General features: G+C 40.4%; 3 protein-coding genes across 5 annotated transcripts in view; 2 read left to right on the top strand and 1 right to left on the bottom strand.

Annotated features, from left to right (window-relative positions):
• Positions 1-9,238, bottom strand: part of LOC112254852 (zinc finger protein Pegasus) — an 11,729-nt gene extending 2,491 nt beyond the window's left edge. The window contains exons 1-3 of one of the 3 annotated variants that reach the window (XM_024427762.2): positions 8,821-9,238; positions 3,729-3,897; positions 1-55 (exon numbers count right to left, since the gene is read on the bottom strand). The exon at positions 1-55 is cut by the window's left edge and continues 119 nt beyond it. In XM_024427762.2, coding sequence (XP_024283530.1) covers positions 1-55; positions 3,729-3,861 — 188 coding nt within the window. In that variant the 5' untranslated portion in view covers positions 3,862-3,897; positions 8,821-9,238. Of the gene's footprint in view, positions 56-2,230; positions 2,598-3,728; positions 3,898-8,424; positions 8,788-8,820 lie in introns of those variants that run through there. The other 2 variants (XM_042324248.1, XM_042324250.1) reach the window with 2 other exon arrangements.
• A 35,810-nt stretch (positions 9,239-45,048) lies between these two features.
• Positions 45,049-47,772, top strand: LOC112254831 (homeobox protein HMX3). Its single transcript, XM_024427728.2, has 3 exons — positions 45,049-45,420; positions 45,536-45,852; positions 46,211-47,772. The coding sequence occupies exons 2-3, from the start codon at positions 45,564-45,566 to the stop codon at positions 46,819-46,821; spliced, it is 900 nt and encodes a 299-aa protein (XP_024283496.1). The 5' UTR covers positions 45,049-45,420; positions 45,536-45,563; the 3' UTR covers positions 46,822-47,772.
• Positions 47,773-53,639: 5,867 nt separating this feature from the next.
• Positions 53,640-56,501, top strand: LOC112251497 (homeobox protein HMX2). The gene is made up of 2 exons (XM_024422514.2): positions 53,640-54,108; positions 55,291-56,501. The coding sequence occupies exons 1-2, from the start codon at positions 53,838-53,840 to the stop codon at positions 55,836-55,838; spliced, it is 819 nt and encodes a 272-aa protein (XP_024278282.1). The 5' UTR covers positions 53,640-53,837; the 3' UTR covers positions 55,839-56,501.
• Positions 56,502-72,089: the final 15,588 nt, after the last annotated feature.

The following is a 72,089-nucleotide window of genomic DNA, read 5'->3' as shown; positions in this document are numbered from 1 at the left end:
CCGTCATCAAGGGACATATCCGCTGAGGGGTGGTCTAATCCATTCTGACTGCAATCTGCACAGGTACAGGAATAATCACAACACAGGTTCAAGAGAAATATCTATATTTGTATTTATTATGGATCCCTGGATCCAGCAAAATTAAGGCAGGTATATATTTATTAAAACATTACAATACATTCCCAACATATTAAGTGTGTGCCCTCAGGCCCCTACTCTACTAACACATATCTACAACACAAAATCCATGTGTATGTGTGTGTATAGTGCGTATGTTATTGTGTATTTGTATGCATGTGTCTATGTTTGTGTTGCTTCACAGTCCTCGTTGTTCCAAAAGGTGTATTTTTATCTGTTTTTTTACATCACATTTTACTGCTTGCATGAGTTACTTGATGTGGAATAGAGTTCCATGTAGTCATGGCTCTATGTAGTACTCTGCACCTCATATTGTCTGTTTTAGACTTGGGGACTCTGAAGAGACCTCGTGGCATGTCTTATGGGGTATGCATGGGTGCCCGAGCTGTGTGCCAGTAGTTCAAACAGACAGCTCAGTGCATTCAACATGTCACCTCTCACAAGTACAATTAGTGACAAAGTCAATCTCTCCTCCACTTTGAGCCAGGAGAGATTGACATGCATATTGTTAATGTTACCTCTCTGTATACATCAAGGGCCAGCCGTGCTGTCCTGTTCTGAAAAAATTGCAATTTTCCTAAGTCTCTCTTTGTGGCACCTGACCACACGACAGAACAGTAGTCCAGGTGCGACAAAACTGTGGCCTGTAGGACCTGCCTTGTTGATAGTGCTGTTAAGAATGCAGAGCAGCACTTTATTGTGGACAGACTTCTCCCCATCCTAGCTACTGTTGTATCAATACGTTTTGACCATGACAGTTTACATTCCAGGGTTACTTTAGTCACCTCAACTTGCTCAATTTCCACATTATTCACTACACGATTTAGTTGAGGTTTAGGGTTTATTGAAGGATTTGTCCCAAATACAATGCTTTTATTTAGGACTAACTTATTCCTTGCCACGCATTCTGAAACTAACTGTAGCTCTATGTTAACTGTTGCAGTCATTCAGTTGCTGTAGTAGCTGACATGTATAGTGTTGAGTCATCTGCATACATAGACACACTGGCTTTACTCGTTAGTAAAGATTGAAAAAGTAAGGGGTCTAGACAGCTGCCCTGGGGAATTCCTGATTCTACCTAGATTTTTGGGGGGTTTCCATTAAATGAACACCATCTGTGTTCTGTTAGACAGGTAACTCTTTATCCACAATATAGCAGGGGGTGTAAAGCCATAACACATAAGTTTTGCCAGCAGCAGACTTTGATCAATGCAGCTTTTGACATTATCGAAATCTAACAAAACAGCTCCCCCAATCTTTTCATCATCAATTTCTCTCAGCCAATCAGTCATTTGTGTAAGTGCTGTGCGTGTTGAATGTCCTTACCTATAAGCGTGCTGAAAGTCTGTTGTCAATTTGTTTACTGTAAAATAGTATTGTATCTGGTCAAACACAATTTTTTCCAAAAGTTTACTGCGGGTTGGTAACAGGGTTATTGGTCGGCTATTTGAGCCAGTAAAGGGGGCTTTACTGTTCTTAGGTAGGGGAATAACTTTTGCTTCCCTCCAGACCTGAGGGCACACACTTTCTAATCATTACACTCCACTCGCATGAATGGTTTTTAGAATGATAACAGAATCATGCATGAAACAGTCTGGATAAAACTGTTTGAATCAGATAGTTTACTCAGAGGACAAGGGCAAGAGTCAGTTGACAGTCAAAATGGTGGTTTGTGTTGATGCCATAGTAAGGCCTACCTGTAGCCCAATACTAGACCTCTGATTAATTATTTAATTGAAATGAGGTCTAAGGGCATTCCATAGCGACTGCGTTCGAGAGAACTCATAGTCAAATGGCAGTACCTGCTTAACAGCATGTGTCCAACATCCGGAGCTACTGATCGGAGTGCACCGTTTGCGTCGCCAAGCAGTGAACAATAAACTATTAAATATGGAAATGTTATTTTGTTCTCACTTTGCACACACACACACATTTCCTCTGCTTCCGGTCTGGGGTTGCCAAACAATCCCAGACAATCCCAACAAAAGACTGTTACCTCTGGTTCACAGTCTGAGATTAATGCCATACATTTCCTCTCCCAAGCTCTACAAACCAGATTTGTTTTTTGTTTTTTAAGTATATTTGAACTTACTTTACCGGTTGTTTGTGCAGTTGGTCCTTTTGCAGGTAGGGATGTGAGACAACATATCAACAGGAAAGTATAATTAAATACATTTTTCAAAGCGCTGGCAGTTCTTTCAGGTTTTCATCACCTGAAGCATGCGCAGAACCACGTAAACACGTGCTCGCCAAGTATGCATGCACCTCGTACATGTATTTTCGTCTTATAAGCGCATGCGTCATGTGATAGAAATCTCAACGCACTACAAAAAGTTTTTGAAGCACTTTGAAAAGTTGAATTATACATTCCTGTGTGTTACGGATACAAGTATCCTGTGTGTGTATCCTGTGAGTGTTTCTTTTCTCTCCTTCTCCCCTCACAGGTGAACATCATCACTCCCCAATCAGTCAACAATCAATCATCAATCAGAAGACACACCTCCTCCTGTTTCCTACCCTATCACAGTTCCTTTCCCTTGGTTTAAAAACCCCATCAGTTGTTTGCTCTAGAGCTCAATCTCTTTGTAATTGCCTGTATGTAGATCTCTGTGTGTCTTAACCTCTCTTTTGTTTGAGCACCTCCAAATCACTTTGTCATCTCCTGTGAGTATTGTTTTTGGTTATGGTGTTTGTTTGCTGGTGGGAAAAGGGGAAACCAAGACAAGTCGCCCATGGGCATACACTACCTGTAGGTAGACTTTGTTAAAAACACTAGTTAGAACTGGGCGGACCACCCACTATTTTTGGTTAGTTAGCTGTTGTTAAAATAGGCTAGTCTAGCTTAGGGGTGTTTTGGATGCTTATTGTTGCTTTCCTTGGGTCCAGCTCAGCCCCTTTTCCTGCTCCCCCCCCATTACCGTGTGTTTTACAATAAACCCTGAGTTTGACGGTATAATTTCAGTTGTCGTGGTTATTTCGTTCGCACTTTTACTTTGTCACAATTTCCATGAGTTATGTTACGGGTCTCATTACCATCCCCCCCTAGACTGTCGGGCCAAAAGGGATTCGTAACACTGGATATATTGTCTCACATTCCTACCTATAAAAAGGACCAACCACATGGACAACTGGTAAAGTAAGTTGACAGTAAACTGGTAAAGTATTTCATTCAACATTCTGGCTTGTAGAAGTCGTGAAAGGAAACTTTCATGATGCAAATTTCTGCCCAACGTACAATTCAACATGGGGTCTTCAAGCTACGTCTAGGGCAGCATGGTGCCCATATTGCAAGCCGGAATAGGTCAACAAAACAGGAGTGAAAGATTGGCGAGAACACAACATGGAATCCATGTTTGGTTTTGATTTGGAGGGGGTAGTAGCATCTAACAATTGGATTTAAATTATTTCCTGGACAACGCTCCGCAATGCAAACGACGACCTCCTAATCAGAACAGTCTACAAATGACGGATATAGTTTAGGAAGCGGGAAAAGTGTAGCAAACAGGAACGGTCGGCAAATAACTTGCAAGGTGGGTAAAAATTAAAACCAGACCCGAGTTTCCCTCAGGTCTAAACTGGGCTAGGCTTACCTGCTGGTAGGTCGTCCATCTCTTTGACTCCACTGACGGAGCCCGAGATCATGTTCACATGTTGAGTCTGCTGGCTGAGATACTCTTGGAAGTCTTTGACAAAGTCCAACGTCTCTGGCTTTTCCTCGCCCATTGGAAGGTAGAGATGCTTTCAGGTGCAATAAATCAACTGTATCCATAACAGCACATGATGATGACAGTGTCAATAGGCAGACAGATAAGCGAAAAACATGACAATACATTGACATAACTTGTGATTTAGAACGCAGAGTTAATTTCAGTCTATGCTGTGGTCAGAAGTTGTGTGGTTGTGGTCAGTAGTTGCTGTCAGTAGCTGTGGTAAGCAGCTTTGTGATTGTGGTCAGAAGTGTTGTGGTCACTAGATGAGGTCAGTAGTTTTGGTCAGGAGTTGTGTGGTTGTGGTCTGAAGTTGTGTGGTTGTCGTCCATAGTTATGTGGTTGTGTTCACTATGTGGTCAGAAGTTGTGTGGCCGTGGTCTGTTGTCAGTAGTTGTGTGGTTTCTGTCAGTAGTTGTGGTAAGCAGCTTTGTGATTGTGGTCAGAAGTTGTGGTTGTGGTCACAAGATGTGGTCAGAAGTTGTGTGGTTGTAGTCAGTAGATGAGGTCAGCAGTTGTGTGGTTGTGGTCAGCAGTTGTGTGGTTGTGGTCAATAGATGAGTGGTTGTGGTCAGGAGTTGTGTAGTTGTGATCAGGAGTTGTGTAGTTGTGATCAGGAGTTGTGTAGTTGTGATCAGGAGTTGTGTAGTTGTGATCAGGAGTTGTGTAGTTGTGATCAGGAGTTGTGTAGTTGTGATCAGGAGTTGTGTAGTTGTGATCAGGAGTTGTGTAGTTGTGATCAGGAGTTGTGTAGTTGTGATCAGGAGTTGTGTAGTTGTGATCAGGAGTTGTGTAGTTGTGATCAGGAGTTGTGTAGTTGTGATCAGGAGTTGTGTAGTTGTGATCAGGAGTTGTGTAGTTGTGATCAGGAGTTGTGTAGTTGTGATCAGGAGTTGTGTAGTTGTGATCAGGAGTTGTGGTAAGCAGCTTTGATTGTGGTCAGAAGTTGTGTGGTTGTGGTCACTAGATGTGGTCAGAAGTTGTGGTTCTGTGTCAGTAGTTGTAGTCAGAAGTTGTGTGGTTCTGTGTCAGTAGTTGTAGTCAGAGGTTGTGTGGTTGTGGTCAGAGGTTGTGGTCAGTAGATGAGGTCAGAAGCTGTGGTTGTAGTCACTAGATGTCTGTTTGTGGTCACTAGATGTGGTCAGCAGTTGTGTGGTTGCGGTAAGTTGTGGTCACTAGATGAGTGGTCAGTAGTTGTGTGGTTGTGGTCACTAGATGTCGTCAGCAGTAGTGTGTTTGCGGTCAAAAGTTGTGTGGATGTGGTCAGTAGTTGTGTTTTGTGCTCATTAGATGTGGTCAGCAGATGTGTGGTTGTGGTCACTAGATGAGTGGTCAGAACAGATGTTTTGCCATGTTTTTAGGGAAGAACACTGTTTGCATCCATGAGCTAGCTAGCTTTTTTTTTAATGACCAGCACTGTAGGTGCGCAAAACAACTTTACCAGCATCATAGGATAGTTGTGACATGAAATAAGAGTGACAGTGTAATCAATGTGTAATAACTACATAAAAAATGTATCAATGCGTTGAATTATTGTGCCGTGCAGTCACTCAGGTCCTGATTGGTCAACAAGCCTATTAAAACATGTCAAATAGTGTTATTTGATGCGTATCTTTTTTGACACTCAAAAGACCCAAACACCGTTTGATCACAACTACACAACTCCTGATCACAACCACAACTACTGACCACTCATCTATTGACCACAACCACTGTATGACGTCAGCATGCCACTTTTTGTCACTCTAAAAACTCTGGCAAACAGGGGTAACTTACTATTGGTAGACACTATTCCAAATCTGCTCTTTCCAATCAGAGGGGTACAGCCCAACCTTATTTTAAGAGACAGGAAAACTAGCATTGCATGGCAACACTGCTGCCTTTTGGCTAAAGAAAGTGTGAGAAACATGCTAACGCACAGTAAGTTTGTGCTTTAATATTAACTAAAACCTGCACTCTGGCCCACAAAATGGCTTTGCTAGATTCTTGATAGTGTTATTAGACAAAGCAAAGAAAGTGAACTTTAAAACATGTAGTTTTATTGGAATTTGCAGCTCTTGTTGGTAAATAATTAATCTGCTAGCTTCTGACATGATTTACCGCAGCTATAAAGAGTGCAGTTGATGGGTTACTAAAACAGCTGTATCTACAGATTGGTAGATGTTATTCCTAATCCGTTTTCAGATTTGACAAACAGAAGTAGGGGAAGTTAGAAGAAAATGGTAATGCAGCTCTACAGTAAGATCCATAGTGAATATTTTGGTTCCGCAAACAGATATGAATAGTAGAGAAGTAGACAGACTCCATACGCTCTAACGTTTGAGTAGTAGTCAAAACGGCAGCTGTTTGCAAAAAGATTTTAGCAAGAGTGAAACCTCTTGCTTCCCCTCTTTCTCTATGGTTTACACTAAGCCCTCCCCTGCCTCTAAACTCTACATGTACAGTCGTGGCCAAAAGTTGAGAATGACAAATATTAATTCTCACAAAGTGAAAGTTTGTACGATGGCAATTTTGCATATAGTCCAGAATGTTAAAGAGTGATCAGATTAATTGCAAAGTCCCTCTTTGCCATGCAAATGAACTGAATTCCCCAAAAACATTTCCAATGCATTTCAGCCCTGTCACAAAAGGACCAGCTGACATGTCAGTGATTCTCTCGTTAACACAGGTGTGAGTGTTGACAAGGATGGAGATCACTCTGTCATGCTGATTGAGTTCGAATAACAGACTGGAAGCTTCAAAAGGAGGGTGATGCTTGGAATCATTGTTCTTCCTCTGTCAATCATGGTTACCTGCAAGGAAACACTTGCCGTCATCATTGCTTTGCTCAAAAAGGGCTTCACAGGAAAGGATATTGCTGCCAGTAAGATTGTACCTAAATCAACCATTTATCAGATCATCAAGAACTTCAAGGAGAGCGGTTCAATTGTTGTGAGGAAGGCTTCAGGGTGCCCAAAAAAGTCCAGCAAGTGCCAGGACTGTCTCCTAAAGTTGATTTAGCTGTGGGATCGGGGCACCAACAGTACAGAGCTTGCTCAGGAATGGCAGCAGGCAGGTGTGAGTGCATCTGCACGCACAGTGAGGCAAAGATTTTTGGAGGATGGCCTGGTGTAAAGAAGGGCAGCAAAGAATCCACTCTCCAGGAAAAACATTAGGGACAGACTGATATTCTGCAAAAGGTACAGGGGTTGGACTACTGGGGATTGGGGTAAAGTCATTTTCTCTGAATCCCCTTTCCAATTGTTTGGGGCATCCGGAAAAAAGCTTGTCTGGAGAAGACAAGGTGAGCACTACCATCAGTCCTGTGTCATGCCAACAGTAAAGCATCCTGAGACCATTCATGTGTGGGGTTGCTTCTCAGCCAAGGGAGTGGCTCACTCACAATTTTGCCTACGAACACAGATATGAATAAAGAATGGTACCATTACATCCTCCGAGAGCAACTTCTCCCAACCATCCAGGAACAGTTTGGTGACGAACAATGCCTTTTCCAGCATGATGGAGCACCTTGCCATAAGACAAAAGTGATAACTAAGTGGCTCGAGGAACAAAACATAGATATTTTGGGTCCATGGCCAGGAAACTCCCCAGATCTTAATCCCATGGAGAACTTGTGGTCAATCCTCAAGAGGCGGGTGGACATACAAAAACCGACAAATTCAGACAAATTCCAAGCATTGATTATGCAATAATGGACTGCCATCAGTCAGGATGTGACCCAGAAGCGAATTGACAGCATGCAGGGGGGATTGCAGAGGTCTTGAAAAAGAAGGGTCAACACTGCAAATATTGACTCTGCATCGACTTCATGTAATTGTCAAAAGCCTTTGACACTTATGAAATGCTTGTAATTATACTTCAGTATTCCATAGTAACATCTGACAAATATCTAGACACTGAAGTAGCAAACTTTGTGGAAATTAATGTGTGTCATTCTCAACTTTTGCCCATGTACATATTACCTCAACTAACCTGTGCCCCTGCACATTGACTCAGATCCGTTACCCCTTGTATATAGCCTTGCTTGTTATTTGACTGTTGCTGTTTAATTATTTGTTACTTTTATATTTTCTACTGATCTCTTAACACTTTTTTTCTTAAAGCATTGTTGGTTAAGGGCTTGTAAGTAAGCATTTCACTGTAATGTCTACATCTGTTGTATTCGGCGCATGTGACAAATAAAATGTGATTTGCTCAAACCACTGCCGTCCCTAATGCCTGTTACAAGAAGTTGAATGTGCATTATGCATGGTTATAGTCGAATTTGTAATAAAACATGTCCTTTTCATAGACCGACTTCAATGCCAGATCAGTGATTATTGCAACAACAACAAAAATAGCAGGTTAATTAAACTATTTTGATAAAATAATTAAATTATTAATGGTTATGGATTATATTTAGCCTGGGTATAACTTCACAAATCCTGAATTCATTTGATTATTGCTGACTGTTTGAAATGCAGTATATCTGACCTTTAATTGTACAATACTTATTTTGAGAATTAAAAAACAGAATCTAGATATACATCGTTAAGTAGAAAAAAAAATCTGATTTATAGGCAATATCGCCCAGCCCTACCCTGAAACTAGGACAGCAGTGTCCTGCCCATCTCCCGAAAGCACCAGAAAACCTCTTCAAATAGTATCTTAAATAATCCACCTCGTCACTTCAAACCTCCGTCCAAAAAAACATTTCCTGAACCAACACTTGCACTTAACTTCCTCTCCCTTCTTGCTCTGTACTTTCTATGCATGTGATTGTCCCACCTACCAGTAGCTAAGTATCTTAGGATGAATGCAATAACTGTAAGTAAGTCTGCAAAATGACAAAAAAATGTTGCTAAATGTAAACTTTAGCAGGTCCTTTTAGCTAGCCAATGTCATCGACAGAACATCGATTCCACCATTGATTGCTGGAACACTCAGCTGGCCAGGTAACCAAGGAGCTAGCTTACTAGCTAGCGAATCAACTTACCTTTTCAAAATGTCAACAAATTGTTAGCAAGTATTAATATGTCTCTAGCCAGCTAGTGAAAGACAGACGATTATTCGTGGCAAACTCAGTAATTGACCGGTGACGACAAGTGTCCAAGTGACTGATCAGTTCCGTTGAAATAGCGTTCATGTTGTTGCTAACTTCAGGTTAGCCAGCTGGCTACTGTCTTTCGACCTAAACAACTGTTCCGTTTACATAGGCATCACTCAACTACGGCTGCATCGAGGTCCTATGGCGAATAGCTAAGCGTGCTACAGCATCAGTCGGTTGGTCTCTAATCACATAAATGTGCAATATAGAGCTAACTACGTTATCTGAATCAAAACAATGAAGCAATTTGTGGAGGTGAGAGTTCACCCAGTGCACCCGCGAAATTCGTCCCGCCTCAAGGTGCAATAATTGCGCGAAGAACAGTTCCTAGGAAATAACTGCTGTAGTAGCTCACATACTGTGTACCTCAGTGGTTGTAGCCCACCAAAGATACTTTTAAAACTCTGTGGTAGTACAGCAGGGTGAGTTTAATTATTTCTCAAGATCTTATTAAATACAAGCAGACTGCACTAATCAACTAGATGGTACATACATCTTTCCAAACTTTGTTTTGCTGTCAGTGCCAAATAATAGTCACCTGTAATTAACACAATTTTGACAGGCTTAACATTGCATTCTGCTGCATTCATTGCATTATTATTTAATTGAATTGTGGAAACTGTTGCCTTAATTTGTCAGTGTCCACTAAATATAAAATGTTGACTATTTTGTACCCATAACATTAGGCGATTAAACCGCTCACACTTCCAAACATAGACGTTTAATTACAAAGCGCTACATTTGAGCAACAGCAATTTCATTACTTTAAATAGCTAGATTGACTCATTTATGTTTCATCACTATCAATAATTGAACAGTTAAAACATTTGGAGAAGATCATATTTCCCCATTTGTGTCAAGTTGTAGGGAAACCATTGAGAAGAGGGTGATAAACTAGCAGTTTGAGTGAGGCCATTGTATCCTTTTCAGTGCCACATTGCCTTGTGATGTTACAAGAGCAGTACAGCAAGTAATGTACACGGTCTAACAGCGAGGCATGGTGGCATGAACTGTTCAAGTTGAACCAAGGACCACTCAGAATAAAATCTTTACAATGAAATCTGAAGTCTGTCTCTAGCAGCACGATCATGAGCAGATTTAGAAATAGAGTGGATGAGAACATCCAGTCAGTTCAATTTTTGTTTTTATTCCAGTTCAGTTTCTGTACACTAGATGGTGTATTTTGTCCATAGATTAGCAGTGTCCAGCATGCATCCATCCACTCATAACATAAACATGAACACAAGGTTATAACTTGAAATAAACTTCCACTCTAAATATTGGTGAAGGCAATTGTTGACATCAGGTATATTAAGATTCAAAATGTCTACATGATAAGTCTGCTAATAGACCTGCACAGAGTTCCACTGCCAAGATAACAAGGCTTCTCCATGTCAGCTGACAATAGCAGTCCCAGGGGACTAGGGGCTGGGGCCTAAGGCAGACATGACAGTCCAGCTCACTGGATTAAACTACGACCCAGAGAGCAGTCAATAACATCACCTAATAGCTTGTCAACACTAATGTTATTTTATTGCAATTTAATTATGCTCAGGTTTCCAATGGGGCAGATGCCTTTAAATCATTTACACACACTGACAATAATTTTGTCAGTTGGAAAAGACAAAGCACATTTTTGTGTGTTTAGGGGGTTTCATTTGTTCAGGCCGAAATATTTTTGGTTTTGTAAGCCTTCCACATGGATTGTTTTTGCAGATAGGCCTTATTAGAAAGAAGACCCGACAGCATAGTTAGTTGGGCTGGCAGCACTGAAATTGGACAACAGACTTAGTAGTGTGATCAAAAATTGTTTTTATTTTAGTCAGTGTTGTAGTCCCACAGTGTAAAAGTGATGACGATATTTATAAATACACAGTCCAGTAATTCAAGTCAAAAGGAATGGTAATTTCAAAAAGGTTTTCTAGTTGACAAGACAGTACTAAAAGGATCCAAAATTGTATTTGTCGCGTGCCGAATACAACAGGTGTAGACTTTACTGTGAAATGCTTACTTACGGGCCCTTTCCCCAACAATGCACAGTTAAAAAGTAAGAAAAATGTACCAAATAAAACAAGGAAATAGTAACACAATAAACTAACAATAACGAAGCTAGAAACATGGAGTACCAGTTCGGAATCAATGTGCAGGGGTTGCGGTAATATACAGTTGAAGTCGGAAGTTTACATACACTTAGGTTGGAGTCATTAAAACATGTTTTTCAACGACTCCACAAATTTCTTAATAACGAACTATAGTTTTGGCAAGTCGGTTAGGACATCTACTTTGTGCATGACACAAGTAATATTTTCAACAACTGTTTACAGACAGATAATTTCACTTATAATTCACTGTATCACAATTCTAGTGGGTCAGAAGTTTACCTACACTAAGTTGACTGCCTTTTAAACAGCTTGGAAAATTCCAGAAATTGATGCCATGGCTTTAGAAGCTTTGGATAGGCTAATTGACATCATTTGAGTCAATTGGAGGTGTACCTGTGGATGTTTTTCAAGGCCTACCTTCAAACTCAGTGCCTGTCTGCTTGACATCATGGGAAAATCCCAAAAAATCAGCCAGGACCTCAGAAAAGAAATGTAGACCTCCACAAGTCTAGCTCATCCTTGGGAGCAATTTCCAAACGTCTGAAGGTACCACGTTCATCTGTACAAACAATAGTACGCAAGTATAAACACCATGGGACCACACAGCCGTTATACCTCTCAGGAAGGAGACGCATTCTGTCTCCTAGAGATGAATGCACTTTGGTGTGAAAAGTGCAAATCAATCCCAGAACAACAGCAAAGGACCTTGTGAAGATGCTGGAGGAAACAGGTACAAAAGTATATATATCCACAGTAAAACAAGTCCTATATCGACATAACCTGAAAGGCCGCTCGGTAAGGAAGAAGCCACTGCTCCAAAACCGCCATAAAAAAGCCAGACTACAGTTTGCAACTGCACATGTGGACAAATATCATACTTTTGGGGAGAAATGGCCTCTGGTCTGATGAAACAAAAATTGAACTGTTTGGCCATAATGACCATCGTTATTTTTGAAGGAAAAAGGGGGAGGCTTGCAAGCCGAAGAACACCATCCCAACCATGAAGCACGGGATGGCAGCATCATGTTGTGAGTGTGCTTTTCTGCAGGAGGTACTGGTGCACTTCACAAAATAGATGGCATCATAAGGAGAAATTATGTGGATATATTGAAGCAACATCTCAAGACATCAGTCAGGAAGTTAAAACTTGGTCACAAATGGGTCTTCCAAATGGACAATGACCCCAAGCATACTTCCAAAGTTGTGGCAAAATGGATTAAGGACAACAACGTCAAGGTATTGGAGTGGCCATCACAAAGCCCTGACCTCAATCCTATAGAGAATTTGTGGGCAGAACTGTAAAAGCGTGTGCGAGCAAGGAGGCCTACAAACCTGACTCAGATACACCAGCCCTGTCAGGAGGAATGGGCCGAAATTCCCCCAACTTATTGTGGGAAGCTTGTGGAAGGCTACCTGAAACGTTTGACCCAAGTTAAACAATTTAAGGGCAATGCTACCAAATATTAATTGAGTGTATGTAACTTCTGACCCACTGGGAATGCGATGAAAGAAATGAAAGCTGAAATAAATTCTCATTCTCTCTACTATTATCATGACATTTCACATTCTTAAAATAGAGTGGTGATCCTAACTGACCTAAAACAATGAATTTCTACTGGGATTAAATGTCAGGAATTGTGAAAAACGGAGTTTAAATGTATTTGGCTAAGGTGTATGTAAACGTCCAACTTCAACTGTATGTAGGTAAGGGTAAAAGTGACTAGACAATCAGGACAGATAATAAACAGAGTAGCATTAGTGTATGTGAAGAGTGTGAAAGAGTATGAAATTGTGTACTGTATATGTGTGAGTGTGTGTACAGTATGTGTGTGGCATCAATATGCATGTGTGTGTACGTGAGTGACTGGGCAGAGTCTAGTGAGTTTGCATAGAGCCAGTGCAGGAGAGTCATTGCAAAAGAAGGGTGTCAATGCAAATAGTCAGGGTAGCCATTTGTTTAACTGTTCAGCAATCTCATGGCTTGGTGGTAGAAGCTGTTTAGGAGCCTTTTAGTTCCCAGACTTGGCACTCTGGTACCTGTTGCTGTGCGGTAGCAGAGAGAACAGTCTATTGCTTGGGTAGCTGGAGTCTTTGACAACTTTTAGGGCCTTCCTCTGACAACGCCTGGTATAGAGGTCCTGGATGGCAGGGAGCTCGGGCCCCAGTGATGTACTGGGCCGTACACAGTACCACCTCTAGCGCCTTATGGTCGGATGCCAAACAGTGCAGCCAGTCAAGATGCTCTCAATGGTCCAGCTGTATAACTTTGAGGATTTGAGGGCCCATTCCAAATCTTTTCAGCCTCCTGAGGGGGAAGAGGCGTTGTCCTGCCCTCTTCACGACTGTGTTGTGTTTGGACCATGACTGGTCCTTAGTGATGTGGACACTGAGGGACTTTGAGCTCTCGACCCGCTCCACTACAGCCCCGTTGATGTGAATGGGGGCATGCTTGGCCCTCCATTTCCTATAGTCCACAACCAGCTCCTTTACCTTGCTGATGTTGATGGAGAGGTTGTTGTCCTGGCACCACACTGTCATCTCATCGTCATCGGTGATCAGGCTACCACTGTTGTGTCGTCTGCAAACTTAATGATGGTGTTGGAGTCATGCGTGGCTACGCAGTCGTTGGTGAACAGGGAGTACAGGAGGGGACAAAGAACGCACCCTTGAGGGGCCCCCATGTTGAGGCTCAGCGTGGCTGATGTGTTGTTGCATACCCTCACCACCTGGGGGCAGCCCATCAGGAAGTCCAGGATCCAGTTGCAGAGGGAGGTGTTCAGTCCCAGGGTCTTTTGCTTAGTGATGAGTTTGGAGGGCGCTATAGTGTTGAATGCTGAGCTGTATTTAATGAACAGCATTCTCACATAGGTGTTCCTTTTGTCCAGGTGGGAAAGGGCAGTGTGGAGTGCAATAGAGATTGAATCACTGCAGATCTGTTGGGGTGGTATGCGAATTGGAGTGGGTCCAGGGTGTCTGGGATGATGGTGTTGATGTGAGCCATGACCAGCCTTTTAAAGTATTTCATGGCTACAGATGTGAGTGCTACGGAGTGATAGTCAATTAGATAGGTTACCTTGGCGTTCTTGGGCACAGGGACTATGGTGGTGTGCTTGAAACATATAGGTAGAGACTGGGTCAGGGAGAGGTTGAAAATATCAGTGAAGACACTTGCCAGCTGATCTGTGCATGCTCTGAGTACACGTACTGCTAATGTGTCTGTCCCTGCGGCCTTGTGAATGTTAACCTGTTTAAAGGTCTTACTCACATCGGCTATGGAGAGTGTGATCACACAGTCATCCGGAACAACTGGTGCTCTCATGCCTGGTTCAGTGTTGCTTGCCTTGAAGCGTGCAAGGAAGGCATTTAGCTCGAGGCTGGGTTTCCCTTTGTAACCCGCGATAGTTTGCAAGCCCTGCCACATCCGACGAGCATCAGAGCCGGTGTAGTAGGATTTTGCATACTTGTTTATTGCCAGGCTACTTACTCTAGCAACCTAATGGATAGAGCAAAATGCTCTTAAACACTGCAAAAACTGCAAAAAAAACAGACAGCTTAGTCTATACTCATACTATTATTAGGTAGGCCTAGGTATTAATATACTAATACCTGAGAGCTAAATCAACAGCATGTTTTTTTATAGGCCTACACAACCAGCGTTCTCGACTAACATGAGTAAATGGCCTGAAACAGTAGTCCAATAGGATATAGTCTAGCAATTACAAGGTGGATCCACACATGAAACAAAAATACACCTCAGAATGAGATAGGTCTACAATAACTATTTATTTTAAATAAACAAATAATGGTCATTGGTTTTTAATTTGTACAAAAGACTAAACGTAATACTATGTTACTGACATTTCAGAATGGATTAAAGGGAAACTACACAATTTTTCAACTTCATATTTATCATCTCCATCACCACCCCAACGTCAATAAAAATATAGAGGAAGATAAGTGTTTCCAATGACGTCATCGATAGGCATCGTGTGATTTTGACCAATTGTGAGTAGGCATTGCCTACAATTTGTCTACTAAATTGGTTGGTAATATCATTGGAAACACATATTTCTCTTTTTTTACTACAAAACATAGAAATGTGCCATTTTCACTGAATGTTGATGTTGGAGTGGTGCTGGAGATTATGAAGTTGAAACATGTTAACCTAAAAAATGTGAGTGCATTACACAGGTAAAGTAGTGCATGAGACAGGCACATGCTCTCGAGACGAACACACAGACTCTAAAATTGGTAAATTGAGGAAGAAATGTTGTAAACTGAACCGTGTTTTTTTTGTCAAAATAAACTTTTTAATGACTTGTTCCAAGCATGAATTTAAAGAAGCACTAGGCACATTGACACAAGCTACAAATGCGAGTGTCACGTCCTGACCTTAGTTCCTTTTTTATGTCTCTATTTTGCTTTGCTCAGGGCATTCTATGTTTTTCATTCTGTTTTGTTCTGTGTGTTGTATTTCTATGTGTTTGGCCTGGTATGGTTCCCAATCAGAGGCAGCTGTCAATTGTTGTCTCTGATTGGGAACCATACTTAGGTATCCTGTTCCCACCTGTGTTTGTGGGTAGTTATTTCACCTTACAGGACTGTTTCTTGTCGTTCACTCTCTTTGTTGGTTTTTGTCATTCGGTGTATTTAATAAATAACATGAACACGTACCACGCTGCGCTTTGGTCCTCACCTTCTTCCACCAACAATCTAACTTAAATTATACATGACAGCGCAAGATAACAATCAATAAACTACCAGGAATGCATTACAGCAGTATTTCTACAATGAGTGCAAGCCCGTATTGTCGCACTTTCATAAACTTATTCCTGAAAATTAAAGTAAGAAGTGTATTTTGGACTAGTTTCCAGAAATAGTCACCTTCATGCCCAGTTTGCGGAGTGGTAGGCAGGCTATATATACAGAGGCCCACTAGGCCTAGCACTGCACATGGCCTACTAAAGTTATTCACAGTGAGAATGATTAGCCAAATCCATGATCATTTCAAATTAATGATATGCCCACTATGATGTAGTGTAGGCTGTATAGTAAAGGTCATTGTGTATTAATGAGGCTTAGAGCAGGTCTACACTGATGCCTAAGTTGACATTTACAGCCATTAATACTTAGGCCAGGCACTTTGGAAAAGTAACATTGGAAAACTAAATGGGAATAACTTCATATGCTCCAGGAACACGTATAGTTTATTGAATGAACTGTATGCCGAAAACCGATAACGTAGCTTATAGCATTGTGTGTCAGGCCACTGCTACTCATTAGTTGATTAGGTAAATGATCAACTTTTTTGTTTTAACATGCTAATTGACATAGTTTAGTGTTTTATAAAGCACAATAGTCATAGAAGTTTGCAAAAAAAAAACATTCAAAATCAGTAAATTTGGTCAAATTATGTCAAATTGTGTTTCTGTTTTGAATTTGTCTACTGCCTGTCACATATAGGCAGGGTGAAACAGGCCTAGGGACAACACCTGCCTTTGAGGACGTTGAAGAGTTATCCACTTTGCCTAATTCACATTTAAAAGGTCTGGATGAAAAGACTTCCTTCTCTTCACAACGGCCCGGTTTATGTTCTGTTTGTGGTTTTATAGAACATGAAACAAGTAATTCCCTCCTCCTGAAACAAATTGGGATTTAATTTGAGAAGGCCCCTAAGCAGTTTTCTAAGACTTCAGTCATATGTTGGGCTCTTGTAAAAGCTGCATTGGACATTAGCCTCAAAGAAAGGCTTTTTAATCCATGACAAGTGCAGCCATAGTAACGATAGCCAGAGCCGTCACTATGGCAGAAAGGTGAAGGGGGACTTTGACGGGATTTATTCTTTTAGTAGCGAGACTATGCCTTTCTTGAGATCCCTCGCTCTGCGTGGAACATTTGAAAAAGGCTGGAGAGATGGGGAATAGGATAAAGGAGGTATATATTAAGCTTTTCTTTTCCTTCACCACTTAATTTCCTTGCAGCCGTGCCTCGCGCCACTGTAATTCATGTAATTGCCGCCTTTAATGAGAATGTTATTATCTGGATCACACTTTACATTGGCAAACAAGGCTGGCCCTCCTTCCACCCGCTTCTTTTTTTAACGCAGCAATGAGACACCCCCCAATTATACAGAGAACAAAACAAGTGGCCTTTCACAAAGCTACTGTGAAGCCCCCGATTGGTAAGGTTTGGAGCAGTCTATGTCTGCACAAAGGATGGATTAGATTTAATATAAGCACATCAAAAAACCCATTTCCTTCAATAATTTCCTTGATTATAGAGAATTCTCTCACCACAGTCTTTACTAAATTGTCTTTTCTCCAAAGACAAACTTTCATCTTCTAGTATAGATGTAGCAACTCAGTGGACAGACAAATATTTTATTGACCAAGGCTGCCAAGGCTTTGGGAGGGGTAATGAACAAAAAGAGAAATGTGACACTTCTATGACAGTGAAAGGGCTTATTTTTTGTCTCATCTTAACACACAGCAATGTATCCTTTATAAAATATTATGTATCATGTAATCCTGAGACTTCATATTTCTGCTCCTTTTGTGTTTCAACAGGAATTGTTGAGGCCTTTAAACCTATAACACCCATCACAGACACAGCGACACAGACGCATGTTAAACAGACATTTTATAATAGTGGTGAACAGCATTGATGTGACTTTATGAGGCGACGCGCAATAAAGCCGTTGTCACCTTAAGAAGTCGGAAGTCGGAATGTTCCTGTGACTGCCTTATTACGGCATTTAAGGCCCCACTAGAATAATTTACACTTCACCCGTGATAGCCCAGTTCGGCTCTGTCTGATTTTTCACAGGACTGAAATATGAAATATTGAAAACAATCAAATAGACTGTCACCAGTGACACATTGTACAGTTACTCTTGAAAGACTATCATTCTTTAAATATATTCAAAGCCATTTCTTCTTTATAGGCAAGTGATTATTCAATGATAAGTTCGTAATCAATTCATTTGACTATTGGGCTTTGGTGAGGACGGAGCCTCAGAGAACCACTACTGGCCACATCTATTCTTTTGCATATCCTATTACTTGTGATGTTGTTTGGGACTGACTGATGTTCTGGTGCCTGACCACATGACTCTTAAAGGTTTCTAACATCAGAAACAGGTTGCCATCCGGATCCAGACAAGTCAGAGAAAGAATTTGACAATATTTTGGACTGAAGTGGCATTTTAGCAGTATTTATTTGAGAGCCTGACTACCAAAACCACGGGCCACAAATAAAGAAGATGGTATAATAGCTTTTGACTGGCCAGCTCGCTCCTGACGTTAAATGCAGTGTCCAGTTGTGAGTTATCGTGGCCAAACCTCATTTGTACAGCCTGAAAAGTGGGGGCATTTTTCTAGCTTGTCACTCCTTGGCTATAGCTCATTGTCCTGAATGATGCCTCTGAATGCACAGTTGCCCTAATACGAGCATTTAACTTGCACCGCAAGAAGGGTTGTAACGGATTAGCCTGTCCATAGGAGGATAATATAGTGTATCCACTGGCACATCCTTAAACACTAATGCTCTGCTGGTTTCTGGTAACATGTGAAGCAGCAGCTTGCAACATGTCGGCTACACTGCTCAAAACAGAAGGAGGCTGATGTTCTCCCTTTGGATTAAATGGATTCATCGCACAAATCCTAGTTTCTTGGTCATATATAATGGGCAAAGTCTGTGTTTCACTGATAAATTAAGATGTAAAAAATGGGTGTACCTTGATTTTTAGAGTTTGACATATTGTTGTGTTACTTCGGGGAAATAACCATTTGGAAGTAACATGAAACAGGTTACCGTTATGGTTAGTGTAGCCTGCAATGTATGTCCTATTCACTTACCTTCCTGGTAGAAGATAACTACACTTTAAATGAACAGTTTTGTGGGGATCACTAAATAGTTTGAGTGGAGTGGTCATTGAGTCAGGCTAGGTAAAGAAAGAGTAGTCTGAATTAGACAGTGCTCCTTATGTGAGGGAAGTTGTAGATTAATGAGGGCTCTGCCCTTTGAGTGTATTGATTAAAGCCAATCTTGACTGGAAATGATTTCCCATGCTCCCCTGCTGGTTTCTGTTCTATTCTATCCAATGACTCATGAAGTTTGCCCAAGGGCCTTATCCTATAGACGCTGTCATGCTCTGATTTTTGAAACATCAAACCTTTCCATATAAAAACCATCAACATTCATATAGGCCTTGCAGTTTTTTACATACCAACCACGTAACCTGGAATAACTAGCTCTAACGCTATGACCAAGCCCCAACCCTAACCTAGGCTAAGCCCCAGCCCCAGCCCCTGCCCTAGTCCCAGACTCAGCCCTGTCCAAGCCCCAGCCCTAGTCCCAGCCTCATCCCCAGTCCAGGCTGCTGCAGGCATCGTTAGTCAGGCAATGATGGGAGCGGCCCGGCCTAATAGGAGGCTTAACTGACCCCTGACCTCTGATCGATCCCCTGGTTATGTCCAGCTGGGCCTCCCTAAAGCCAGTGAGCTGGAGAGATGTTTAAAAGCTAACTCTCCGGCCCCTATCCGCTCCCCTACGCACTCATTAATTACGTAATTTACCTGTGACAGTGACAAACCTGCTACGCCACACCATAATTTATTATGGTCACTGTATAAACACATAAAATACAGACCAAACCTTGAGCAAGTGTGTGTGTGAGGGGGGCATTCAGATTCACCATGTACAGTATATAATAATGAGTATGGATGCATCCTCTATAGGAGGGTATATAGACTGCTTTGTCTGGCCCTATCGTTAAGCCATGACTGAGGATCTTTATTTTTTATATGTTTGTGCTGTCAGTTTTTTTTCTCATATGGACACGAATGAAACCCAAAGTTTTTCAATGATACATTCATAAAACACCAAATATCCTGTCAAAGTGACAAGTTTAACATTTTGGTCACTGGAATATGAAAGTCATCTTAAATATACCCCAGTGTTTCCTCAGCATGTAATCTTTGTATCTTAAATGTGACATTATTTCCAGTGCCCCATTGTATAAACCCCTCTCTGTTGACCTACTCTTATTTTGTCATAGTAGCTGTATTTCTCTATCATTTTCCTGTTTCTCTTCCTTTTCTGGTCAGTTGTTTCTTCATTTCACATTCTTTTTCTTCATAACCTTTCCTTCTTTTCTGACCTCTCTCTGTTGACCATCCTCCTGTCTTCTTTGTGCCTTCTCAAAATACCCCCTCTTTACTTTATTTTTCTTATTGCCTTCATCCTACCCTTCCTTCATCCCCCTCTCTCACTACTTTCTCACTCTATCTATCCTGTGGCTCCTGTCCTGCTCCCATGGTCTTAAGTGTCCTTTTCATCCCTCCCTTACCTTCTTCTTACTGCAACCTCCATCTATCTGTCTTCCTCTCCACAGCTCTCCCCCACAGCAGCATTTCAATGCCAACTCAATCGAGAGGAGTGACCCATAGACATAAAGAAATGGCTTTAAGGCTTTCGAAGTAAACCGAATCTGCTGCAGGTCGCACTGGGGGAAAATAAGCGGGAAATGTAAGTAAGCACAAAATAGTTTTTCATTAATAATCCAAATGACAACAGGCTTCTCTAATGGTGTCGGGGGGTTGTAAAATAATGTTACAAATGTTTTTGCTATTAAAGTGAAATGGAAAGCACTGCTGGCAGAAAAGTTGCATTCTAGGGCCTGGGAATGAATTCCTCTCTGGCATGGGGAGATTGAGGACACAGTTAGGTGCTAGTGATGGTGATGGTGGTGGGAGGGAGAGAGGAGTTAACGTTACAGTCAAGGTCTTTCCAGGGGGGAAAGACGTACAAAATCAATTGGTCAATAACTGCCCCCATTTTCCTAAGTGTGTGCAGGTAGGCAGGGCGTCATCTGTTCTTCTTGTGCAATGCTTATTTGAACTTGTGTTTTTACAAATAATCAATGCTCCATTTTGACTGGTTAATAGACAGGCCAATAATAGCACACCTACTCAGTGAGAAGAAAAAGAAAATAAATGAGAGAGTAAGTGAAAGGCACACAAACAACAGAAAATTGATAAACACCAGGATGTATGGTTTTTGCCCCCACACTACTTGGAGCCTAAAACAGACAGCATCTTTTTCTTTCTCATGAAGTTATTCAGTTTTTATAGTGCCTTTTCCCAAAGATGATTTTTTTTATATTAATGAACTGAGAGGGCGAGGGAGGGATGGACAGTTACGCTGGGGCCAACATGGAGCGTTCAATTGTCCTTACTGTGTGTATACCTGTGCGCATGGGTGTGTGTGTGTGTGTTTGGTCGATTTATGGTCCTTCTGAGACAGAATAGTTATTTCTAACAATTAAATGGTTAATTTCCCCCGCTGCCACGAGGACTTCGTGATGGATCTCTATACCAGGTAGTGTCAGAGGAAGGTCCAAAATCTTGTCAAAGACTCTAGCCAGCCAAGCCATAGATTGTTCTCTCTGCTAATGCACGGCAAGCAGTACTAATGCACCAAGTCTGGAACCAGCAGAACCCTGAACAGCTTCTACCCCCGAGCCATAAGACTTCTAAACAAGGCCGCTAAATAGCTAATCAAATGGCTACCCGGACTACCTGCATTGACATTTTTCTTGCACTGACTCTATGCGCACACACTGGACTCTACACAGTCACTCCCACATACTTACCCTGACAACACAAAACACACACACATACATAACATGCACACACAGGCATAATGACGCCAAACACACACACACTCACACATATCCTGTTGCCTAGTCACATTACCCCTACCTATGTGTACAGTACATAGTTACCTAAATGACCTCGTACCTACTAGAGGTCAACTGATTATGATACCGATTAATCGGCCAATTTTTTTTTTTTATTACAAAATGTATTTGTAATTATGACACTTACAACAATACTGAATGAACACTTTTAATTATTTTAATTATTAGTTAATTATTAACTTTATATAAAACAGCAATAAAATCAATTTAGCCTCAAATAAATAATGAAACATGTTCAATTTGGTTTAAATAATGCAAAAACAAAGTGTTGGAGAATAAAGTAAAAGTGCAATATGTGCCATGTAAAAAAGCTAACGTTTAAGTTCGTTGCTCAGAACATGAGAATATATGAAAGCTGGTGGTTCCTTTTAACATGAGTCTTCAATATTCCCAGGTAAGAAGTTTTAGTTGTAGTTATTATAGGAATTATAGGACTATTTCTCTCTATACCATTTGTATTTCATATACCTTTGACTATTGGATGTTCTTATAGGCACTTTAGTATTGCCAGTGTAACAGTATAGCTTCCGTCCCTCTACTCGGCTCTACCTGGGCTCAAACCAGGAACACATCGACAACAGCCACCCTCGAAGCATCGTTACCCATCTCTCCACAAAAGCCGCGGCCCTTGCAGAGCAAGGGGAACAACTACTTCAAGGTCTCAGAGCAAGTGACATCACCAATTGAAACGCTATTAGCCCGCACCCCACTAACTAGCTAGAATTTCACATCTGTTACACCAGCCTAATCTCAGGAGTTGATAGGCTGGAAGTCATAAACAGCTCAATGCTTGAAGCACAGCGAAGAGCTGCTGACAAACGCACAAAGTGCTGTTTGAATGAATGCTTACGAGCCTGCTGCTGCCTACCACCGCTCAGTCAGACTGCTCTATCACATCATAGACTTAATTATAACATAATAACACAGAGAAATACGAGCTTTAGGTCATTAATATGGTAAAATACGGAAACTATTATTTCAAAAACAAAATGATTATTCTTTCAGTGAAATACGGAACCGTTCTGTATTTTATCTAACGGGTGGTATCCATAAGTCTAAATATTCCTGTTACATTGCACAACCTTCAATGTCATGTCATAATTACGTAAAATTCTGGCAAACTAGTTCGCAACGAGCCAGGCGGCCCAAACTGTTGCTATTACCCTGACTCTGCGTGCAATGAACGCAAGAGAAGTGACACAATTTCCCTAGTTGAATATTGCCTGCTAACCTGGATTTCTTTTAACTAAATATGCAGGTTTAAAAAATCTACTTCTGTGTATTGATTTTTTAAGAAAGGCATTGATGTTTATGGTTAGGTACATTCGTGCAACGATAGTGCTTTTTTCGCAAATGCGATTTGTTATATCATCCACCGTTTGGCGAAGTTGCCTGTCTTTGTTAGGAAGAAATAGTCTACACACAGCTCGCAACGAGCCAGGCAGCCCAAACTGCTGTATATACCCTGACTCTGTTGCACAGAACGCAAGAGAAGTGACACAATTTCCCTAGTTAAAAGAAATTCATGTTAGCAGGCAATATTAACTAAATATGCAGGTTTAAAAATATATACTTGTGAATTGATTTTAAGAAAGGCGTTTAAGGTTAGGTACACATTGGTGCAACGACGGTGCTTTTTTTAACAGGCACCGTATCGATTATATGCAATGCAGGACAAGCTAGATAAACGAGTAATATCATCAACCATGTGTAGTTAACTAGTGATTATGTGAAGATTGACTGTTTTTATAAGATACGTTTAATGCTAGCTAGCACCTTACCTTGGCTCCTTGCTGCACTCTCATAACAGGTAGTCAGCCTGCCACGCAGTCTCCTCGTGGAGTGCAATGTAATGTAATCCGCCATGATCGGTGTCCAAAAATGCCGATTACTGATTGTTAGGGCCGATTTCAAGTTTTCATAAGTAATCGGCCATTCCGATTAATCGGTCGACTTCTAGTACATACACATCGAATTGGTACTGGTACTCCCTATAAACACTATTTATACAAAAGTAAGTGGATACCCCTTCAAATTAGCGGATTCGGCTATACAATTTAGCACATGTCCATGCAATCTCCATAGACAAACACTGTCAGTAAAATGGCCTTACTGAAGAGCTCCGTCATAGCATGCCACCTTTCCATCAAGTCAGTTCGTCAAATTTCTGCCCTGCTAGAGCTGCCCCGGTCAACAGTGAGTGCAGTTATTGTGAAGTAGAAACATCTATGAGCAACAATGGCTCAGAAGTGGTAGGCCGCCAAGCTCACAGAATGGGACCGCAGAGTGCTGAAGCACATAACGTGTAAGAATCATCTGTCCTCGGTTGCAACACTCACTACCGAGTACCAAACTGCCTCTGGAAGCAGCGTCAGCACAAGAACTGTTCTTCGGGGCTTCCATGGCCAAGCAGCCGCACACAATCCTAAAATCACAATGCCAAGCGTCGGCTGGAGTGGTGTAAAGTTCGCCGCCATTGGACTCTGGAGCAGTGGAACTATGTACTCTGGAGTGATGAATCACGCTCCACCATCTAACGAGTCTGGGTTTGGCGGATGCCAGGAGAACACTACCTGTCCGAATGCATAGGGCTCCCGAGTGGCGCAGTGATCTAAGGCACTGCATCTCAATGCTCGAGGCCTCACTATAGACACCCAGGTTGGAATTCGGGCTTTGTCACAACCGGCCGTGATTGGGAGTCCCATAGGGCTGTGCACAATTGGCCCAGTGTCGTCCAGATTTGGCCAGTGTAGGCAGTCATTGTAAATAAGAATTTGTTCTTAACTGACTTGCCTAGTTAAATAAAGGTTAAATAATTATTTATTTTTTATTATTTAAAAATAATTAAAATAGTGCCCACTGTAAAGTTTGGTGGATATGGAATGATGGTCTGTTTTTCATCATTCGTGCTAGGCCCCCCTTAGTTCCAGTGAAGGGAAATCTTAACGCTACAGCATGCGATGACATTCTAGAGTTCTGTGTTTCCAACTTTGTAGCAACAGTTTAGGGAAGGCCCTTTCCTCTTTCAGCATGACAATGCCCCCGTGCACAAAGCGAGGTCTATACAGAAATGTTTGTCGAGATCATTTTGGAAAAACTTGACTGACCTGCACAGAGCCCTGACCTCAAACACATCGAACACCTTTGGGATGAATTGGAACGCCGACTGCGAGCCTAATCTCCCAAGATCAGTGCCCGACCTCGCTAATGCTTGTGGCTGAATGGAAGCAAGTCCCCGCAGCAATGTTCCAACATCTAGTGGAAAGTTTCCCAGAAGAGTGGATCCTGTTATAACAGCAAAGGGGGGACCAACTCCATATTAATGCCCATGATTTTGGAATGAGATGTTTGATGAACAGGTGTCCACATACTTTTGGTCATGTAGTGTAAGTATGAGTGTCATAGAGTTGTGTTCAAATGTAATTGACCCCAACACTTCTCGAATTAGAGCAGATAAGAAAATCTGGTTCCATTTTAACGTGGAGTGCAGTGCGTGTCTGTTATGTGCCACTGCCTCAGCAAGGCCTAAGCCTTTCTTTGTAGTGAATTTAATTTTTTTTTATTTCACCTTTATTTAAACAGGTAGGCTAGTTGAGAACAAGTTCTCATTTACAACTGCGACCTGGCCAAGATTAAGCAAAGCAGTGCGACACAAACAACAACACAGAGTTACACATGAAATAAACAAGCTTACAGTCAATAACACAATAGAAAAAAAGAAAGTCTATAGACAGTGTGTGCAAATGGCGTGAGGAGTTAAGGCAATACATAGGCCATAGTAGCAAGTAATTACAATTTAGCAAATGAACACTGGAGTGATAGATGTGCAGATGATGACGTGCAAGTAGAAATACTGGTGTGCAAAAGAGCAGAAAAGTAAATAAAAACAATATGGGGATGAGGTAGGTAGATTGGATGGACTATTTACAGATGGGCTATGTACAGCTTCAGCGATCGGTTAGCTGCTCGTATAGCTGATGTTTAAAGTTAGTGAGGGAAATATAAGTCTCCAGCTTCAGCGATTTTTGCAATTCGTTTCACTCATTGGCAGCAGAGAACTGGAAGGAAAGGCGGCCAAAGGGGGTGTTGGATTTGGGGATGACCAGTGAGATATACCTGCTGGAGCGTGTGCTACGGGTGAGTGTGGTTATCGTGACCAGTGAGCTGAGATAAGGTGGAGCTTTACCTAGCAAAGGCTTATAGATGACCTGGAGCCAGTGGGTCTGGCGATGAATATGTAGCGAGGGGCAGCCGATTAGAGCATACAGGTTGCAGTGGCGGGTAGTATATGGGGCTTTGGTGACAAAACGGATGGCACTGTGATAGACTGCATCCAGTTTGCTGAGTCAGTGTCTCGAGTGGGTACCTACTCCGGTCCTGGCCCTACTACTCAGCTCTGTCTAAAATAACACTTTCCATCCTCCAAGTGATCACATCCTAAATACTCTTTCATTATGCAGTGTCACAGAGAGATAATCTAGCCCAGTGAATCTAGCCCTCGGTACATAGTTTCATTGAGTACATGTCTCATTGGTTTTCTATGTCAAGGCCTGCATAGACAAGCACTGTAGTAGATGACTATGAACGTCTTTATGTCAGTTAACTTTGGTCAGATTTTCAAATAGGAGGTGCATTTACATTGTAGCTAGATGAGAAAGTGTGCACTAGTGTTACCAAATTGACTGTGCATAATGAGCTAGTTGCTAAGACTCAAGAAGTTCTTAACAATGACTAAAAGGCAAATTACATGCTTGCTAAGTGCTCCATACAATGTTTCCTATTTTGAAGTGTTCAGTCTTCTGGCAGATTTTTCACTCGATCAATACACGAATCCTTGGTGTGACTAAAGAGAACTGAACCAAATGGGGCCTATTTTTTTTTTTTACTACACACTCGGTTGAATAGGTCACTTGGGTCACATTTAGATATTGTTAAGTGGCTTTGAATAGCTCCCTCGATTTCACAGTTCCAAATGACCCGCGATAATCAGCCCATTAAAATGAAACCATTCCCCACATCTGACACACTTCCAGTCGCGGCTCATCTGAATAACAAATCAGGCCTGGAGTGCTGTCTCAAAAATGTACTCCTAGCACCTTTCATTTACCCATATCTCTATGTTTAAAACTACAGATGGGGAGTAAGCCTGGGAGCAGGGGGGAAAAAGGTCCTGTCAAAAGTGCCAGTGCCTTTGTGAAATGACCCGATTTTCTTAATTCATCCCTTAGGAGCGGATAAGTCTATCAATCTGTTAGATTGGAAAGCCATTAGGTGCTGTGGTTTATGTGTTTCAAGCTGTTAACTAGAAGCTGATTGATTATTGTTCCTTTGATGGGATATGCTGATCTAATCTCACTGTGCTAGAGTTTGCAATAAATTACACAATTCATTTCCCCCATTTAGAGGGAGAAAATCACACCTCCAGGCATGCCTGTGCTCGAGAGACAAAAGAGCAGGGAACCTATTTTATGGTGCCATTTAGCCAGCAAGCTTTCAGCAATCCCAGCTTCCACCCACCCCCCAAACAAAAAAATCGAAGCATAATCAAGGTGTATGTTTAGAAAATTTATTGTTATAATTTCCCCCCATAATCTCTTCCATTTTCCAGCCACAACCACGACATAGATCATCATCTTAAAAGAGAAAATGGATAGCAGTTTAAAATTTATCGGTCTTTGATTCTCAATTATACGTGTTTATGACTTCATCTGTCTTCAGTGACTTCAACCTTTTCCATTATGGTGGAATATTATTTGTACGGAATCCATTAAATTCACAAGGCAGGACTCTAATGGTGGGGCTGCAGCAATTTGCAGAGGGAAAAGTTTTTGAAAGGTTGGCTTTAGGAAAAGCGCAGCTGTTATGACACTAGGAATTGCTTTATTGATGGGCTGCTCTGCTGCCTGTGCATTTGGCCATTTGTTACTCTGCCCATATCTATATCTCAGCCTGACACTGATAAGAACCTTTCTTTTGCCCGTATCAGATTACTGGGTTGTAATGACACGTCGAGGCAGGTTGGGTGAGGGCGTGTAAAATCCAGGGCTCAGTGGTGATTCTGGCCGTTTTGGAGGAGGAGGACGGGAAGCCTATAGGAGCCTGCACAATTCTGTCAGAGTTGCTCATAATGGTGAAATACAGCTACATCGCTCTGACTGTGTCCATCAGAAACCAATAGAGGTCATCATCTCTGTGGAGAAACGATAAAGGGAAAGAGGAGGTGATGAAGGGAGAGAAGGAGAGAAAATAGAGATAAAGGGGTGGAATGCCCTGTTTTTGAAAAGTGTTTTTATTATTTATAATATGACGCCACATAGTAACCTCATAGAACTACCACAAATACTTGAAATGTCTTTGAGTCTGAGTGAGAGCCCCAGATGATCTCAGGACTGCAACATCCACCACAAGCTTTGTCAGTAGAGAACAAGGCCACAACTATACAAATCCACAATACATCCACCTCAGACCCACACCACAACATCCATAAGCAGGCCAAAGCTAAGGTCGAGTACAATAGATTAACTTAACACGGACTGGATAACATGTCATTTTTACATAGGAAGTGCTACGTTTTTCCATCACTAAGTAGGGTCCCCATCGTCCCAATGCATGTTTAAAGCCTCCTCAACCTTCTGAATGACATTGAGATCCCAGCTCAGTCCATTGGCTGTAACCTGGTGCAGACACCTTTCTCCTAATCATGCTTTAACTCAGGCCTCGCCCCACCACTCACCAATCAATACCTGCAAAATCCCAATTAAGGCTTCCCGGTTCATCGAGGGGCCACCAATTGCTTTACAAGTTAAATGCAATGCTTAAATCCAGGCAATCTCAGTGACCTTTAGTAGTTTAATGGTTTGTTCAAACGGCCAAGGCCATTAAAAGCAAAAGAGGGACACGTGATCGTCAGGTTACACTGACCGTTACTACCAAGATCATGTGCTGCTGAATATCTTTAACTTTATTGAACAACTGGGGTGAAGGTGCTCAGAAACGTAGTCTTGGAGAATGTGATACAGCAGTGTCCCATTATTACTTTGACCTGACTCTTCTCTGACATTGTGCCGTGTCTTCAGTGGTGGAAAAAGTTCTTGATTGTCATACTTGAGTAAAAGTAATGATATCTTAATAGAAAATGACTCAAGTAAAAGTGAAAGTCACCCAGTAAAATATTACTTGAGTAAGTCTAAAAGTATTTGGTTTCAAATATAATTTACGTAAGTATTTACGTAAGTAAATGGAATTGCTAAAATGCACTTAAGTATCAAAAGTAACAGTACAAATTATTTCATATTCCTTATATTAAGCAAACCAGATGGCACAATTTTATCTATTTTATATTGACAGATAGCCGTGGGCACACCAACATACAGAAATAATTTCGAAACACAGCATTTGTGTTTAGTGGGTCTGCCAGATCAGAGGCAGGGGATGACCAGGGATGTTCTCTTGATAAGTGTGTGAATTGGACCATTGTCAAAATGTAACATGTACTTTTTGGGTGTAAGGGAACTGTATGGAGTAAAAATTACATTATTTTCTTTTGGAATGTAGTGAAGTAAAAGTAAAAGTTGGCAAAAATAGTAAAGTAAAGATCCCCAAAAAAATGACTTAAGTAGGTCTTCAAGTTATTTTTACTTAAGTACTTTGCGTGTGTTATCCATAGTCTAGGTAGTAGTTACAAAGCCATGAGGCATAGGGTTTGCAAAACAGTCTAGAAACCAATCAAGGAACATATCATCATCACCATCATTTTGGAAGGGCTGTTCGAGCCGGGACTATTCAGAGATATTACCCTTTTTCAAGGTCTACATAGCAAATGCCTGAAAACACTATCCCACTTGGAAGTGAGTGAGTAATGTCTAGTCTGAAGCTAATTTTAAAGCCAAGAAGAAAAATAAATTACTATGATATATTTTACTTTATAAGGACTGACTGCTAAGTTAAGGGTACCAAGCTTGCTAGGACAGAACAGATCAGATCAATTAGCACTGATGTGTGAAGTGAGAGGTGTCAAAGCCCTTGACCCCAACAATGGCATGAGAGTTTCACAGCCTCCCCCACCCAAAAGCAGAGGCCTTTTAAGCCCCCTCCATCTGTGTAGATGTCATTACAATACAGTACCCCCTGGATTCATCTCTAATTTGAACTGATATTCAGCTAGGACACTTCAATTGTAAATGACCTCAATAAGAAACAATATTGTTGCTTTGATCACATCAGAAGATATCCTAATCGCAATCTCCAAAATACAACAGCCACATGACAACTTTGTTTGGGCGTGGTAAAAGACCATTCACTGAAACCGAAGAGATATCTAGCTAATGACCTCCTTTTCCACGTGGGAAAAAAACGGTGGGCAGAGACTTGCTAGCTACATTACCTAGCTAGCTGGGATTTTCTACATGGATTCTGCCTCCAGAAAAAAGCTTCTCCCAAGGTGTTGTGACACCTACTCCCGTTTCCTGCTGCACTGCTGCTTGAATTCCACTGTCTGCCCTGGCCTGTCTACCCCTGTCCGGTACAGGTACCCCCGCCACACTTCCCCTTCTCTCACGAGCTTTCGCTCGCCTCCAGCACACACGCACTGTTGGGGCGAGTAACTCTGAGCATACAATGGCTAGCCCCAAGTCGTTGCTTTATGCTATTTGCCTCATGACGGTAGGCCATCTTTGTTAATAAGAATTTGTTCTTAACTGACTTGCCTGGTTAATTTTTTTTATTTATTTTTTTAATAAATAGAAAATGACTCCTGCTTGCTTTGTTGACTATGAACTTGCTTGTTTACCCAACCATGGGACAGACTATGTTTGTTCCCACACTCAGGACTCTGACTCTCTATTCGTTACACAGACTTTTGGCCTCCCATCCTATTCTAACCACCTCTGGCCAGCTTTGTATTCATGTTACCTGATGAAATTGCTGTACAATATAATCATGTTGCCATCTAATGGCCATTAAAATGTCATAAATCAACACTGCAGAGCTCTCCCTGTCCTCTGTCGTGCACAGATTGTATTACTGCTGATGATATCTGGAAATGTGCATGTACACTCTGGCCCATCTACTGTTGCTAGCCCTAATTCTGGCTTGTGCTCTGATATCTGCTTCACTGATTTCTGCTCTTGTAAATGCCTGGGTTTTCTGCGTGTTAACACTAGAAGCTTGTTACCTAGGATTTTAACACTTGAAAGTGTGGGTTCACAGCTCCTAAACAGATGTGTTTGTCATTACTGAGACCTAGTTAAGAAGTATTTTTAACACTGATGTTAACCTTTCTGGTTATAACCTTTTTCGGCAAGACAGATCTTCCGAAGGTGGTGGAGTGGCAATCTTTACCAAGGAACAGCTTCCGCGCTCGGGTGTCTCCACCAAGTCTGTCCCAAACAATTTGATTAGCTGGTTAAGCATTACACTTACAAATAGCTCTTTGTTGACTGTTGCTGGGTGTTATCGTCCACCATCAGCACCGGCCTGTACCCTAAATTCCGAAAGCGCTCTTCTGGCCCCTTACACTAAGTTTGAATTTGTCCTGCGAGGTGACCTAAACTTGGACATGCTTAAACCACCTAAACAAGTCCTAAATCAATGGGACTCCCTAAATCTTTGTCAGAGTATGACCAATACCAAAAGGTATGACTCCAACCTCCCAGAAAAGACTCCTAGATGTTCTCCTCACAAATAATCCTGATGTGTATCAGTCTGGTGTTTTCTGTACTGACCTTTGTGATCAGTGTTTTACAGCCTGTGTTCGTAATGGCTGCTCAGTGAAACCAGCTGTCCTGACTTGTCATAGACGCTTGCTAAAAAACTTGAATGAGCAAGCCTTCCTTCATGACATGGCCTCTGTAAATTGGTATAGAATCAGCTTGATCCCCTCTGTCAAAGACGTTTGCACCTTAATTTTTATTTTATTTTCAGTGGTATTGTTTACTAACACTCCCCCATAAAGAAAATTAGAATTAATAACAGCCCCTGGTTCGACTGTGATCTGGCAGAGTTACTCCACCTCAAGAATTCCATTTGGCGAAAGGCTCGGTACACGCATACTCAGGCTGACTGGCTCTCATTCAGGCAAATTAGAAACAAGTGCACTTAGGCTACCCGGAAGGCCAAAGTTAGTTACTTTAAGGAGCAGTTCTCTCTCTGTGGGTCTAACCCCAAGAAGTTCTGGAAAACGGATAAAGACCTGGAGAATTAACCCTCCTCCTCACAGTGGCCCATGTCCCTTAATGTTGATGATGTGGTTGTCACTGACAAGAAGCACAAGGCTGAGATCTTTAATCACTACTTCATTAAGTCAGGATTCATATTTGACTCAGCTATGCCTACTTGCCCATCCAACATTTCCTCATCTCCCACCCCTTCTAATGCGACTGTCCCTGATGTTCCTCCCTCCTTTTACCCTGCCCCGCTACAAAGTTTCTCCCTGCAGGCGGTTACTGAGTCTGAGGTGCTAAAGGAGCTCCTTAAATTTGACTCCAAAAAAACATCTGGGTCATATTTTAGACCCTTTCTTCTTCAAGGTTTCTGCCCCTATAATCGCCAAGACTATCTCTGACCTTATTAACCTGTCTTTCCTCTCAGGGGATGTTCCCATTGCTTGGAAGGCAGCCATGCCGCGTCCTGTATTTTAAGGGGGAGATCAAGCTGATCCTAACTTATCGGACAAGTTCTATTTTGCCCTGTTTATCAAAAGTGTTGGAAGAACTTGTCAATAATCAACTGACTGGCTTTCTTGATGTCTATACTATTCTCTATGGTATGCAATCTGGTTTCCGCTCAGGTTATGGATGTGTCACTGCAACCTTAAAACGTCCTAAATGATGTCACCATTGCCCTTGATTCTAAGCAATTTTGTGCTGCTATTTTTATTGACTTGGCCAAAGCTTTTGATACGATAGACCATTCCATTCTTGTGGGCCAGATAATTAGTATTGGTGTCTCTGATGGGTCTTTGGCCTGGTTTGCTAACTACCTCTTTCAAAGAGTGCAGTGTATAAATTCAGAACATCTGCTGTCTCAGCCACTGCCTGTCACCAAGGGAGTAACCCAATTCTCGATCCTAGGTCCCACACTCTTCTCAATTTACATCAACAACATAGCTCAGGCAGTAGGAAGCTCTCTCATTCATTTATGTGCAGATGATAGTCTTATATGGATTTTGTGTTAAACAAAGCTTTCTTGGTGTCCAACAAGCTTTCTCTGCCTTTAACCTTGTTCCGAACACTTCCAAAACAAAGGTCATGTGGTTTGGTAAGAAGAATGCCCCTTTCCCCACCGGTGGGATTACTACCTCTGAGGGTTTATAGGTTGAGGTAGTCACCTCATACAAGTACTTGGGAGTATGGCTAGATGGTACACTGACCTCCCCTAAGGTTAAATTTAGACTTGGTTTCCTCTATCGTTATCGCTCCTCTTTCACCCCAGCTGTCAAATTAACCCTGATTCAGATGACCATCCTACCCATGCTTGATTACAGGAACCAATTTATAGATTGCAGGTAAGGGTGCCCTCGAGCTGCGAGATGTTCTTTACCATTCGGCCATCAGATTTGCCACCAATGCTCCTTATAGGACACATTACTGCACTCTATACTCCTCTGCAAACTGGTCATGTCTGTACAGTGCCTTGAAAAAGTGTTCATCCCCCATGGGGTTTTTCCTATTTTGTTGCATGACAACCTGTAATTTTAATGGATTTTTTTATTGTATTTAATGCAATGGACATACACAAAATAGTCCAAATTGGTGAAGTGAAATAAAAAAAAGTATTTGTTTCAAAAAATAGAATTAAAATTAAAACAGAAAAGTGGTGCGTGCATATGTATTCACCCCCTTTGCTATGAAGCCCCTAAATAAGATCTGGTGCAACCAATTTACCTTCAGAAGTCACATAATTAGTTAGATTGCACACAGGTGGAATTTATTTAAGTGTCACATGATCCCAGTATATATACACCTGTTCTGAAAGGCCCCAGAGTCTGCAACACCACTAAGAAAGGGGCACCACCAAGCAGGTGGCACCATGAAGACCAAGGAGCTCTCCAAACAGGTCATCGACACAGTTGTGGAGAAGTACAGATCAGGGTTGGGTTATAAAAAATAACTGGAACTTTGAACATCCCAAAGAGCACCATTAAATCCATTATTAAAAAAATGGAAGATTATGGCACCACAACAAACCTGCCAAGAGAGGGCCGCCCAGCAAATCTCACGGACCAGGCCAGGAGGGCATTAATCAGAGAGGCAACAAAGAGACCAAAGATAACTCTGAAGGAGCTGCAAAGCTCCACAGCGGAGATGGGAGTATCTGTCCATAGGACCACTTTAAACCATACACTCCACAGAGCTGGGCTTTACAGAAGAGTGGCCAGAAAAAAAACATAGCTTAAAGAAAAAAATAAGCAAACACGTTTGGTGTTCACCAAAAGGAATCTGGGAGACTCCCCAAACATGTGGAAGAAGGTTCTCTGGTCAGATGAGACTAAAATGTAGCTTTTTGGCCATCAATAAAAACGTTATGTCCGGGGCAAACCCAACACCTCTCATCACCCAGAGAAACCATCCCCACATTGAAGCATGGTGGTGGCAGCATCATGCTGTGGGGATGTTTTCATCGGCAGGGACTGGGAAACTGAATTGAAGGAATGATGGATGGCACTAAATATAGGGAAATTCTTGAAGGAAACCTGTTTCAGTCTTCAAAAGATTTGAGACTGGGACGGAGGTTCACCTTCCAGTAGGACAATGACCCTAAGCATACTGCTAAAGCAACACTCGAGTGGTTTAAAAGGGAAACATTTAAATATCTTGGAATGGCATAGTCAAAGCTCAGACCTCAATCCAGTTGAGAATCTGTGGTATGACTTAAAGATTGCTGTACACTAGCGGAAACCCATCCAACTTGAAGGAGCTGGAGCAGTTTTGCCTTGAAGAATGGGCAAAAATACCAGTGGCTAGATGTGCTCTAATGACCTCTATCTGAGGTACCTACTGCAGTCCTCATCCTCCACATACAACACCCGTTCTGCCAGTCACATTCTGTTGAATGTCCCTAAAGCACACACATCTCTGGGTCGCTCCTTTTTTCAGTTCACTGCAGCTAGCGACTGGAACTCTGCAAAAAAACACACAAATGGGACAGTTTTATCTCCATCTCTTCATTCAAAGACTCAATCATGGACACTCTTACTGACAGTTGTGGCTGTTTCACGTGACGTATTGTTGTCTCTACGTTCTTGCCCTTTGTGCTGTTGTCTGTACCCATGTTGTGTTGCTACCATGTTGTTGTCATGTTGTGTTGTCATGTTGTGGTGTCTCTCTTGTCATAATGTGTGTTTTGTCCGTATTTATTTATTTTATTATTTTTTTATCCCAGCCTCCGTCCCCACAGCAGGCCTTTTGCCTTTTGGTATGCCGTCATTGTAAATAAGAATTTGTTCTTAACTGAATTGCCTAGTTAACTAAAGGTTAAATACAAATTTTACATTTTAAAAAATCATCAAAAGTGTTAATAAAATGGTTAAAAATACTAAATATTGACTTCCATTTCAGGATTCAGTCGACATTGTCCTAAAATAGTAACAAAAGCTAACAACAATACTGATGACCTAGCATATTTTGGTGAAGCCACCATCTTTAGTCCTATGTAGGCTACCTATTGTTTCTTGTTTTCCCCCTCTGTGCTTTCGCCATTAAATCTATGTATTTTATCATAATCTTGAGATTCTTGACCCAAAGAAAAGAATTCTCACAAGATATCAAAATAAAAATCTATATTTAATATAGGGGCAATTACTAAGTGAAGTTAGCTACACAGGGCCGTTGTCACCAGACTCTGTGTTTTTCATCATATAGGTCATTAGACAATGATGGATGTAAACCTATAAAGTATCTAAACTGAACCTTTTAACAAACCATGAGCAATACTATCATTTCTCTAATAGAACCTGCTGACCGTGTCATTCCCTGCTACCATTTGTCATTTTTCTTGTGAAATAATCAATATCGAGGTGCTTGGAAATAAATAATATGAAAGTCATAGTAGCCTACCAGAGGAGCAACAAAATAGACTTATGGAACATTCTAAAGTTATTGCTTTACAGTTTATGCATACGGTACATATTTTTCTCAACATACTTTTCTAAACATAATCAACCTTTGATTGCATTGTACAAAGATGCACCTTTTACGGCAATGATGCGGACAAAGCCTTAACTTAACTTGACTAAATAGCCTACTAAATTCCCATTATCCTGATGATGAGCCTATATACTGTATATTTGACAAATTGCTGGCCTGCAGAAATAAGGGACTCTGAAATAAAGTTAGCTCGTTAAAACAACATGTGGCGCAATGTAAATCTGATGTAGGCCTAATGTCCATTACTGTTAGGCTATTGGTGTAATAACATCACATGTAGGTCCCGGCCTATTTTGCTGCAACCTGGACTCAGGGGTAGGCATACCATCATAAACAATAATCTGGGACTCTCAGATTACTTTGATATGTTACGTTTGGTAGAGTATGTATTCATTTGGATTTTCAGCATCCCTTTTGTAAGATATGTTACAAATTACAATTTGTATGACATGTTATGCATAACAATAACAATTATGAATTGCAATCAATACAATATGTGATGAATTTTCAATAAGTATGGTATGTTTACAAATTACAAACTGTTGTTGCCAACATTAGCTAGGTGGCTAACACTAATGTTAACTAGGTTGCTAACATTAGCTAGGCTAGGGGTTAAGGTTAGGGTTAAGGTTAGAAGTTTGGTTAAAGGGATAAGGTTAGGGTTAGCTAACATGCTAAGTAGTTGCAAAATAGCTAAAAAAAAGTCTACATGTTAAAGGGGAAAAGAGCAATGGAGAAACAGAGGAAAGGCCAAAGGGTTGGTCTACTATTTTGGGCAGCCCTGTTTTTCATCCAAGAAATGGCCTTATTTTGCTTTGCGCCTCCTTAACACATAGGCCTATGCTTCACTTGGGTTTTGGATTTCCTTAAAAGTTATGAAGTTATGTATGCCATATCAAAAACATTCTTGACATTGTGTTCCACATATTTGTCACAGTAAAATATGTCAACTTGCATTTATTGCATATGGATTTGTAATGTCTTCTTCTGACATCTTTGCACATAATTTTTGGGTGTCCCACAACCAATTTCATAGGTGGGCATAGAAAATGAAAAGGCCTAACTTATGGATGGTGACAAAATAGGCTACCTGTGATGATTAACATGTGACAGGAGATGGCAATTACATCATATAGATGCAGGATAGCTGCACTTAAGTGGTCATTTAAAGCTGAGATCCATGATAGGCAAAACAGCGCCACTGACCTCCCCAGGCACATTTGTTATTGTTTTTGGATTGAAAAAATGAACATCCAGCATTGTGTTAAAAAGATTAATCACAGTACGTTCTCTGCTGTTCTATAGTGCATAGCAATGATGTCCTAGGGAAAAAAAAAACATTGTTTGAATGTAACGGCTTTCTTCCTGGGAAGGAGAGGCGGACCAAAACGCAGTGTGGTTAGAGTTCATGTTATTTTAATAAGGTAACTCAACATGAACAGAAAACCAAACAATAAACGTGAAAACCAAAACAGTCCTATAACTCGTGCAGAAAACACAAAGACAGGAAACAATCACCCACCAATCCCAACACAAAACAGGCTACCTAAATATGGTTCCCAATCAGAGACAATGACCAACACCTGCCTCTGATTGAGAACAATATCAGGCCAAACACAGAAACAGACAAACTAGACACACAACATAGAATGCCCACCCAGCTCACGTCCTGACCAACACTAAAACAAGGAAAACACACAAGAACTATGGTCAGAACGTGACATTGTAGTAATGTCTTAATATCCCAAACAGATGTGGCAGTTTCACCACTGTCGATTCCAGCTTTAAAGATGTGCAATAAGGTTTTGTATAATTTCAGCCAGTAGTTGAAAGTGGGGCTCAAGAGCCAAAATGGTCCCCAAAAATTGTGCACAATTGTGTATGACATCCATTTCATATGATATGCTACTTCCTGCTATTTTTTTGTTTTATCATATTTTTCTTTTCATATCATATGAAATTCCTGTGATATGTTACAAATTCCAATTTCTACAATATGTTCAATCACTTTAAATGAGCAGGTGTTAATTAAGACCACCAAAGGCTTATGGGGGAAAATAATCTCCATGCCACTCAATAGGTTATACAGCCTTTATCCTGTAATTTATAAATACTGTCATGACTATGGTTGGTTGGCATGGTCACACAAGCAGCAGCCTTTTAGGCCAACACCACAGGGTACTTCCTCCAATAATGGCAACAGGATTTCACCTTCCTCGCCATCATAATTAAGCCTATGAATGTGTATTCACTTACATTTTTGACCTAATTAGCTTCCTCTTGGGGCCCACTTGCCAATGATGATGGTGATTTCAATGATGATTAAATATCATAGCAAAATCTAAATGAAAATAATAACAGATCGGCTATGATACATTAGGCTATATTTTGTGTTGCAACACAATCTCACACTCAATTCATGCAAATATGTACAAAAAACATTTCAGCAGATTTTGTGTGTTTTTGTGTGTCACGCCCTGGTCTTAGTATTTTGTGTTTTCTTTATTTATTTGGTCAGGCCAGGGTGTGACATGGGTTTATTTTGTGTTGTGTTTATGTATGCGTTTTTTTCATGGGTTTAGGGATTGTGGCTTAGTGGGGTGTTCTAGCAAAGTCTATGGTTGCCTGAGGCGGTTCTCAATCAGAGGCAGGTGATTCTCGTCTCTGATTGGGAACCATATTTAGGCAGCCATATTCTTTGAGTGTTTCGTGGGTGATTGTTCATGTCTCTGTGTTTGATTGCACAAAATAGGCTGTTTTTGTTTTCACGTTACGTTTATTGTTTTGTATAGTTCGTGTTTTTGTCTTCATTAAATATGTATCGAACTAACCACGCTGCATTTTGGTCCGACTCTCTTTCACCCGAAGAAAACCGTAACAGTGTGCCTTAATTAGTGTGAAAATACACACATTTTGTGCACCTTAATTTGTGTTAAAAGACACATTTTTGTGCAACTTCATTCGTAGGAAAATACAGTTGTTGGGGGAAAACTATGGAACAATCTTTTGACAATTATTGGAGCAATGTATTCTGGGCAATGGTGTTCTACACTGCCATTTTTGTTGTCTCCCACATATATTTATATTTTTTAAAAACGTGTCAACAACCCAATATTGTTAATCAACCAGGTTGTCACCGAAATAATTATAACATGATAGTTTAAAAAAAAAAGTTTTTATTAATGCCAATGCTGTTTTCAATATTTGTTTACGCTTAATAATTTGGGATACTGGTGCTATGTCGGATTTTACGAGGGTTGCCAGATTGCAGTACAAAGCTGTATTTGTCATTTTTTTGTGGTATCAATGAAGGTATTTGTTTGAGGAATGCCGATACATTTTCATGATGGGAAATCTGGTTTAAATTCCCCTGGTGCAACTGCATGGTATTTGCAACTATACCAAGTCTGGACTACGATCAATTAAGCCATATCAATGCAGTTAAACAGGTCATGTAAAATAATGAATTATGTTGGCTAACACATATGGCAAGTCCAAGGCCGTTTCATGATGATTATTATGGTTGTGTCAATCATCTTATAATACTTAGGCTATTGTAACAAGGCATACGCCACCATTTGTAGGCCAACTGCCTCTGCTCATTTCAGACTCTCCTATGCCACTATTCCCAACAGGTTTTAAATAAACCCTTTTTAAGGTGATATAACTTGTATCATTATTTACAGTGCATTCGAAAAGTATTCAGACCCTTGACTTTTTCCACATTTTGTTACGTTACAGTCGTATTCTAAAATTGATTAAATTGTTTTTTCCCCCCTCTCAATCTACACACAACACCCCATAAAGACAAAGCAAAAACAGGGTTGTAAAAATGTTTGCTAATTTATTCAAAAGAAATGGAAATATCACATTAACATAAGTATTCAGACCCTTTACTCAGTATTTTGTTGGAGCACCTTAAGGCAGCGATTACAGCGTTGAGTCATCGTGGGTATGACCATTCTCTGTCAAGGACATTGAGACTTGTCCCTAAGCCACTCCTGTGTCGTCTTGGCTGTGTGCTTAGGGTCATTGTCCTGTTGGAAGGTGAACCTTCACCCCAGTCTGAGGTCCTGAGTGCTCTGGAGCAGGTTTTCATCAAGGATATCTCTGTACTTTCTCTGTTCATCTTTCTCTTGATCCTGACTCGTCTCCCAGGCTGCTGAAAAATATCCCCACAGCATGATGCCACTACCATGCTTCACCTTAGGGATGGTGCCAGGTTTCCTCGAGACACTAAGCATTCAGGCCAAAGAGTTAAATCTTGGTTTCATCAGAATCTTGTTTCTCATGGTCTGAGTGTCCTTTACGTGCCTTTTGGAAAACGTCAAGCAGGCTGTCATGTGCCTTTTACTGAGGAGTGGCTTCCATCTGCCCACTCTACCAAAAAGGCCTGTTTGGTGGAGTGCTGCAGAGATGGTTGTACTTCTGGCAGCTCTAGGAAGAGTCTTGGTGGTTCCAAACTTCTTCTATTTAAGAATGATGGAGGCCACTGTGTTCTTTGGGACCTTCAATGCTGCAGACATTTTTTGGTACCCTTTCTCCAGATCTGTGCCTTGACACAATCCTGTCTCTGTGCTCTACGGCTAAATCCTTCAACCTCATGGCTTGGTTTTTGCTTTGACATGCACTGTCAACTTCAAAACCTTATATAGACAGGTGTGTGCCTTTCCAAATCATGTCCAATCAATTGAATTGACCACAGGTGGACTCCAATCAAGTTGTAGAAACATTTCAAGGATGATCAATGGAAACAGGATGCACCTGAGCTTAAATTTCGAGCCTCAAATCAAATAATATTTTATTGGTTACTTGCACATACAGTATTTAGCAGATGCTATTGCGGGTGTAGCAAAATGTTTGTGCTCCTAGCTCCAACAGTGCAGTCATATCTAACACTGCAGTAGTATCTGAAAATGATTCAGAACTATACACAAAAATCTCAAAGTAATGTAATTAAGAAATATATAAATATTAGATTGAGCAATGTCGGAGTGGCATTGACTAAAATACAGTAGAATATAATATAGTTTATAGATATGAGATGAGTAAAGCAGTATGTAAACATTATTTAAACATGATTAAAGTTGCCAGTGATTCCAAGTCTATGTATATAGGGCAGCAGCCTCTAAGGTGCTTGTGATTGATATTTAACAGTCTGATGGCCTTGAGATAGAAGCTGTTTTCAGTCTCTCGGTCCCAGCTTTGATGCACCTGTACTGTGAACAGGCCGTGGCTCGTGTGGTTGATATCCTTGATGATCTTTTTGGCCTTCCTGTGACATCGGGTGCTGTATGTGTCCTGGATGGCAGGTAGTTTGCCCCCCGTTTATGTGTTGGGCAGACCGCACCACCCTCTGGAGAGCCCTGCGGTTGCGGGCGGTGCAGTTGTCATACCAGGCAATGATACAGCCTGACAGGATGCTCTCAATTGTGCATCTGTAGAAGTTTGTGAGGGTTTTTGGGGCCAAGCCAAATTTCTTCAGCCTCCTGAGGTTGAAGAGGCGCTGTTGCACCTTCACCACACTGTCTGTGTGGATGGACCATTTCAGATCGTCTGTGATGTGTATGCCAAGGAACTTGAAACTTTCCAACTTCTCCACTGCAGTCCCGTCTATGTGGATAGGGGCGTACTTCCTCTGTTGTTTCCTGAAGTCCGCGATCAGCTCTTTTGATTTGTTGATATTGAGTAAGAGGTTATTTTCCTGGCACCACTCTCCCAGGGCCCTCACCTCCTCCCTGTAGGCTGTCTCATCATTGTTAGTAATCAGGCCTACTACTGTTAAGTAGTGTGCAAACTTGATGATTGAGTTGGAGGCCTGCGTGGCCACACAGTCATGGTTGAACAGGGAGTACAGGAGGGTGCTGAGCACGCACCCTTGTGGTGCCCCTGTGTTGAGGATCAGTGAAGGGCTTTCTTCTTACCTTCATTCCTACCTGGGGGTGGCCCGTCAGGAAGTCCAGGACCCAGTTGCACAGGGTGGGGATCAGACCCAGGGCCCCGAGCTTAATGATGAGCTTGGAGCGTACCATGGTGTTGAATGCTGAGCTATAATCAATGAACAGCATTCTTACATAGGTATTCCTCTTGTCCAGATGGGATAGGGCAGTGTGCAGTGCGATGCTTATTGCATTGTCTGTGGATCTATTGGGGGAAGCAAATTGAAGTAGGTCTAGGGTGTCAGGTAAGGTATAGGTTATATGATCCTTAACTAGCCTCTCAAAGAACTTCATGATGACAGAAGTGAGTACTACGGGCAATAGCAAAGTGTCCCAATACTTATGTAAACAAGGTATCTGTTTTTTTTTGTTTTATACATTTGCAAAATGATCTAAAAATCTGTTTATGCTTTGTCATTATGGATTGTAGATTGGATTGTAGATTGATGAGGATTTTTTTTTATTTAATCCATTTAAGAACAAGGCTGTAACGTAACAAAATGTGGAAAAGGGAATTGGTCTGAATACTTTCCCGAATGCACTGTATTTACGGAGAGCAATTTTTGTTTCATAACAGGTAGTGTCCATTTATTTACAGTAGTGTGTTGATTAATTATTCCTTTCTTCACTGGAAATACAGAATGTCTAAAAATGCCAAATATACCAAAAGCTAAATCAAGCCGGGATTTACGACTATTTAACCATGTTAATCATTACTGAAACATGCAAACTACAAACATTTAACTAGTTTAAGAAAATTAATACATCACAACTAGATACAAATATTTTATAAAAATGTATTCATACAAAACTCAAGAGTTGGCTATAACATGAGTACCAACAAAGTGAATGTATGTGTGTAAGTGTTTGTATGCTTGTGTGTATTATGGGGTTTATTATAATTTCCCATCATAAAAATCTATCCACATTCCCCAATCATATATCTTCATCGATTCCACGAAACAAAAAAATCTATATTTTTCTTCTTAAATCTGGCAACCATCATCAAATTTGACAGCCTTGTATAAAATGAATTATGAAATATATTGTGTAATGTACACGAAAAAGTGGAGGCTTGTATTAAATGCATTATGAAGAAAATTGTGTGATGTAGGCTCCACGAAATATGAATGTTGAATGTTGAAGGTTTTATTAAGAAAATCGTGTAGGCCTACTTTTGCCTACACGAAACACGGGCCTTTCTGACTGCAAGTGCACCAGTATCCCAAATTATTAAGTGGAAATAAGCATAGAAAACAGTATTGGCAATAATAAATAAAATAAAAAAATAAAAATGTAAGGCTACTATTATATATTATTATTTTGGTGAAAACCTGGTTGATTAACAATATTGGGTTAACACGTTTTTTAATATATATAAATAAATGTGGTACACAAAAAAGGCAGTGTAGAACACCGTTGCCCATCATGCATTGCTCTAATAACTTTCGAAAGATTGTTCCGAAATATCCCAGTCAAAAATGTATTTTCCTATGAATGATGTTGCACAAAAATGTGTATTTTCCTACGAATTAAGTCGCACTAAAATTGGTGTCTTTTCACGCGAATTAAGCCATATTTGCACAAATTGAATGTGAGATTGTGTTGTTTTGTGAAGTAGTGTGTAGCCATGGTGACAAGTCTTTTGTTGCTTATTCGTCTCCATCTGTGATTAAGGTCCTGCATTTAGCCTTTATTGCCCACAGAGGACGCTGTCCTCTCATTATTCATTTTTCATTGGGCATGCTCTGGCAAGTAAATTAATATCACTGAGTGAACATACATACTGCATTTACGAGGACTGCAATCTAAAGAATGAATGAACTAAATCGATTTGGTAAAAAAATAATGACTATGCAACACAGAAACATTTTAGAGATCCATAAAGTAGAAATATGATTAGAATGGCTCATTCATTACATAGTTTAGGCTTACAGTTGGCTAACCGTGACTGTTTCTGAGACCATTTCAGAATGCATTTCTAAATAAATCAGCAAAAACAAATGATAGTTCGAAAACAGTGTTCAGATCTCCGATGAAAAAAAGTCAACACAGATGAGTCTTATTAAATTGTTGGGTTTAATTGGGTTGAATTGTTCTAATTAATTAATAAGGGGGAAATGTATCAACTGTGTCAGAATGTTGTATGGTTTACCTTTTATTGAGGTAAACCTATGTTATAGCATACACAATTCAGCATGTGTCCCATAAGCCTTTGTGTCCTGATAAGCAATGCAAATAATTGCAACATGACTACATTTGGATTTATGCAAGTGATTAAACATGCGCATCCAATTAACAATCATTTGATTGCAACAATATTTTAATTAGGCTATATTTAAATGTTAATATAGATTCCTTATTCTGTAAACCTTTCATAATAGGCTTAGTGATAATGTGGACATAATTTGCAACCTTTTTCAATAGAATTGTTGGCAGATAGTCCATAGGGGAAAAGTCCAAATGTTCATCAATTTAACTTATTCACTCCAAATTGTGTCAAAACATGACACCTGTAGGGAAATTATCTTGTCTGTGCTGTAATAATGAAAGTTTGTATCCTACCCTGTAAAGCTATAATAGCTAGCATATAAACATAGTCGAATGAATCGTGTAAGTAGAATAGGCCCTATTTAGGTAAATATTTTACACAACATTTTGCGTGTAGCCTATTATGGGAAATTTGAAAAATGTATTTACTGGGTAATAATCAAAATATGTTTTCCCAAATGTGCTCTAATACACAATATTCTATTTTGTTGTAGGCCTATCTTCATCTGAGCACATGAGCATTTATTTTGTTGGTGTTTGTGTTACGAAAATGGCCATTATGAAAAGCAAAACTTACATCCATAGTTTGCCGAAAATTGTTATTGCTCTTTATGAATCTAGTCTATATTTTCGATAACTATGAATCATACCACAACCTCAAAATACCCAAACTAATATTCACTATAATGTTTTCTAATATTTTTATTTTTAATTTTATTTAGCAAATTGTGATATAGGCATACTCTGCTATTAGACTATACTCTGTGTTCGGTTAGAGTAATTTGCCTATTGTAGCCTACTTCCAAAGAAGCTCAGGCCAAACATTTCCTTTTGTGCTGCTAACCCTGCCCTCATTTGCGACCTAATTGGACTATATAAGACCAATAACACCACAACGCTACAGCCTACAGCCAAAGCGCAATGTTAGGGTGGACTTCGTTGTTATCGCGTAGCCTACACCCCCTCTCTCTCTAACTCTCTGTCTCTCTCTCTCTCTCTGCCCGTCTCTCCCCCCTCTTTCTACTTCCCATCTCTTCCTTAATCCCATTTGCCATTGTACATGCCCAATCGCCATATACTTTCCGCATTTAACTTGGATGACATTTTTATTTCATCATTAGCATTCGGCGCCAGACTGACGCGGTGGACACAGTTGCATTTTGACTAAGGAGCGCACAAGACTTGGATGCAATATCGATATTATTTTGTTCTCTCTGAAGAACATTTACTTTTCTGATGTGTATTTTATTTTTGTCGTTCTCGATCATCTGGTAATCAAGACGATATTCCTAATTTAAAACATCGCAAAGAAGGACAATTACCAGTCTTCTATTTGAATAATATCACTGTTTCTAAGTCATTTAACACTTACATTTGTGGTCTAAGGCATTAGGACCACAACCTCCAAGCAGCAATGCCCGAGACGGCGCAAGAGACGTGCACTCCGGTGAAAGACTCTCCCTTCTTCATTAAGAACTTGCTAAACTGTGATAGTAAACCATCCAAACCCAAGCCCATCTTCGCCTCGGCAAAGGTTGCTTTTGAAGGGGGCTTTTCTCTTTCCCAGGTCGGGGACTTCAACTTTCCTCGCTTTGAGTTACCCACACAGAGGTTTGCCTTACCGGCGCACTATCTGGAGCGAGCCTCAGCATGGTGGTATCCCTACACACTCAGTGCAGCCAGTCATCTACACAGAACCGAAGGTATAAGTCCATGAACATCTGATTGTCATCTCTTTCTTTACCTTTTACACTATCAGAAAACGTATAATGTGCGTAATTTGTATAGTGTAAATTGCTATTGATGCTGTGGGTTGAGCTTTCATCTGTCAAATGACATTCATAAAAGAATATACTCAGCAAGTACGTTGTCACTTATGATAAGTATTCCATTTAACGTTAGGCCATTGTCAGCATTGTATGTTTCTATTTTTCTATTATGCGTTCAAGTGAATGGTATAGCCAACTGCTGTTTTATATATTTGCTAAAGCATACCCAGTGTCAACGAGGTATTGAACATGCAGTCATGTTTATAACCCATATTTCCTGTCGTCATTTTAGTTGCGGAGAAGGCAAGAGCAAGAGACTCCTCTCCAACCTCGTGCACGGATCGCGACTCGCCAGACCTGGTGCTCAAATCTGACCCAGACAGCAAAGAAGACGAGGACAACAAAAGTGGGGATGAAATAGTTCTTGAAGAGAGTGATCCTGAGGACACAAAGAAAGACAGTGGGGTAGACGACTGGAAGAAAAACGAGGACGGTGGGGACAAGAAAGCATGTCGAAAAAAGAAAACACGCACAGTGTTCTCCCGAAGTCAGGTGTTTCAGCTCGAGTCCACCTTTGACATGAAACGCTACTTGAGCAGTTCGGAGAGGGCCGGATTGGCAGCGTCTTTGCACCTGACAGAGACCCAGGTAAAGATTTGGTTCCAGAACAGAAGAAATAAATGGAAGAGACAGCTTGCCGCTGAACTAGAGGCTGCCAATCTGAGCCACGCCACTGCACAGAGGATAGTGCGAGTGCCCATCCTCTACCACGAGAACTCTGCCTCAGAGACTGGCAGTGCGACCGGGAACGTGCCTGTGAGCCAGCCGCTCCTCACCTTCCCTCACCACCTCTATTACTCTCACCCAATCGTCACCTCTGTGCCGCTACTCAGACCGGTCTGAAAAACAAGAGGTTGTTGTCTATATTCCTAACTCGTACAGAACACTACACAATACAAACTAAAACAATATTTTTTTAAAGAAGAAAAATAAAAATAAAAAAGAGAGCCATGCTTTCTGTCAAAGAGGACCTATTGCGCATTTTTATATTAGACTGCAGTTTACATTTTCTCTGGTATAATTTCACACTATTAGCATATTGTTATTATTAATATTAAAAGTATTCTTCTAATTATTGTTATAAAAATAATTATAATTAGGTCTATTATTATTAGGCCTTTTGTTATTATAGCAGCTTTGAGATAATTTCCGCTAAGACTATCCAGTTCACACTGCCCCAAAATACATTTCAGCAAGCCTTTTTTCCCCTCGCAGAACCATAACATTCAGGAAATTACATTGGAGTTAATGTCGTTCAATTTCCATTTGCAACGTGTGTTATGACAATTCGGCAACATTGGTTTGTTTTCTATCGGACAATGTGATTTTTGATATGGGCAATACTGTAAGCACTAGCATTTGACCCCAAGTTGTGTGATAGACCCATTCAATTCATTGTTTTCTCTTTGCTCAGCTATTTAGGAATGAATATCGGACAGATTATCGAACGGGCTTATTTTTTTCTTGTCTTTTTTTAACTTAAAGCGCTTTAGCAGCGGACAATCAAGATACATTGTTTTATGTACAATATAATTGTAGCTTATAGGCTTATTGTTTTGATGTACTGATTCTCATTTCTGCTTGCTCGACAATGTCCTTATAGCACAACTAAGAATTACATGTCATTGCCTTTTGTGTTTTTGAAACTTGATCATGGTGTACAAATGTATATGGATATATTGAATCGAGTCAATGGAAGAAGCTACCAGGTGATGCTATTCCTTTGTACAGAAAAACACGTTTTGATATTGTATTGCTGAATTATGTTGTGAAATAAATGGAGGTTATTCCATATTTAAATATTTCAAATCAGTGCGTACTCAAGCATGCATGATGTAATTAGGTGTAGTCTACATATGCCCCAGGCATCTATTCAGAAATGTCTAATATTGCCTGTTTGCCTCCCAAACAAATTAGGCTATTGTCGACTTTCAAAACGTCTTTATGAACAGGATCTATTGTTGCATAATGAAAATGAATATAAATAAACAAACAATACAACTTTCCATCAAATCTTTATTATAGACCCAATATAATTGTTGTGGCTTTCAAAATTGTCATGTGTGAGAGGAAATCAATATGCTCCTAGCATATACAAAGAGGAGGATATTCTGCCTAAATACTGTGTCTGATCATAAGTCAATTCCCATTACAGAGGCTCGACTGGGTCTATCTAACAACAAGTGCTACTGGTCTGGCAGACCACGTGGCCGACACTCCTCGGAGACACATTGCCATAGATAGCGATGGTTGACTAAATACGATTATTACAATTTGGACGCTTGACATATTATATACAGTATATTGAAACATGTATCCTTGGAACAAACACGGTGGAAAATGTGAGTAGATCCATGTCGTCAAAGGACAACAGAAAAAGTTAGAATTAATCCAAATTAAGCATTATGCATATACATTGGCGCAACTTCACCAAGTTAGATATTAAAACCACACACTAACCTTTTTTTATTTGCTTTAGTTAATAGTAAATAGTGTAATTTGCCATCCATATTGAATGTAAATACAGGTAGGCCTACCCCGAAACCACACGCTTATTTTGTGAGACCCATACATTATTATGTGAATGAAGAACCTGAGCAGGTGCGTAATCAACCTGCTGTTATTATGCACTTTCAAAATTGTTTTACATTTTTTTTTTTATGTATCGGTCAATTAGATGCGTAATTGCCACCATCTTGAGGGTAATGTAGTCTATTCAAAAGAGAAAAATTACATTCCCTAGTATTAGGCTGTTCAAAAATGTGTGTGTGTGTATGCGTGCGTGTGGTGGACGTGTGTCCATGCGTGTGTGCGTGCGTAGCTCGAGGCTAATTTTAACATTTCATTAAAAAAAGTGTAGGTTTAATTTCGCAACAATACTCGTTTAACTTGTGGATGCAGCTTCGATGTCCGTCTTCGGTAATGGTATACCACTGGACAGGTGCAATTAGCCCACCAAATATGCAATTTGTCTTTGACGTAATGGTTATATTGTCAATTTTGTCTGTGTAGTTTCAGCTGGGTTAGCAGAACATGAAGGCCTATATTTAGGGTTTTCTCAATTCGTTTTCATGTTCCAAGGGTTTAGTTTGGTTGCATCTGGCTATTCACACACCAATGCCAATGTCTCTGCAATGCAATGCAATTCACCTGTGGAATGTTTATGACGTAGACATAGAGCTATTGCAAATGGTCGAAAAGATACATTTGTGTTGAGTAGAAAACCTTTGGTATCTTCTGAAAAAGTTATCTCAAGTCAATCGATCACCGTAGGCCACATTAATGTTTTAGGGAGTCGAAAGGTCTTGATAGTTACATGACAACGATTGACGTAGACTCTCTCCTCAAACCTTCACAATTTGTATCCACGGTATGTTGTGGACTGACTTTTTCCTTTTAATACATAAGGAAATATTCTTTGTTAAATCATAATGTTTCACCGGTTTAATGTCAGTCACTCATTTTTCCTTTATTGTGGACGAGATAAATTGGCTCAAATGACATAGCTGCAACATTAGCCTAATATAAAGTTTAATTAACTATCTACAATGTTAGATGGAATAATATACATATCAATATGCAACGAGTTGACTATAAAATGACTCTTGAAGATTCGACCTACTTCGTTGTTGTATTCAGCATTCCTTCCAGCTGAGTAGAAACCAGTCAACGCCTTGCCTAAAGGTCATTTTCTGATTTAGTCTCTAATGCAGTTATCGAAAACAAATCAGTAGCTAGTCTATTATGACCGCATCACTAGACAGAGTGCATTCAAATATAGTCTGATAATCACTCATGTATTGACGTATTATATCATGCAAACTCCACATGGACCCATTACAGAGAATTAATAGATTGGGATATATGGCGTTCTTCCCCTAGCAGATATTGATCTACAAACGTCTAAAATATTGTTACAAAAAATGGCATTGTTCACGGGCAGTTCTGGTTACGCTCATGACCTTGATTTGCGCGCATAAATTGAAAAAAAATGACAACTCGATAATTTCCATTTGTAGAACATATTTATGTAAAGTAGAAGGGGCGAGACCAAAAATAGGATAAAGTAGCCTACATTTGCAGGAACAGGGCAACGGACGTAACCGCAGGAAAGTTGAGTGCTGATCAAGTGCCAACAGCTTAAGTATTTTCAGCCCTTTTACTGAAACCCTGGGCATCTGTTTACGCATGTGTGATTCATGCAAATATCTGTATCTTGTGTTGCAATTTCATTACCGTAGGTAGGCATAATTATGTTAATTGAGCTTAAAGGGAAATCCACTCAAAAATGATCTTTTGTTATTTATTTTCATTAGTCCACTGTTGATACAGTCCCAAAATGTTGTGCATATCAGATGTCCAGTTTTAAAGATACTGGACTTTCAAGAAGCAAAGTGTCACAGGCCACATCATGATGATGCAAAATGATTAGTCAGGAAAGCTTGAAAAAAAAATATCAAAAGTTTAGGTGGATTTTACTAATTGTTTGTACATTGCCACATACATTTGTGAATATCGTGGCATCATTTTGTCAATAATGTATGAAATAAAAACTAACTTTTGGTGTCTAAGGGATAACATGGGCCTTAGCACAACACTTTCTGGACACACTTATTTTTTTAGGGAACGGAAATCTTTATACTAGTATCTCATTTGCTTCAGGATTGAATGCGAGCATCAAGATTTTCATAAAAGTTCTATTAAGTGAAACATAGGTTGCGGGGCACCGTCTGATTGGAACAGTTTAAATGTTAATTGTGTTTTTAATTTGACATATAGTTGCTGTGAAGAATGACACCGAAACGCCGAGGGGCGGTCGATTTTCTTAATTTCTCCCCGAGGAATTGATGAGTCTATCAGGGCAGTAGATTGGAAAGCCATTAAAACTCAATGGTGAGGTTGTTAATTGGAACTTGATGGATAGGAGCCCTTGGATAGGCTATACTGATCCAATCTTCTTGACTTTCTGTTTTCCAATAAATTACCCAATTCATTTCCAGCCGAAGATTACATAAATTGTAGCCTACACCTCCAGGGTTGGCGCTCTGTTTTGCTCTTACGACTGCTTCGACCCCTCTCTCTCCCTCTCTCCTATTTGAAAAAAGGAGCTGGGCTCAGATCCTTGAATGAAAATCGAAACATAATCAACGTTTATACTTAGAAAATTTATTGATATCATTTTCTCTGGTAATTTCCTTATTTTAGAGTTGGACACATCATATATCATAATACACACGTGTAGGGGTCTTTGTTTAATATTTATCGAAGCTTGATTCTTAGATCAAAGCTACTCATAACTTCATCTGTCTTTCTAAGACCCCTTTCCCATAGTAAAGATCGTGTTCTGTTATTGCAGTAGGGCTGCAATACAACACCTATCATTGTGATAGAGCACGAGGTTATACCGCGCAATGCTGTTTCTGAAAAAAAAAAATTCTATAAAAGTAAAATGTACAAACGTCATGGATAGAAAAAGACTGCAAATCAGAGACGTGAATGTAGGATCTTCAGAAACGTTCAAATAAATATGAATGACACAATTACCTTTATGCAGGCATATAGGCCTACAATGAATTATAATGCCATTTATTTTATTTTGATAGGCTACCATGAAAAGTATATTCAGATTTGTTTAAATAACATCCTAATAAATGTGGAGTTGAATTTGTATTCAAGTGTGGGATTAATTATGTGATGATTTCTTGTTAAGGATAGTTTATACGGGTATAATTAAAGCTTTAAAAAGACATCGCTGCTGTTGACAAAGGTCTTTGTTTGAAAAGAGCGCGTATACAATCAGCCCATTTAACTGTCATGGCAGATTTCACGCCTCATGTGTAGTCACCGTAAATCCAGCGCATTCTGACTGCCCTCATATATTACCACAGTAAATGTAGCTAGCCTACATCTCGGTGGACACAATGCGTTCTTGACAATCATGGTTTCATCATCATCCTCATCAGCACCATCATCGTCGTCATTATTATCGTCTTCATTACAATCATCGTCATCCTGTTACTCCTTCCTCCTATCAAAGGATTAACAAAACCACAATACGAAACAATATTGAACAGAATAAGGAGAAAGGCTGGGGCCGTCAACCCCTCCCTTGGCGCAGCAGCATGAGAGTTAGGGCGCTGACATTATGATTAAAGCTGACCGTTTGTAATGTGTCTGGGGTCCCTTAGAAAACAGTAAAGAGGGATAATGTGCTCGAACTGCGAACTCAAACCCAGCACCTGCCCCGCCAGACACTGTCAGAGAGAGAGAGGGAGAGGAGGAGCAGGGGCGGAGGTGGGTAGCGCCCCCGCCCTCCGATCAATTAGTCAATCAATTAGCAGGCCTCTACTCCACGCGAAGCAGATTAACTGTAGTAATGAACAAATGAATTCCTAATCGCAGATAATGGCCCTGGAATGTGTTTATTATTTTCAGAAAAAAAATAGTTAAGGTTCCGTATTAGTTCCAGAACTGTTTGTTGGATTATCTGACCAATTGTACCATGCACACGGCTAATAAAATACGTTCTATTCCTTCAATTAAGTCATTGTGCAGTACTTGTGTCTACAGTGGCCTGTAATAGCATGGTGTGCATTTCCCCCCGAGGGTTGTCTCAGTGGTATGCTATTATTAAGTTGTAACTAATTATGTTAGGGATATGGGGTTTGTTCTTTGAGGGAATCTTCCAAACAAAGTATTTTACACTAGTAAAATTTTACACTATATCTATATCTAGCATAATAGGCAAAGGGAGAATCATGACCAATCCAAACTTCATGCCGATGTGAAACCTGTAGAATATTATTCTCTCCATTCACTTCAACACTATACATCTTGCAAGGGAAATAATAAGGGTTTACTACAGTGTAATAACAATGTGTTATGTTGTCTTGCAATAGGCCTATTTCTGACAATATTATTTAGTCAAATTCCATCAACAAACTATTGAATATTTGTGATTGAAAAAAGGTCAAAGAAAACTCACTGAAGCTCATCGTTAAAAGACCCCTGATTAACTTCCATGGTTGCACCTGTTTCACATTTTCTCATAGCCTCGTGAGTGGGAAATTCATCCCCAGTCTGTCCTCTTAAATTGTGAATCAGGCCTACGCATTAGGTAAGTAATTTGCTACAGTTCAATGTGTGTAAATATATACACAAAAACAAAACAAACAGGCACAAAAAACGACACACAACATAAGACTTGAAAATTAGAAACCTTTACCTACACAAAATCCATACCCTAAACAATGCTCCCTTTTCAACCAAAGGTCCAATGTAATTGAATGTGGGTTATAATAAGAGACATGTTGCATCAGTTTCTAAATGAAAGTCGATGGATACTATGCCTATGCAAAACGTTTTGTGCTGCATATTTCTGCCAGAGAGAGATGTCTGTTAAAGTAATTTAATAGCCTAAGATGTGTGATTTGTCTGTGCCATAAGGCCTATATTTGTCTACCTTCACTATCGGATTCAAAGAGGGACGTAAAGATGGAATAAACGACAGCCTTTCCTTATCGCCTCTCATCCTATCTCAGAACCTCAACATGAGTTTGAAATTTCCGGGCTTAGTTTGAGCGTGTGATTGGTCCAAGAGGAGCTTACCTACATGCAAATGAGCCAACGCCACAACGCCTTTAGTCCAGAGCGCGTGGAAGTCGACCAGGAATACATTCATGTTCCCTGAGCTCCAGGAAAAAACAACCCAAGCATCACAATTTTTAAAAAGGTTTACCTAAAAAAAAATACTATTTTCGAACTCTTTTACACAAGAGGAGTCCTCACAGACCAATAATAAGAAAACAATTATACAAAAACTATACGATATAGCCCAATCTTACTGTTATGAGTCTAGAATGAGTACCACAGAAGACAACGGAAGCAAGTGCTCTTCGGCCCCGATTTCCACCTTCACTATTCAGTCGATATTGGGCAAGTCGTCGGAGAAGCCACGGTCCGGGGCGAAGGAGAGTTCCAAAGGACTGCAGCTGGCGAGGACGCGCTTGCTCTCGGTTTCTTCGGAAGAGGAGTGCAGCGGTGGGGAGGACTCTGCAGACTGTTTCTGCTCGGATCCTGGTCACAGAGAGCCATGCAACCAACATCAACCACTTAATTTTTCATGTTTAGGTGAGTAGATTACTGAATGTAATTTGTGTTGTGCGTAAAACGTAATAATTTTTGCTTTAAAATAGATTTTTCTTGAATTGATTTTCGTCGCTGACGTTTTGCCTTTCGAAAATAAACGCTTATTTTCCAAGTAAAAAAGTTAAGTAGGCTATATATTGTATAAATCTATGGCATCTAACGGGATATTATCACTATTTCTATTATTAGGCTATTATTGTAGCCTAATTATAGGTCAACAGTAGACTAAGGTTGGCTAGGCCTAATTATACACGTATTTATGATACATTTAGCCTAATACTTGCTGCAATTTAAGCTTGTAAACTTCGATAACTCAATAGTAGCCTGTTTGTGTCTGCAAATAGGTAGACTATCACTTCACTTTGTTTAATGTGTCGTATTACTGCTAGATCAGCGAACAGGGGAAAGGTCAAATAATTAACAGGATGTTTCCCCCTTCATTCCAAATTTAATCGAGTCTTCTAATTGATTAAACATGTTTCCACAATGACTGCACTACATTTCGTCAATTGAGCGTTAAATGTAACCTGATTTAATTAATATTGTGCACCAGGCAGAGTCATATTAAATTGTTTATTTAAAAGGCCACTTACAACCTATCAACGGTCAATTAATGAGTCAAAGTTCACACTTAATGCACTCTTGTACCGAGTATCGAATAATGTTATTCTTTTAATAGGGATGTTCTCCAAACCTGGGTAGGCCAAAACAAAGCCTTTGAAAAATAAGTGTGAAACCTTTGGAGACATATTCTACATTTTGTGACAGAATTGATAACCTGATCTAAAGGCAATAGACTAAAGCGTCCAGTAGCCTATCTTATGTTGATGCATATTTATTGAGGGTAGGCCTACACCATTTATCAATGTTGGTAGGCTATAGATGATATCGAGGAGGACAGTGTCTAAATATTTTGAAATTATTGAAATGTTATTTCCAATCCGCTGGTCTTTATACTGGGTGACAGGTAGCCTAGTGGTTAGAGCGTTAGACTAGAAACCGAGAGGTTGCAAGATCGAATCCTCGAGTTGACAGATTAAAACTCCGTCGTTCTGACCCTTGAACAAGGTAGTTAACCTACTCTTCTTAGGCCGTCATTGAAAATAAAACTTGCCTAGTTGAATAAGAGGTAAAATAAAATACTGGTATTTTTCCCCAATGCAGGTGCAACCAAGGGACTTACTTCAGGCCATGACGGGATTGCACGGCGACCGCACTTGACACAGCCTCTGCTGCAGGATTACAAAGAGGAACAAGAGAGACCATGCAATCCAATGTCACCTATTTCCGAGGAGAGACAGACAGACGGTGCGGACAAGCAGACTAACTCGTCCAAGAAGAAGACTCGTACCGTCTTCTCGCGGAGTCAGGTGTACCAGCTCGAGTCCACATTTGATATGAAGAGGTATTTGAGCAGCTCCGAGCGAGCCTGCTTGGCATCAAGTCTACAGCTAACAGAAACTCAAGTGAAGACGTGGTTTCAGAACCGCAGAAACAAATGGAAACGACAACTGTCGGCGGAACTGGAGGCTGCGAACATGGCACACGCATCCGCACAGACACTGGTCGGAATGCCGCTTGTTTTTAGAGATAACTCCCTGCTCCGGGTACCAGTTCCAAGATCTATTGCTTTTCCAACGCCACTATACTATCCCGGCAGCAGCCTACAAGGGTTACCACTGTACAATCTGTATAACAAGATTGAATATTGACTCAATGCCTGTGATGACAGTCCAAAATAATAACACGTTAACACGCGACAGTACTTTCTTATAAATGTCTGCCAAACTCATGTCTATTATATAACTTTATTTGTTGAAAAAAAATATGTCTTATTATGCAGCAACTGTATGTTTTAACAAGAAAGCAACAAGCTTCTCTAAATGTATAAAATACACCATGTGTATAATAATTATTTTCAACCTTGATTTTGCGTTCTTCTCCCTGGTTTAACGCGTTATACATTGCGAGAATTTAGACACTGAAATACAGATGTTATCAAGTGGACTGTTTCCCAAACCAATTATGAATGCATTCAAACACAGTTTTAAATGTAATGTGAATGTGAATATGAAATATTGAGGTCCAACCACCTTAATCTGTTATAAAATACTGGAAGAAATTGGGTTTATACATTTGGGGATATGGAAGTGCAAACTCGTTGCTTCGATTTTGGGGAAATGTTATTGTAATCATAGGCCCACCAAATAAACTGCTAATTCAATACATTTTCTATATCAGTGAAACATGGGTTGGGATTTATTGTACATTGCCCGTTTTTAATATTTATTTCGACATCTCAATTGTGGCATTTCCATCCAGTTTTTGAAAAACAGGGAAAGGAAAAACGAATTTCATATGTACAATATAAAATAGCTTACTTATTTAAAATATTCACACTGCAGCTCAAAGATTATTAAAGAAAAACCTATATTTGTTATTTTTCTGTTTAACTTTCTGTCATGGAAGTTTCAATCAACATGACATCCAGCTACAGTTGGCCAAACTCTCTTATAAACATATGACTCTGCAACTAACTAGGCCTCTAAAGGTGAACAATGATACTAAAACACCCTCTTAGCCAGTGGCATAAGCCTCCAGTGCGCCAAAATTCATATTAAAAACATCTAGATTGCCTGGTAGCCTAAAAACAATGTAGGACACTGTTTTTCCGTATTCAACATATATTTGTCAAATGTGAACAATGTAATATTATACCCTAAGCCTCATAGGTCTGTAACAAGTGCTCATTTGCCTACTACTAACAGTGTAACTAACAATATGTGCTATTAACAACAAAGTGTTGTGAACATGTTTTTACCAGAAGGGGACTACAGTTTCAAAATGATCTATGTATACAAGTGATTTCAGGTGTAGCCTTCCACTGCAGTATTACTGGCTGCAGAGGGGTTTATGTGCTGCTTCCCTTCAACCATGGACACATAATGAGTTAAGATCGTGTCAAACGCTTTGGTTATATTTATGTTGCCTGTCTTAAACACAAAGACTCTTTTCATCTGTCATCACAGTCCTTTGGCAAGTTAGCCAATGTGAAATGTGTCATATGTACTTATGAGTGTCAACTCAGTGGTCTGCTTAACCTATTTCAGGGGAAGGGAAAGAGATGTACACCATCAGCAACCAATCAGAGTCATGGCGGCATATTCTGACATTTGAAGTGTGCATTACAGAAACGCCTAGCCTTGTTGGGGGGAATGTAATAAGCAGTGCCATTGTTAAAGTTCAAGACTCACCGCATCGTTGTGTGATGCTTTTCCTTTTCCAGCTAGCCACCACTCAAATCAAATCAAACTTTATTTGCCACATGCGCCGAATGCAACTGTAGACTTTACAGTGAAATGCCTACTTACAAGCCCCTAACCAACAGTGCAGTTCAAGAATTAGAAAATATTTACCAAGTAGACTAAAATAAAAAGTAATAATAAAAAGTACGCAATAAGAATAACAATAACAAGGCTATATACAGGTGGCACCGGTACCGAGTCAGTGTGCGGGGTACAGGCTAAGGTGAGCTGTACATGTAGGTGGGGGCAAAGTGACTATGCATAGGTAACACTGTATCGGTTACAGTGAAAAATACGTGTTAAAATATTAGAAAAGGCTTTCTGACAAAGAAACCTGTTTCGAAATGGCATACCACTTTGAGTGTTTATAGAGAGAAAACATATACTTAACTCTTAAATCATTGATTGGTGTAGGCCCAATTGATAGGAGTTTCATTGTCTATTGCAGGATTACAGTCTAGTTGTAACAAGTGTATACTGTACAATATTAGGTAATACATAACGTAGGCCTATAAGAATGGGGCCAACTCCATTTCAACTCAGGTCAATTCATGAAATTAATTGAAATTGAAGCAATGTAAAACTTTTGCCTGGAGCTTAGATTGCTTTTAAACATAACAGACAACCTAGGTACGTTTCTACCAAGGTTATTATAGTAAACTAAAACTGAAACTAAAACAAAACGAATAATAAAACAATATTATTTGGTGCATCTTTGTCATCTCACCTAACCTATGACCTGACCCATCACCTTATGCATTACTGCCCCACAGTGGCAAGAAGAGACATTCCACAAAACCAAAAAATTGTACAACACAAAAATGGCTCCTAGCCTCCCATAGGCTACTTCATTTCACTAACACTAAAACGAAATAATAGAAAAACTAAATGTTTTTATTATACTTAAACTAAGTGACTAGCAAATCAGATCTGAAAACGAACTGAAACTAAACTGAATTTCGAATAAAAATCTTAAAACTAATAGAAAATAAATATAAAAACAGACCTATAATCTTGGTTTCAACTATTGAAACATACATATTATACACATTTTAGTTTTCCATGACCGCAGATAAGGCTATAAAAAACTGATAACTATTTTGGTACCATTGTACAATAATACAGCACATGGAAAATGGTTGGAATAACACATTTTGGAAATAACTCTGTCTTTTTGTATCTTCTTTGTACATTTTATATCTTTGCTTGCTCTTACAATATTAGGCTACAGTATTTGGTTGCTCTAACGTTAATAGGCCCAATCAAACACACACACACACACACACACACACACACACACACACACACACACACACACACACACACACACACACACACACACACACACACACACACACACACACACCTCTCCCTCTCTCTCTCGGTGCTAATGGCTATACATTACCCTGCAGCATCATGACTAGCGAGGCTCTGTTGCCCAGCAGATTATTCCTAACCCAATTCCTGCAACTGCCGCTCGGTGTTCTGGGCAAATGGATCACGTTAGACAACATAAGTGATTTATGGGTAACTGATGCTGGCGGAGAGGTGCAGGGGGATGATTTTATGAAAGAAAGGAAAGGGAGAGAACAGAGTGAAAGAGAGACCGCTCATGAAAAGGAGGAATAGCGTTGTGTGAATGAAGCTGTTTATTAGTTTTACAGCGGTCATTATGCCATCATGTTTGACACACTACTCTCCTGGATGGAAACTTGTGCACTGCTGACTTGTGGGATATCTGCATGACCTGTTACATGGGGTTGTTTGATTTACAGGAGAAAGATAGAAAGGGTTGGAGAGACTGAGCGGTGAGGGAGAGAGAGAGAGATAAAGAAAAAAGTGAGAGGGGCTTGTGTTATACATCTCCCAAATGGCAGGTATGAATTACACATTTTAATAGTGAGGCAATGAAAATGATTTGAAGTGGTTTAAACGCCAAAGAAACAGTGGCTGGAATCACTGTGAAGATTTCTTGAGATTATGTGTTGTGCTTTAGGATTGATCAAACCTGCCTGGTAAAGTGAAAAGCAAGTGTAATTCACTTTGTGGTATAATTTATGGCAAGAATAATGGCAACTGTAGAAAGAGGGGCAGGGAAAAGATGAGCTGCAGGATTTCCAGGATATTTCTTTCATCTCTAGAGGAAACTATCTACAGGACTCCTAATGTTTACATTTTACTCAGCTTTTCCCATGTGGCAGTCCTAAAATGGATACAAAAATTACAATTATTTGTTTAGCGACAGTTGAAGTCGGAAGTCTACATAAACCTTAGCCACATACATTTAAACTCAGTTTTTCACAATTCCTGACATTTAATTCGAGTCAAAATTCCCTGTCTTAGGTCAGTTAGGATCATCACTTTATTTTAAGAATGTGAAATGTCAGAATAATAGTAGAGAGAATGATTTAATTTCAGCTTTTATTTCTTTCATCACATTCCCAGTGGGTCAGAAGTTTACATACACTCAATTAATATTTGGTAGCATTGCCTTTAAATTGTTTAACTTGGGTCAAACATTTCGGGTAGCCTTCCACAAGGTTCCAACAATAAGTTGGGTGAATTTTGGCCAATTCCTCTTGACAGAGCTGGTGTAACTGAGTCAGCATTGAAGGCCTCCTTGCTCGCACACGCTTTTTCAGTTCTGCCCACAAATGTTCTATAAGATTGAGGTCAGGGCTTTGTGATGGCCACTCCAATACCTTGACTTTGTTCTCCTTAAGCCATTTTGCCACAACTTTGGAAGTATGCTTGGGGTCATTGTCCATTTGGAAGACCCATTTGCGACCAAGCTTTAACTTCCTGACTGATGTCTTGAGATGTTGCTTCAATATATCCACATAATTTTCTTCCCTCATTGAGCCATCTATTTGTGAAGTGCATCAGTCCCTCCTGCAGCAAAGCACCCCCACAACATGATGCTGCCACCCCCGTGCTTCACGGTTGGGATGGTGTTCTTTGGCTTGCAAGCCTCCCCCTTTTTCCTCCAAACATAACAATGGTCATTATGGCCAAACAGTTCTATTTTTTTCTCATCAGACCAGAGGACATCTCTCCAAAAAGTATGATCTTCGTCCCCATGTGCAGTTGCAAACGGCTTTTCATGGCAGTTTTGGAGCAGTGGCTTCTTCCTTGCTGAGCGGCCTTTCAGGTTATGTCAATATAGGACTCGTTTTTACTGCGGATATAGATACTTTTGTACCCGTTTCCTCCAGCATCTTCACAAGGTCCTTTGTTGTTGCTCTGGGATTGATTTGCACTTTTCACACCAAAGTACGTTCATCTCTAGGAGACAGAACGCGTCTCCTTCTTGAGCGGTATGATGGCTGCGTGGTCCCATGGTGTTTATGCTTGCTATTGTTTGTACAGATGAACTTGGTACCTTCAGGCATTTGGAAATTGCAGGCGTTTGGAGGTCTTGGCTGATTTCTTTTGATTTTCCCATGATGTTAAGCAAAGAGGCACTGAGTTTGAAGGTAGGCCTTGAAATACATCCACAGGTACACCTCCAATTGACTCAAATAATGTCAATTCGCCTATCCTAAGCTTCTAATGCCATGACATGATTTTCTGGAATTTTCAAAGCTGTTTAAAGGCACAGTCAACTTAGTGTATGTAAACTTCTGACACACTGGAATTGTGATAGAGTGAATTATAAGTGAAATTATCTGTCTGTAAACAATTGTTGGAAACTTGACTCGTGTCATGCACAAAGTAGATGTCCTATCCGACTTGCCAAAACTATAGTTTGTTGACAAGAAATTTGTGGAGTGGTTGAAAAACAAGTTTTAATGACTCCAACCAAAGTGTATGTAAACTTCCGACTTCAGCTCTATATGACTGTATTAGAGTATCGGGTAATTCTGTTCCAGTTAGACTGCACGTTTGATCTGAAATACAAACAATACCAATATCATGTTTGACATGGCTCGAACAAAGTGTCATGTCATCATTACAACTTTATGTTTTCTTTATTGTATTTGTCACCCCAAATATCAAAATGCCAATTGCTACTGTTTACATTCCTAAAGAAATACCATCCCACTGGGCACAAACTGGTTGAATCAACATTGTTTCAATGTAATTATCAATTTATCGTGACGTGGAGTCTGCGCGGAAAATACATTGGATTCAAAAAAAGTAATCAACGTAAACTGTTTTGCGGGTGAAATTTCAAATCACAGGATTATGTCATCATTGTAGCCAATTTTCAACATAGACAAACCTTGTATAAATAACAATATTCAGGAATTCAACCCTCATTTGGTTTCGTAACCAATTTAGTCTCATGTTAGCCAGCATTTGATTTCCATAGGGGACTTGTGTACGTCTATACAGCACACTCATAGGAACAAAGATGCTATCTAGAACCAAAAGGGTTCTTCGGCTGGCCCCATAGGTGATCACTTTGAAGAACCTCTTTTGGTTCCAGGTAGAACCCTTTAGGGATCAATGTAGAACCTTTTCCACATAGGGTCGTACATGGAACACAAAAGAGTTCTACCTGGAAGCAAAAAGGGTTATTCTATGGGGACAGCCGCAGAACCCGTTTGGAACACTTTTCTGAGTGTAATGTAGGGGAAGGTTGTAAAACATAGCACCTTGACGAGATGCAGGGTCATGAGGTTGCTTCCAGAAATTAGTTCTTAAAGCGATCGCAATGCATTAAGCCAGACAACTCTCAAGACCTGTTTTGCTCCTTAAATGAATTTGAGGTAGGAATAATGAGATTCTTGAGGCAGGCCTGTCATCCGTCGCCATTTACCAGCTCCCTGTATTTATGGTCTAATGTTTAAAAAAGAGAGCTTGAGCCAGAAGTGATTTTTCATGATTCTGTTTTACATTAACTGGAAATGGGTGGGCTAAAGGGGAAATTGTGTTTGCATGACCCCCCCCAATGTTAGAATCACCGTTTGACAGTGATTACAGCTGTAAGTCTAAGAGCTTTGCAAACCTGGATTGTACAGTATTTGCACATTATTCTTTTTTAAATTCTTCAAGCTCTGTCCAGTTGGTTGTTGATCCTTTCTAGACAACCGTTGATGCTGAGTTTACAAAACATTAAGAACACATGCTCTTTACATGACAGACTGATCAGGTGAAAGCTATGATCCCTGATTTCTGTCACTTATTTAATACACTTCAATCAGTGTAGATTAAGGGGAGAGGACAGGTTAAAGAAGGATTTTTACGTCTTGAGAGAATTGAGACATGGATTGTGTATGTGGGCCATTCAGAGGGTGAATAGGCAAGACAAAAGAATGGTGTATGGTAATAGGTGCCAGGGCATTCTACCAAAGAATTTTAAAACTTAGACACTGTCTTGTTGGCCTAACGTTATATCCTAATTTGACTTTGGTGCAGGTCATGTTGTTCTTTACATTACAGTCTCGTGAAAACACACAGTATATGAAATAAAATCTGAGTGTATTTGTCACATGCACAAACATAGAAACTGTCAACTGTACAGTGAAATAGTTATTTGCATAGTGGAGTCTTTTGTTTAGACATGTAGCTAGCTAAATAATAAACCATAATCCCAACTCATAACGTTACTACCATGCATGAATCTGCAGGTAGCTAAAGCTAACCAACTAGGTTCAATGTTAGCTAGCTAGCTAACATTAGGCTACAATTAGCAATGCAAATGGCTTTGCTTAGATACAAATAATATTACAACACAGATCATACATGTAACGCTAGCTAGCTAGCCAGCCAGGTAACTTTAGCTAGCTAGCTAACAGTACGCTTTGACTTGCAATGAAAAAGTCGGACAAAACTAGAAACATATAATTTCTGAAAATGTAGCTAACTAGACTTTCTTACATGGTTTAACGCTTCTCCTCCCCTGTCAAGGATGCCATGGTTGCCCTTTGTTTGAAGATGTAATCTGGAGACAGGTATTTTATACAACAGCCATCGGTGTTCTCTTGTTGACTCCCTCTGCATATTTGCAATGAAATTGCCAGAATTCTCTTTAGCTATGATATGCTGCTTCCACTGGGCATTCCACTGATTTCAAAACTTGATCAACTTCTCTGACAACAACACGGTTGATCACCATTTCAGAAGACTCTACAATGTATGGTTCAATTAAAATGTAAACTAAAATCAGGGATTTCCTTATCGTCGGACTCATTTTCAGAGTCAGCGTGGAACAATCGTCCTCCAGAAAGTGGAGAGCATTAGCAACACTTTTGAAGTACTTTGTGATATCTTATAAAAAAAACTGCATTAGAAAGGATTACTTACACATACTGAGCAACTCATGTTATAGACAGAAGCATCATACATTGCAGACTAATCCAAACTCATCTCTCAGCATGACCAGCCCATCCATTATCTCAGCCAATCGTGGCTAGCGGGAAGGTTCCTGTGTTTTCACGTGGCTAAACCAACTAGGCTCATAATTAAAAAATGTTACTCATATATACAGATGGCATACAAGTTTGTTACGAAGGCACATTAAAGTTCATGTTCCAGAAGACATTTCTGCCAAAAGACACATTTTGATGAAAATAAATGTTTTCATTCAAATACCTCTCCTGTGAAGTAGTGACATGTGACATAGGCCTAGTTTCCTGAAATGAGTCACTTATGTTTATTGAGTGATATTTTATCACTTTCACAGGCTACGTACAAAACCTGGTGGATGTGTTGTTCAACAGCATTGTGGGAACACCCTACCATGTCAGGAGGTGTTACAGAAGGCTGAGGCATTGGCCAGACACCAGCCCTGCTTCAGAGTAATGGAGGACACTTGAATCAGGTTGGTCACATTTGATCTGGTCAATGGTGAAAATACTATCTGTCCTGGAAGTCACCTAACCATCGTTAATAATTTAATCAGTGTTGTGTCTCCTGTATGTTGTAAGGAAGGTGCCTCCTTCCACTGAGCCAATGGACTACTCCTTGGCCCGAGTAAGCAATGCCAACCAGTCAGTGACATGGTGGCACGTGTCCCTTGTGAATCAGACGTTGGAAAATACCTCACAAGAGACAAACGGTGATTACTAATAAGACAGTACATCACAAGCGTTTAGTAATATCACCCTTTCAATAAGTGTCACGCTTCCTCGTTTTTCTACAGATGGAGGACAGAAGAGATGCTTTTGAAATGGATACCCTGACTGAAAAACAGGATGATACTGGATGTCTGACTTGGGTGAGACTTTTCACCCATCATTAAAATGATACAACACACATTTTTATCATATTTCTATTATTAAATATAAGGGCAAACACCGCGGGACTGGGGAACCATGTATATTCTTTACACGTCAGGGAACTCCTGTCTTATTTTTTATTTCACCTTTATTTAACTAGGTAGGCCAGTTGAGAACAAGTTCTCATTTACAACTGCGACCTGGCCAAGATAAAGCAAAGCAGTGCGACAAAAACGACAACCCAGAGTTACACATAAACAAATGTACAGTCAATAACACAATAGAACATATTTTGAAAAATCTATGTACAGTGTGTGCAAATGTAGAAGAGTAGGGAGGTAGGCAATATATAGGCCATAGAGCCGAAATAATTACAATTTAGCATTAACACTGGAGAGATAGATGTGCAGATGATGATGTGCAAGTAGAGATACTGGTGTGCAAAAGAGGGTAAGTAATAATATGGGGATAGTCAGGTGTGCTTTACAGATTGGCTGTGTACAGGTACAGTGATCGGTAAGCTGCTCTGACAGCTGATGCTTAAAGTTAGACAGAGAGATGTAAGACTCCAGCTTCATTGATTTTGGCAATTCGTTCCAGTCATTGGCAGCAGAGAACTGGAAGGAAAGGCAGCCAAAGGAAGTGTTGGCTTTGGGGTTGACCAGTGAAATATACCTGCTGGAGCTACGGGTGGGTGTTGCTATAGTGACCAGTGAGCTGAGATAAGGCGGGGCTTTACCTAGCAAAGACTTATAGATGACCTGGAGCCAGTGGGTTTGGCGACGAATATGTAGTGAGGGCCAGCCAACGAGAGCATACAGGTCACAGTGGTGGGTAGCATATGGGGCTTTGGTGACAAAACGGGTGGCACTGTGACAGACTACATCCAGTTTGCTGAGTAGAGTGTTAGGGGCTATTTTGTAGTAGTCAGTTTTACGAGGGTATGTTTGGCAGCATGAGTGAAGGAGGCTTTGTTATGAAATAGGAAGCCAATTCTAGATTTAATTTTGGATTGGAGATGCTTAATGTGAGTCTGTAAGGAGAGTTTACAGTCTAACCAGACACCTAGGTATTTGTAGTTGTTCACATATTCTAAGTCAGAACTGTCCAGAGTATTGATGCTAGTCGGGCAGGAGGGTGCGGGCAGCGATCGGTTGAAGAGCATGCACTTAGTTTTATTAGCATTTAAAAGCCGCTGGAGGCCACAGAAGGAGTGTTGTATGGCGTTGAAGATCATTTGGAGGTTTGTTAGCACAGTGTTCAAAGAAGGGCCAGGTGTATACAGAATGGTGTTGTCTGTGTAGAGGAGGATCAGAGAATCACCAGCAGCAAGAGCGACGTCATTGATATATACAGAGAAAAGTCACCCCGAGAATTGAACCCTGTGGCACCCCCATAGAGACTGCAAGGACAACAGGCCCTCCAATTTGACACACTGAACTCTATCTGAGAAGTAGTTGGTAAACCGGACGAGGCAGTCATTTGAGAAGCCAAGGCAGTTGAGTCTGCCGATAAGAATGCGGTGATTGACAGAGTCGAAAGCCTTGGCCAGGTCGATGAAGATGGCTGCACAGTACTTTCTTTTATCAATGGCGGTTATTATATCATTTAGGACCTTGAGCGTGGCTGAGGTGCACCCATGACCAGCTCGGAAACCAGATTGCATAGTGGAGAAGGTACGATGGGATTCAAAATGGTCGGTGATATGTTTGTTATCTTGGCTTTCAAAGATTTTAGAAAGGCAGGGCAGGATGGATATAGGCCTATAACAGTTTGGGTCTAGAGTGTCTCCCCCTTTGAAGAGGGGGATGACCGCACCGGCAGCTTTCCAATCATTGGGGATCTCAGACAAAACGAAAGAGAGGTTGAATAGGCTAGTAATAGGGGTTGCAACAATTTCGGCGGATAATATTAGAAAGAGAGGGTCCAGATTGTCTAGACCAGCTGTTCTGTAGGGATCCAGATTTTGCAGCTCTTTCAGAAAATCAGCTCTCTGGATTTAGGTGAAGGAGAAGCAGGTGAGGGCTTGGGTAAGTTGCTGCGGGGGGTGCTGAGATTTTGGCCGGGGTAGGGGTAGCCAGGTGGAATGCATGGCCAGCTGTAGAAAAATGCTAATTGAAATGATCTAATATCGTATATTTATTGGTGGTGACAGTGTTTCCTATCCTCAGTGCAGTGGCAGCTGGGAGGAGGTGCTCTTATTCTCCATGGACTTTACAGTGTCCCAAAATCTTTTGGTATTAGTGCTACAGGAAGCACATTTCTTTTTGAAAAAGCTAGCCTTAGCTTTCCTAACTGACTGGGTATATTGGTTCCTGACTTCCCGGAAAAGTTGCATATCGCAGGGGCTATTCGATGCAAATGCAGAACGCCACAGGATGTTTTTGTGCTAGTCAAGGGCAGTAAAGTCTGGGGTGAACCATGGGCTATATCTGTTCTTACTTCTACATTCTTTGAATGGGGCATGCTTATTTAAGATGGTGAGGAAAGCACTTTTGAAGAGCAACCAGGCATCCTCTACTGATGGGATGAGGTCAATATCCTTCCAGGATAACAGGGCCAGGTCGTTTAGAAAGGCCTGCTCGCTGAAGTGTTTTAGGGAGCGTTTGTCAGTGATGAGGGGTGGTCGTTTGACCGCAGACCCATTACGCACGCAGGCAATGAGGCAGTGATCGCTGAGATCCTGGTTGAAGACAGCAGAGGTGTAATTAGAAGGCAAGTTGGTCAGGATGATATCTATGAGGGTGCCCATGATTACGGATTTAGGGTTGTACCTGGTAGGTTCCTTGATAATTTGTGTGAGATTGAGGGCATATATGGGACACCATACAGGAAGGTATAATATTTGCACATGGCGATATTAGCAGAACACTACTTTTACAGTATTATGGGAAGTATGGTTTATTCTATATGGAACGGTTACATTTGAAAGTTATCAAAACACTTTCTTTAGAGTGTCTACATAAGTTCAGCAATTGCACTCTTCTCACATTACTCTGTAGGCTACTAACCGATGCAAAGCTTCTCCCATAAAATATGTAAACAGTGAACATAAGAGAGAGACGAGACGAGATAAAACTAGCCAGTTATAGAATATTGTGCTGTAGGATAGATTGGACATTCAACTCGCAATTGATACCATTTGCTTGAGTTGTCAACTAACATGAATTCAACGTGAAGTCAAGAAAACGTTTCACCATGTCATTGGATTTAGGTTAAAAGTTGGGTGAAGGAAAGACGAAATTCCCTTACATTGATTCCTTTTTTCAAATCCTCTCAGTTTTCCACGTTGATTCAACGTCATCACATAGCATTTTTGGTTGAAATGATCTGGAAACAATGTTGATTCAACCAGTTTTTGCCCAGTTGGTTTGCTTACCTCTCTGTACTCACTACTGCCCTTGTTTGTTGTGATAGAATGGAAAAGACACACCCAAGAAACACTCACATCAAACCACACTCCCAAGACAACTCTTGTTTGGCTTCAGTCATGGCCGCTAGCATTTTTGTATGACCATGCTTCAAAACGAGGCCAAATCAGGATGTTTGGGATTGTCTTTAAAGGAATAATGTTAAAATATAGCGCTTAATCCAAATGTAAGGCCATCAGTCATTCATCATTCTGTAATGGAAATTGTGCACAACCATTTTGTATTCTCCATTTTCTATTTGTACGTTTAAGAGGGGATTTATCTACTGTATAAAGCTTCATGACATACACTCAGTGATCCAGAAGGTCCCACAGCCCTGCCACAGTTGTTTCAGATCCCCCCCCCAGTACCTCCTCTCCCAGAAAGGAGTAGGGAAGATAAAGCATGTCATCATTCTATTAATGACGTACCGTTTTTGTAATGGGACTTGCAGCAGTTGGCAGAAGTACAGGCAGCTTCTTCAATATCCTGGACATTATTTGTTCGTTTAGTTAAATTACGTTTCTAATTCCCTCATAATTACTTGTAATGAGGCTGTCTCTATCATTTTGATGCAGCTTCATCTTAATAGCGAATGTCATCCTTTTTTAGGGATAATTACCTCCCATAAGGCCAGGGAGTACGGCTGGGGTTTGTTGTGCGCTGCACACACAGCAAATTGGTTTGTTTCCTGACATCTTGTCTTCCCGCAAATTGGTAAATTAAGTTTCTCGGCTGGGGCATTATAACTGTTAAATTTGCTTTCCCGGCTCCCTTAAATGATTGGGTAGGCTGACAGCCTGTCGTTTTTCTGTGCTTGATTTTTTTGCCTGTAGGTAAATCTTACCATGATGCTATGAGATTTTATACCAGTTGAGAGTGTACCCATTGTGTAGAATAGCATGAGATTAGCTATAAAACGGCACATTTTTTCTCAGCATCATGGTAATATGTGTGGTATTGCAGGAAATTAGCTGTCCCCCAAAATCCATTACAAAATATGTGTGTATGTGTGTGTGTGTGTGAGTGTGTGTGTGTGTGTGGGGGGGGGTGCTTATGCTCAGACCTTGTAGGGGTAGGGATGTCATTGTACAATAGTACAATTTAAATCTCATATACTTTGCATATCAGAATATAAATAAAGAAGAGATCATATAAGAGATTATAAGGGATTATATAAGAGATAATCGATATCATTGTTTGTTACTTTCAAAATCCAGTATATATATTATCCCTAGGGGTTACTACATCACACACTTTGCAATGAGGCTGAGAGAATTTTGCATAATTAAAGCTAATTTCCTGCTCTTCTACACATTTTGCCATGAGGCTGGAAGAAAATGTTGCAGTTTTACAGATTTTTTTTGCCATGCTTATGACATGTTCATATGCTGACTGGGGAGAGGTACTTGATAATCCAACCACAGCTGTGGCCACTGCTGCTGAGAGGTTTCATTTCTGAAGTGTCACAGACAGTTTGGCTCTACATGAGCCTGTTACACACCGATTAAAAAAGGGGAAAGAGTGCTCCCGCGGTGGTCATGTACATTTACCCAAACCACAAAAGGGTCTAACGTTAACACCATGCTGCTGACATTACCTTCAGACGAGGTCCTGACACTGTCTGATACTGTAACTGTCTGTATCAGACAGGAAGATACTCATATATTTCATATCGGAGAACACCTATCACTCCTGTCCTGTCCTGTTTAGTTAGTGGATACTGCTATTACTGGGAAATATATACGACATTATACAGTATGTTTCACATGTATGTGGTGGGCTATGTTAGGGTCTGATTAGCTTTATGTCAAAATGACTGAATCGTCAAAATAATTGAATGACCATATCAAGGTATAGCAAAGTCATTTTTAAAATCTTTTTTTTCCTCAGAAGGATCAAATATGTACTGCACATACTTCAACTCTTTCCCCATTGAAGAAAAAGACATTCCTAATTTCAGTGTTATTGTTTGAGAGTTCTTGAACCGTGAAGTGCTCCTTGTTTCTGCTTGGCTGTTATCGGTTTGTTATAAGATTTGATAGGAGTCTTTTTAATACAGTGGGTGGGGTGCTCTTTGTAACACCCAAGTGGTCTCTTTTAACTCCAGGGGTGTAGTGCACAGAAAGATTATCTGTCACTGCTGGCTGAGACTGACTGCTGACCATACACCCTGCAGCACTGGGGAAAACAATGAGAGTAGCACACAAGCAACTGACAGCTAATAAGAGATCAGTCCCCTAGAAGGGAATACATTGTATTTGAGGGGTGAGAAAAAAGAAAGCATAGGGACATTTAAATCCGTGTGAAGTGTCAGTCAAAGCAACAACCCACATGCTATTTCCAGTCTCTAGATTTGTGGGCATAACAGTGTTATTGTCAGATATCTACTTTGTTTTTTAAAAATGGTTATATTTGCATTTGAAGTAACATAATCCAGGACGATCATCATTAGTCTGCTGTTTACAAGAACTGAAGCAAATATGAATTTATTTACGTACCACCATTTTGACGATGATATACAGTAGCAATTTGAAGAGTTGACAACTGACAGAGATAAACTGCTCTTCCTCTGCCTCATCCCTCTAAGGAAAGGCTCTTTTAAACCATCCCCAGTTCAGCAACACATATCATAAAATACCTGCATGACTGCCAATTTGTGTGTGTGTGTGCCTGCATGTGTGTGTCTGTGCGTACATGCACATTTAGCCGAGTGAGTTCGTGTGTATATGGGAACCCAGGATCTCTTTGAAAACACATTTGTAACCATTAGTTGAGTGTAAGATTTCATGTGCACAATGCATCCTCCCTACTGGTGTCAGAGTTTCTGTGTAGCTCCTCTGGCTGGTCTGGAGGGACGGGCATAAGAGGGGGGACTGGAGCCTGGGTGTCCCATGGACGATGCATCATGGCAAGCAAAGCGTAACCTGAGCCTCCCCTCTGGCCCTGATGCGGCCTGCCACAGCGCACTCCCGTTCGGCCTCCATCACACCCTGGGGATGCTTTTAAAGAGATTTGGTCAGCGAGAAAACAGCTCTTCAAAAGAATCGTTGTTACATTAGAAAGTAATTAGTAGGGCCCAAGGCCAAGGATTCTCCTAACAAATGTTGCACCCCAAACAATCAGTCTTAGAATTGGGCGGCCATGATCTACACAGGAGTCTATAGGTACTTTGGCAGAGGGCATTACCATGGTTTTCAGGGTGATAGTTCCCTTGGGGTCATCAGGGAAGTTCACAGGATAGTCGAAATAATGAGTATTGGTTCACAGGGGAGAGGTTAGCAAGGTGTTTCATGCAAGGTGTGCGTGTGTGTGTGTGTGTGTGTGTGTGTGTGTGTGTGTGTGTGTGTGTGTGTGTGTGTGTGTGTGTGTGCACGCATGTGTCTGTGTAAGTGTGTGTGTTTGTCAGAATGGACCATTTCTTGGCTCCATGTTTAGAATCTTACTCAAATAGTGGGACTTCTAAAGATTAATTTTACATTACTGAACCATTTTATCACAAGCTCAAAAATTCCAGAGAGAATTGCATTCATACTTTGGCATTAAAACACAGCAGCTTTCGGTCACATTGCAAGTGTTACTGACAGTTATTGCAGCTCATTTTCCTTTCTTAAGATCTCAGGTAAACCTTTTCTGTTGGCTTGCCACCTGTTGTATGTAGCCTGCAGGAGCTACCGACAACCTTGCCTCTCACCGCGAGAAAATACGGAGGTGATTGGGGATGGGGTCTGTGGGTAAAGCCAATTGCTGCAGGGTAGGACTCGACACCAGCCCCCTCACAGCATCCCAGGTCTCTGTGCCGCTACAGCCTCGAGCACATCAGATAATCACGAGGAAACCATGAACAAAGTGTAGCGAAGCTACCGGTTCCAAGTGGAAAAAGCATCTACAACACCATTCTCCATGCACTGTAATTTACAACTTGATAAGAGCTATTGATAAGAGCTAGGTAAATGAGTAATCGGTTTGGAGAAGGGAATTGTAAATATAAATGACACTTGTTTTAGATCTATTTTACCTTATAATCACTGGAGAGAAATGTGAAACCAGTCATATGGCAGCAAACTGAAGCATATCAACAT

The sequence above is a fragment of the Oncorhynchus tshawytscha genome, linkage group LG01, assembly GCF_018296145.1.
Source record: "Oncorhynchus tshawytscha isolate Ot180627B linkage group LG01, Otsh_v2.0, whole genome shotgun sequence".
NCBI lineage: Eukaryota > Metazoa > Chordata > Actinopteri > Salmoniformes > Salmonidae > Oncorhynchus > Oncorhynchus tshawytscha.
The sequence above is the reverse complement of the archived record's forward strand: the minus strand, read 5'-3'. Positions and strand labels throughout refer to the sequence as shown.

What these genes read in the sequence shown, in the direction of transcription:
- LOC112251497 (XM_024422514.2), top strand. Translation starts at nt 53,838, where the DNA reads ATGAGTACCACAGAAGACAACGGAAGCAAGTGCTCTTCGGCCCCGATT. An exon ending in ACTTAATTTTTCATGTTTAG is followed by an intron (nt 54,109 to 55,290) that starts GTGAGTAGATTA and finishes TCCCCAATGCAG; the next exon opens with GTGCAACCAAGGGACTTACT.
- LOC112254831 (XM_024427728.2), top strand. Translation starts at nt 45,564, where the DNA reads ATGCCCGAGACGGCGCAAGAGACGTGCACTCCGGTGAAAGACTCTCCC. An exon ending in TCATCTACACAGAACCGAAG is followed by an intron (nt 45,853 to 46,210) that starts GTATAAGTCCAT and finishes TCGTCATTTTAG; the next exon opens with TTGCGGAGAAGGCAAGAGCA.